Source organism: Oncorhynchus mykiss, chromosome 4 (assembly GCF_057628025.1).
Source record: "Oncorhynchus mykiss isolate SJ-2025 chromosome 4, ASM5762802v1, whole genome shotgun sequence".
NCBI classification, from domain to species: domain Eukaryota; kingdom Metazoa; phylum Chordata; class Actinopteri; order Salmoniformes; family Salmonidae; genus Oncorhynchus; species Oncorhynchus mykiss.
The window spans coordinates 92067553-92139641 of NC_143025.1; the positions used below are offsets into that span (position 1 = coordinate 92067553).

Sequence of the window (72089 nt, forward strand, 5' to 3'; positions counted from 1 at the left end):
CTATATACATGGTTCTATATACATGGTTATATATACATGGTCCTATATACATGGTTCTATATACATGGTTCTATATACATGGTTCTATATACATGGTTCTATATACATGGTTCTATATACATGGTTCTATATACGATCAGATTCCATAGTGTTACATTGATTGATGTGATAGTCCATATTATTAATGGGTTACTGATTTTCACCTTGAAGGTTTTCTAGAAGGCCTTATTGATTGGTTCATGGATGTCATAGAGGGATGTACAGTATTGAATATTTGGAGTGTTTTGTAGCTGTGTGATCCTTTTCTCTTGAAAAATTAGTCATAGGACAACAATAGGAAAACCATAGGTCACCCATAGGACAACCATAGAACAACCATCGGTCAGCCGCAAGACAACCATAGGACAACCATAGATCAACCATAGGACAACCATAGATCAACCATAGGTCAATCATTGGACAACCATAGATCAACCATAGGTCAACCATAGATCAACCATAGGTCAATCATTGGACAACCATAGATCAACCATAGATCAACCATAGGACAACCATAGATCAGCCGTAAGACAACCATAGATCAACCATAGGTCAACCGTAAGACAACCATAGATCAACCATAGGCCAGCCGCAAGACAACCATAGATAAACCATCGGTCAACCATAGGTCAACCATAGATCAACCATAGGTCAACCATAGGCCAGCCGCAAGACAACCATAGATCAACCATCGGTCAACCATAGATCAATCATCGGTCAGCCATAAGACAACCATAGATCAACCATAGATCAATGATAGATCAACCATAGGCCAACCATAGGACAACCATGGGTCAACCATAGGTCAACCGCAAGACAACCATAGGACAAATAAGACAAATTATTGAATGAGTAAAGTGAAAAGGACAAGAAATGAATTAATATTTGAATTAATTAATAAAAAAAGGAATCAAGAAATGAATAAAGAAAGGCTTTTTCTTAAATATATTTTATTTCATAAACCATATCAGTACATGATTAACCATCCTCAACTGTACAAATATATATTTTATTTCATAAACCATATGAACCACATGATTAACCATCCTCAACTGTACAACTGAGAAAATATATTTTCATACAGGATACATACAGCACAGAAGAAGACACGGGGAAACATACAATAACTGAATTTGATACAAACGCTTTACAAACTATATTATATTTATATTGTAAAATATATAGATATGTATTGTGCCACTTGGCTTCTGATATCCGGTAGGTGCCGTGCCTTTTGGCTTTTCTACAATGGGGAGAATCTTGGACTCAGGGTGGTGTTGCTTCTCTAGGTTTTTTAATATCTATCTTGGACTCAGGGTGTTGTTGCTTCTCTAGGTATAACTTCTATTTGACGCTGGTGTTCAGTCTTGTGCAGTGAATGAATGGAAAATGGTGGTTTAAGAACCTTTCACTGATGTTAAATAAGAAGCATCTATGTTTTCAGTTTGTAGAACGCATCCAATGTGTGTATTTAATAGGTTTACACCTACAGTGGCAATATATTATTTTAACCATAGAGTTATTCATGTCAGGGAGAATTGACAAAGATCATCATCATCATCAAGATAATCAAGTTAAATGGTCAACATTCTGGAATGGAGATGAAGTGACAACAACAATCTGTGGGTCAACAACCTGTTTCCACTAAAAATACAAATAAAAGTGATTGTAGTTTAAATGATTAAGTATTGTAGACTATCATCAAAGTGTCTGTTAAAATATTAGGTGCAATTCCATCTCGTAAAATACATATTATCCCAAACACATGATGTTCATTTGATCATTTAAAGCCAGAGCAATCTGATTAAAATAAAACTTTAATTTAGATTAACTACATACAGTCAGCTAAAGACATATATTATTTCTTTCATACATACATACATACATACATACTGTACATACATACATACATACATACATACTGTACATACATACATATATACATACATACGTACATACATACATACATACATACATACATACGTACATACATACATACATACATACATACTGTACATACATACATACTGTACATACATACATACTGTACATACATACATACATACATACTGTACATACATACATATATACATACATACATACATACATATATACATACAAACATACATACATACATACATGCATACTGTACATACATACATAGTGTACAAACATACATACATAAATAAATACTGTACATACATACATACATACATACATACATACATACATACATACATATACATACTGTACATACATACATACATACATACATACATACATACATACATACATAGTGTACAAACATACATACATAAATACATACTGTACATACATACATACATACATACATACATACATATACATACTGTACATACATACATACATACATACATACATACATACATACATACATACATACATACATACTGTACATACATACATAGTGTACAAACATACATACATAAATACATACATACATACATACTGTAAATACATACATACATACATACATACATACATACATACATACATAGTGTACAAACATACATACATAAATACATACTGTACATACATACATACATACATACATACATACATACATATACATACTGTACATACATACATACATACATACATACATACATACATACATACATACATACATACATACATACTGTACATACATACATAGTGTACAAACATACATACATAAATACATACTGTACATACATACATACATACATACATACATACATACATACTGTACATACATACATACATACATACATACATACATATATACATACTGTACATACATACATACATACATACTGTACATACATACATACATACATACATACATACATACATACATACATACATATATACATACTGTACATACATACATACATACATACATACATACATACATACATACATACATACATACATACATACTGTACATACATACATACATACATACATATATACATACTGTACATACATACATACATACATACTGTACATACATACATACATACATACATACATACATACATACATACATACATACATATATACATACTGTACATACATACATACATACATACATACATACATACTGTACATACATACATACATACATACATACATACATACTGTACATACATACATACATACATACATACGTACATACATACATACATACATACTGTACATACATACATACATACATACATACATACATACATACATACATACATACATACATACATACATACATACATACATACTGTACATACATACATACATACATACATACATACATACATACATACATACATACATACATACATACATACATACTGTACATAAATACATTTGGAATGTATAGCTTCACGCTACATGATATGTGTTCAAAGTCATAGACAGGCAACAAAGAATGTTGCAAAAAAATAATTATATATATATATATATATATATAATCCTGAAGTATCTACAAAATATATTTATTGTGCTTGAGGTACTTCCTATTGCATTCAGGTTTCACATAGACAGTACATAATATATATATATATATAACTATTTCTCCATTTGCAGTTAATTACGAGTAGCTCCTAAGGGCCAAGGCTTTTAATAGTGGGGTAGAATAAAAACATTTATTTGAACAATTCATTATTCTATTCATTACAATTATAGTTGATTAGTGCACTAAATAAAACCACTCAAACGTAAACTCAGCAACAAAAAAAAAGTAAATAATTGTATGAACAGATCAAGATTCAACAACTGAAACATAAACTGAGCAAGTTCCACAGACATGTGTCTAACAGAAATTTAATAATGTGTCCCTGAACAAAGGGGGGGGGGGGGGTCAAAAGTAATAGTTAGTATGTGGTGTGGCCAACAGCTGCATTAGGTACTGCAGTGCATCTCCTCCTCATGGACTGCATCAGATTTGCCAGTTCTTGCTGTGAGATGTTACCCCACTCTTCCAACAAGGCACCTGCAAGTTCCTGGACATTCCTGGGGGGAATGGCCATAGCCCTCACCCTCCGATCCAACAGGTCCCAAACGTGCTCAATGGGATTGAGATCCGGGCTCTTCGCTGGCCATGGCAGAACACTGACATTCCTGTCTTACAGGATGAGCAGTATAGCTGGTTGCATTGTCATGCTGGAGGGTCATGTCAAGATGAGCCTGCAGGAAGGGTACCACATGAGGGAGGATGTCTTCCCTGTAACGCACAGTGTTGAAATTGCCTGCAGTGACAACAAGCTCAGTCCAATGATGCTGTGACACACCGCCCCAGATCATGACAGACCCTCCACCTCCAAATCGATCCCGCTCCAGAGTACAGGCCTCGGTGTAACGCTCATTCCTTCGATGATAAACGTGAATCCGACCATCACCCCTGGTGAGACAAAACCGCGACTTACCAGTGAAGAGCACTTTTTGCCAGTCCTGTCTGGTCCAGCGACGGTGGGTTTGTGCCCATAGGCGATGTTGTTGCCAGTGAAGTCTGGTGAGGACCTGCCTTACAACAGGCCTACAAGTCCTCAGTCCAGCGTCTCTCAGCCTATTGCGGACAGTCTGAGCACTGATGGAGGGATTGTGCGTTCCTGGTGTAACTCAGGCAGTTGTTGTTGCCATCCTGTACCTGTCCTGCAGGTGTGATGTTCCAATGTACCGATCCTGTGCAGGTGTTGTTACACGTGGTCCTCCACTGCGAGGACGATCAGCTGTCCGTCCTGTCTCCCTGTAGCGCTCTCTTAGGCGTCTCACAGTACGGACATTGCAATTTATTTCCCTGGCCACATCTGCAGTCCTCATGCCTCCTTGCAGCATGCCTAAGGCACGTTCACGCAGATGAGCAGGGACCCTGGGAATCTTTCTGTTGGTGTTTTTCAGAGTCAATAGGAAGGCCTCTTTAGTGTCCTAAGTTTTCATAACTGTGACCTTAATTGCCTACCGTCTGTAAGCTGTTAGTGTATTAACGACCGTTCTAGAGGTGCATGTTCATTAATTGTTTATGGTTCATTGAACAAGCATGGAAAACCGTGTTTAAACCCTTTACAATGAAGATCTGTGAAGTAATTTGGATTTTTACAAATTATCTTTGAAAGACAGGGTCCTGAAAAAGGGACGTTTAATTTTTTTTGCTGAGTTTAGTTTATATAAAATAAATAATATAAACAAGTTTCGATATTCTTCCAGAAAAATATAGATGTTCTGTTCTGTGAAAATAACAGAGTATTCGACTAATTTCAGTTTGCCTATTTCAAGTTTTAAAAGATTCCTTTTTTTGTGGCATAACTTTCTTGTACCATGTGACGTGTGCAATCACAGTAGTAGTTCGGAAATAAAGTGCTTTGATCATTATTTAATCAAGTGATGGATCATTATCAACAATTCTATCATCCCTTTCAAACCAAGACATTTTTCTGCCGACTTTACCATACAGCAACTGTGTTTTTCAGCTTTTCCATAAAGGTCATTGCCGATATCGAAGCCCAAAAGTTTTATTTGCTCCTAATGACCTAGTAATAATTTCTGTTCAAATTCTGCCTACGGCTTAGTATGAAATGTAGCCTTAATGCTGAGGCGGTATTGGCACGCACTACGCTCTAAAACGTTTGATAGTTGCAAGGCAGTGAACGTTAACCATCCTAACCTTTGCAAGGCATGTCATTTCAACCATCTCTTCACATGGCCCATCACTAAGCATGCACTGTTTTCTTAACCACAACGGGATGGATTCATAAATAATTACTGTGGGGATAAATCTCACTGAATGGCAACAATAATGGAATGAAGTAGGCTAAATCAATAGAAAGGCGTGTATCAAATTGTTGCTCACTAAAATCTCCCCAAAGTCATCCAATCCTTATAATACATTTAACTAGATACAGTGCATTTGACTTGTCTCGCTTGATTGGTTTGTTTAAATCCTTGACATTCCAGGAAGTAAATGTAAGCCCCGCCCTCCTCTCGTTTGTAGTTCCTATGGTGGCCTGCATAACGGGCAACTCAATAAAAAAGTATGAAAGCGCACTAAACCATCAAGAGCAGCATCCAGTGCCTTCGGAAAAATTTTGTTACGTTACAGCCTTATTCTAAAATTGATTAAATATTTTTTTGCCCTCATCAATCTACACACAATACCCCATAATGACAAAGCAAAAACAGGTTTATAGATTTTTTGGGGCAAATGTATTAAAAATGAAAAAATGAAATATCACATTTACATTAGTATTCAGACCCTTTACTCAGTACTTTGTTGAAGCACCTTTGGCAGCGATTACAGCATCGAGTCTTCTTGGATATGACGCTACAAGCTTGGCACATCTGTATTTGGGGCGTCTCTCCCATTCTTCTCTGCAGATCCTCTCAAACTCTGTAAGGATGGACGGGGAGCGTCGCTGCACAGCTATTTTCAGGTCTCTCCGGAAATGTTTGATGGGGTTCAAGCCTGGGCTCTGGCTGGGCAACTCAAGAACATTCAGAGACTTGTCTCGAAGTCACTCCTGCATTGTCTTGGCTGTGTGCTTAGGGTCGTTGTCCTGTTGGAAGGTGAACCTTCTCCCTAATCTGAGGTCTTGAGCGCTCGAGAGCAGGTTTTCATCAAGGATCTCTCTGTACTTTGCTCCATTCATATTTCCCTCGATCCAAACTATTCTCCCAATTCCTGCCGCTGAAAAACATCCCCACAGCATGATGCTGCCGCCACCATGCTTCACCGTAGCGATGGTGCCAGGTTTCCTCCAAATGTGATGTTTGGCATTTAGGCCAAAGAGTTCAATCTTGGTTTCATCAGACCAGAGAATCTTGTTTCTCATGGTCTGGGAGTATTTTAGGTGCCTTTTGGCAAACACTAAGTGGGCTGTCATGTGCCTTTTACTGAGGAGTAGCTCCCGTCTGGCCACTCTACCATAAAAGCTTGATTGGTGGAGTGCTGCAGAGATGATTGTCTTTTTGGAAGGTTCTCCCATCTCCACAGAGGAACTCTGGAGTTCTGTCAGAGTGACCATTGGGTTCTTGGTCACCTCCCTGGCCAAGGCCCTTCTCCCCCGATTGCTCTGTTTGGACGGGCGGCCAGCTCTAGGAAGAGTCTTGGTGGGTCCTAACTTCTTCCATTTAAGAATGATGCAGTCCACTGTGTTCTTGGGGACGTTCAATGTTGCAGACATTTTTTTGGTACCCTGCCCCAGATCTGTGCCTTGACAAAATCCTCTTTCTGAGTTCCACGGACAATTCCTTCGACCTCATGGCTTGGTTTTTGCTCTGACATGCACTGTCAACTGTGGGACCTAATATAGACAGGTGTGTGCCTTTCCAAATCATGTCCAATCAATTGAATTTACCGCAGGGGGACTCCAATCAACTTGTAGGAACATCTCAAGGATGATCAATGGAAACCGGATGCACATGAGCTCAATTTCGAGTCTCATAGTAAACGACCTGAATAATTATTTAAATATTTTTTTAATTCGTAATAAATGTACAACCATTTCTAAAAACCTGTTTTCGCTTTGTCATTATGAGGTATTGTGTGTTGATTGATGAGGATATTTTTAAAATCAATTTTCGAATAAGGCTGTAATGTAACAAAATGTGGAAAAAAGTCAAGGGGTCAGAATACTTTCCGAATGTACTGTATCTAGTAACTCACATTCGAATGCACTTTAGTTCCAGCACCGTTTTGATTAGGACAGTGCCAACGCATTGCTTTGAGACATGCGTTGGGATTCGTCTTGATAAATCAGTCAATGTCAGATTTGTGTTTTCACTGAATCTCCGTTTGGATATTGGTTAGGCTACCATTAGGCTGGAAAATGTTAGCTAAATTGAGGTGAGTGATGCTCATGATCCTCTAGTCTAGTTGACTGATTTCTTAGGACATTTAGTCTAGTTGGCTGATTTATTAGGACATTTAGTCTAGTTGGCTGATTTATCAGAACATTTAGTCTAGTTGGCTGATTTATCAGAACATTTAGTCTAGTTGGCTGATTTATCAGAACATTTAGTCTAGTTGGCTGATTTATCAGAACATTTAGTCTAGTTGGCTGATTTATCAGAACATTTAGTCTAGTTGGCTGATTTATCAGAACATTTAGTCTAGTTGGCTGATTTATCAGAACATTTAGTCTAGTTGGCTGATTTATCAGAACATTTAGTCTAGTTGACTGATTTATCAGAACATTTAGTCCCCAATTGGCTGATTTATCAGAACATTTAGTCTAGTTGTCTGATTTATCAGAACATTTAGTCTAGTTGTCTGATTTATCAGAATATTTAGTCTAGGTGGCTGATTTATCAGAACATTTAGTCTAGTTGGCTGATTTATCAGAGCATTTAGTCTAGTTGGCTGATTTATCAGAGCATTTAGTCTAGTTGGGTGATTTATCATAGCATTTAGTCTAGTTGGCTGATTTATCAGAACATTCAGTCTAGTTGGCTGATTTATCAGAACATTCTGCCAGCATGTTATTCAGGATATGTAGTTTATCAAGTGGATTATTTTGCTCCTCACTCCTGGCCCCTAGTAGCCTTACACCCAAACAAAAGCCTGTTACTTCACTGACTTGTATCGATCAATGTGATCTGGTTGATTCTCTGGCTGGGCAAATAAGTGGAGATATAGCTCATCTATCCCTGATCTACATTTAGCATCTAATAATGTCGCCTGAATCAAGAGTAGACCTGTTACCTTGCTCGATCGCCTAAAGCCTATACGCTTTTAGAGTTGTGAAATATGAACATGAGACTCACATTGCTTTTGAAAATAGGTATGCTATTATTTTCTATTGGTATCATGATGCAGATACTCTCAAGGTAAGCCCCCTACGCCCCCTAACAACGTGGAGTGAGGGTAGGAAAGAGACGTGGAACAAAAAGGCTTGGGCTCTGCTTCAAAATATCACTTATTTTACCCATGACTCAAGTTGTGTGGGGGTAAATATTATTATTATTTTATTCTGTTATATTCCATTACATTCTTACCATAAAATGTGTGTGTGTTGACTGTGTCTTTAAATAACAAAATAATGAACTATTGATTTCATTCATTTGGAGGTAATTCAACTCAAAATATGCTATTCTATTCTCTTTTTTTTTAGATGTTATTAATCGTATGATATTTCTTAGTACCTACCTGAACGAATTAATAATGGATTTATTTTTGATGGTGTATATTCAATGGATTTAATAAAATAACCACCCACATCTGCACACCACTACTACCACTCATCACCGGCATTGCACACAGGTGGTATAAAAGGCATATGCAGGCAAGAATGTGGTAAAAATGGGGGGAGGGGGGGGGGGGGGTATTTAAACATTGGCCAATTTTCTTTTCACAAGCAAAATACCGTAAATTAAGTTTGAATGGGGAAGTTTTAGAAATCAAGATCGTCTTGGTCAATATCACTCTCTTTGGCCTTGCTTGACAGATCTTGCCGGAGACTTCTTTGGAGTTTTCTTCTTTGGGGAGACGACTTGTCGCTCGAGAACCTGGCTGACTCTGTGACTTCTGACACTCTGCTCTCGTTCTCTTTGTCCATGAGGTACATCTGCCTTCTCTTCACAGAGAGATGGTGGCCCGAGCCCATCTCCGACCCTGTCTGTGAACTCTTCTCGCTTGTTGGACTCTCTCTCTGCCTCTTCGTCCAGGATTTCGTCCAGCGAGCCTGGTTGGGATTCCATGGAAGATTTGGTTGGCTGGCTATGTAGGCTCGTCTCAGATGTCCCAGACGGTCCATTGCCATCACCGTCGTCTTCAGACTGTCCTTTGCTTGTGACATCATCCACCTCATCGGCTGGCTCTTCCTCAGGAGCAGCATAGTTTTCAGCCGTATCCTCATCTTCCTCCTGTTCCTCATCAGCTTCTGTCTGGTCCTCCTCAACTTCCACTTCAGCTTCCTCCTCCCCTTTCTCCTTCAGCTCCTCAACTGGAGTCTCTTCAACTGGGGTATCCTCAACGTCCTGCTCCTCTTCAGCTTCCTCTTCCACCTCCACCTCCTCCTCAGCTTCTGCCTGCTCCTCTTCAGCTTCCTCTTCCACCTCCGCCTCCTCCTCAGCTTCTGCCTGCTCCTCTTCAGCTTCCTCTTCCGACTCCGCCTCCTCCTCAGCTTCTGCCTGCTCCTCTTCAGCTTCCTCTTCCACCTCCGCCTCCTCCTCAGCTTCTGCCTGCTCCTCTTCAGCTTCCTCTTCCACCTCTGCCTCCTCCTCAGCTTCTGCCTGCTCCTCTTCAGCTTCCTCTTCCACCTCCGCCTCCTCCTCAGCTTCTGCCTGCTCCTCCTTGGCTTCTTCTTGCTCCTCCTCCCCTTCCTCCACAACAGTAGTCTCCTCAACCTGAAGCTCAGCCTCTGCTTCTGCTTTGTCCTCTTGGGCCTCTGACTCCTCATTGTGTCGTTCAGTCTCTGAATCCTCATCGTCGGAGTAAGCACCGTCTTCAGAGTATTCTGCTCTGGCAAAGGCATCGAATGAGGTCACTGGAGTTTCCTTAACCATTTCCTCCACGTTGTCTTTCCTGATAGCTGTCTCCTCGATGTTTGACTCAACTACTGGCTCTATTTTCATTTCTTTTTCAGCTTCCTCTTTTTCTACATCCTCCTCAGCTTCAGCTTCAGCTCCATTTCCTGCTCCTTCATCTTCAGCTGCCTCTGCTTCGGCAGTCTCTTCTTCGTCTGCTGTTACAGGTTCTGGCGACTCTTCTCCTGCGTTTTCAGTCTCATCTTCTCCTGTTTCATCTCTGGCTGTCTGCTCTTCTCCCTCAGCTGTCTCAGCTTCAGCACTCTCTTCCTCTCCTGCTGATTCGTCGTCAGCTGTCTCTTCCCCTGCAGTTTCAGCTTGTGCTGTTTCTTCTCCTGCAGATTCAGCTAGTGCCAACTCATCACCGGTTATTTCAACTTCAGCTTCCTCCTCTCCTGTAGTTTCATTTTGAGCTGTCTCTTCTTCTGCTGCTTCTTCTGTTTCTTTGTCAGCTGTCTCTACTTCAGCAGTGTCTTCTTCTCCTGCTGTTTCGTCATCAGCTGCTGTCTCTGCTTCAGAAGTTTCTTCTTCTCCTGCTTCCTCTTCTACTGTCTCAGCTTCTGCTGTTTCTGCTTTAGCTTCCTCCTCTTCTTCTACTGCTTCATCTTCTGGAGTTTCTGCGTCAACAGTTTCTTCATCTTCAGCAATATCAGCATCCTCTTCTTCTCCTGCTTCATCTTTAGCTGTCTCTTCTACTGCTGCCTCAGCTTCATCAGCCATTTCATCATCCTGTTCATCATCCTCCTGTTCTTGTGATTCATCCGCCTCTTTCTTAGCCCCGTTGATAACGTTTCCAACAAGAGTTTCCGCTGCTTTTGCTTCATCTATACCTCCAGCCTCATCTGTAACATCGACTTCTTCTTGTATCTGTGGAGGATTGTCCTTTTTCAACTGGAGAATTGACTTTAAATCAAATGCATGTATAATACTAGTTTTCACTACTGTGGCTTCATCCGTAGTTTCAGTGTTGTCGGTTGCATCAACTGCTTGTGTCTTTGGAGCAGGGTTCTTTTTCAACTGGAGGATTGACTTTAGATCAAAAGCCATCATGACAGGAGCAATATGCAAAACTTCTGCAGGAAGCAGTGGTCCTAATTCCAGTTTCTTTTTTATACATGTTTCACAAGGGCAATATTCATCATCACTCCGTTGGTCGCTGAAAGAAGTGTCGGTTGCATCGTCGCTTTTCTCCTCTCGGTAATCAATAGACTGGTTGCGCACGACCTTCAGTCTTCTTCTCCTCGTCTCAGTTTGCGCACCTGATTCTCGTGACAATTCTTCTTTGGGTGGCCTAGGTCTTCCACCTCGACCGTGGATCTTCCTGAGTTCTCTGTCAATGCTTAATTGTATCCTGCTATGCACATCGTCTTTCAGTTCGGCTATCATGGCATCGAGCTGTTCGCTGTCGTCCAAATTCCAGCGAACCTTGAACTCTGCCATGGCATCCACATAATGTGTCATGAACTGCTTCTCTAGTTTGTTCAGTAACTTCAAGACCCAGACAGGATCAGGATCTGGGGAAACTTTTTTGGCTAGTTGTGCCCTTTGGACAGATGGAGGAGAGCCAGAGGTTGTGTCCTCTCGAGGGTCTGAGCTCTTGTTGGAAGACGGGGGTGTTTCTGGTAATTCTCTCACACTTTCATTTCTAATGGTGTCATCAGACGCTGGGACGTCTTCGTCTTTTTGTTTCTCTTTCTCCACTGCTGTTCTTCCTTCTCCTTCTCCTTCCTCTGTGGTCCATTGGACCTGACTGGCTACGTACGGGGTGGCTGGATCAGACATAGGGATTGAGGACTCTGGGCTTTCCTGTTCCTCTGCAGTTTCGTCAACTTCTTGTACCCTCAGCATTGCTTCCCCCTCTGCGTTCGGTGCCTGAGCCAAACCACCTGAGCCTGTTGAGCCACTGCTGACGTCCACCCCAGAGGAGGACCTTGCTTTGGTGTCACCGTCCACAGAGTGTTGATCACAGCCGTTCTGCTGTTGCTTTCCACCTTCTGCTGGGTCACACAACCAGAGTGACTGGAGGATGTTCATTAGCTCTCTGTACCTTGTGTCCTTGGCGTTTGCATCGTCGTTGGGATCAAAGTCTATCAACTGCAGCTTTGCGAGGCAATCCAGGAGACCTCTGGCTGAGGTGCTCAGTTTACGTCCGTACACCGGGGAAAATTCAGGTAAGCTGTGACACCGGTCAAGCTTGGGACTCAACAGTACTTTCATCACCTGCACTGAGGAGTGAAAGCTCTTTGATATGTACTCGTGTGGAGCGGTGCCCTCAGGTGGGGTCTCAGGTGGGGTCTCAGGTGGGGTCTCAGGTGGGGTCTCAGGTAGGGTCTCAGGTGGGGTCTCAGGTGGGGTCTCTGCTGGCTCCTCACCATCAGCCTCATGGTTGGCTGCTGTCTCTTTAGGTTCTTCCTTTTCTTTTGGAGTGTCACGCACAGAGGTGACATCGTTCCCATTCGTTTTTTCCTTTGGTGCCAGCTCCGGTGAATGGCCTCTGTCACTGAATTCGTCCCCAATGTCGTACATGGCACTGTCGGACGGTATTTTCTTAAGCCACTCATTCACCACCTCTGTTGGAGAGGCGTTAGGTAGATTGGAGGGAACCAGCTCAGAGACTTCTCCTTCCGGCAACTGTAGGGAGGAACTGCGAGAGGAAACCCCTTTCCTGTGTTTGCGCTTGCCGCTCTTGTCACTTTTGTTGTCACTGACATTCCGGTCTATCGCTTCTAAAGGACCATCACATAAGATGTTAGAGCTCTCCTTCTGAGGATCAACTGTGTTTAACTTGTTACTGTCACTCGAAAAACCAAGTAGAATAACAGGTTGTTTAATTTTTCTAGGGGTTGGAGGGCAGTGTGGTAGAGTAGGAGTGAGATGAATGTCTGATGCAATAGAGTTAGGTCTGGGAGTGTCTACATGATCTCTAATGGCAGTCTTTGATCTGTTTGTCTTCGTTGAAATATCACTCCCTTTGTCGCTTTTGGCGTCATCCGTATTGTTTTTGTCTTTTTGTCCTTTCACTTGCAGGTGGGACGACACATTGGACATCTTGCTTTTAGGTCTCTCAGTCACTTCAGCAGTTATGCTATCTGCGTGGGTTCTGTCTGATGCGTGGGTTCTGTCTGATGCGTGGGTTCCGGCTGATGCGTGGGTTCCGTCTGATGCGTGGGTTCTGTCTGATGCGTGGGTTCTGTCTGATGCGTGGGTTCTGTCTGATGCGTGGGTTCTGTCTGATGCGTGGGTTCCGGCTGATGCGTGGGTTCTGTCTGATGCGTGGGTTCCGGCTGATGCGTGGGTTCTGTCTGATGCGTGGGTTCCGGTTAATCTTGGAGACTTAGCTGACACAGCACTTGTTGCTTTTTCCACATGTTCCTCTACCTGCTCTGCAGCCTTTTCTTCGGCAGCAACTTCAGAAACTTTGGACTTCCTTGATCTTGCAGATACATGTGACTTAGCTGATAGAGTGCTGGATGCTCGCTCCTCTGTTCCATGGTCAGGTTTCTTAGATCTTTCTGAGATATTTGATTTCGCAGACATAGCGCTCGGTGCTCTCTCCTTCGTTTTCTCTTTTGAGGCTGCTGTTTCCTCAGCAGAAGCTTCAGAAAATTTGGATTTCCCAGATTTTGCAGAGACATTGGACTTAGCAGATATAGCTCTAGCTGTTATTTCGGTTTGATCCTCTTTTTTAACAGGGACTTCAGACACTGTTGACTTCCTGGATCTTGCAGAGATATGAGCGCTTGGTGCACTCACTTCAGTTTCTTCTACTTCTTCTGCATTTTCCTCAGCTGGAAATCCAGAAACTTTAGATTTTATAGATCTAGCTGAAGAATTTGACATGGCTGACTTAGCTGACATCGCACTAGCTGCTCGCTCCTCCTCTGCAGCAGGATCATCTGAAAAGTCGTATTTCTCGTGTCTTGCTGACATATTGTACTTAGCAGACATAGCACTGGGTGCTCTCTCAGGTTCTTGAAGACAAAATTCAGGCTCCTTGGACTTCTTTGATCTTGCAGGAACATTAGACTTAGCTGACTTAGCAGACATGGCACTGGGTGCTCTTTCTTCAATTTCTTCCAATTCCTCGACTCCATTTTCTTCAGGAGGAACTTCCGAAGCTTTAGACTTTGCCGATCTTGCAGAAACATTGCATTTTTGGTATCTTGATGAAACATTGGACTTAGCAGACATAGCACTGGGAGCTCGTTCCTCTGTTTCATCCTCTGGTTCAGCAGATTCCCCTACATCCTCTTCTGCATTTTCTCCAGCAGGAATTTCTGAAGCTTTAGATTTATTGGATCTTGCAGAGACATTGGACTTAGCTGACTTAGCTGAGATAGAACTAGCTGCTCTCTCCTCTTCTGCAGCAGGATCATCTGAAAAGTCGTATTTCTTGTGTCTTGCTGACATATTGTACTTAGCAGACATAGCACTGGGTGCTCTCTCGGGTTCTTGAAGACAAAATTCAGAATCCTTGGACTTCTTAGATCTTGCAGGAACATTTGACTTAGCTGATTTAGCAGATATGGCACTGGGTGCTCTCTCTCTAACGTCTTCCAATTCCTCGACTCCATTTTCCTCAGGAGGAACTTCCGAAGCTTTAGACTTTGCCGATCTTGCAGAAACATTGGACATAGCAGACATAGCACTGGGAGCTCGTTCCTCTGTTTCGTCCTCTGGTTCAGCAGAGTCCCCTACATCCTCTTCTGCATTTTCTTCAGCAGGAATTTCTGAAGCTTTAGATTTCTTGGATCTTGCAGAAACATTTGATTTTTGGGATCTTGATGAAACGTTGGACTTAGCAGACATAGCACTGGGAGCTCGTTCCTCTGTTTCGTCCTCTGGTTCAGCAGATTCCCCTATATCCTCTTCTGCATTTTCTTCAGCAGGAATTTCTGAAGCTTTAGATTTATTGGATCTTGCAGAGACATTGGACTTAGCTGACATAGTGCTCGGTGCTCTCTCTTCAGTTTCCCCTACTTCACATTCGATGGTTTCTTCAGCAGGAACTTCTGAAGCCTCCACTTCCACTTCAGGAGGAACTTCCGGAGCTTTAGACTTTGCCGATTTTGCAGAAACATTGGATTTTTGGGATCTTGATGAAACATTGGACTTAGCAGACATAGAACTGGGAGCTCTCACCTTAGCGACCTCCACTTCCTCTTCTGCGTTATCATCAGCTGAAGCTAGAGTTTCATTCTCAGGTTCAGCAGGAGCTTCAGACTTAGCAGACATGGTACTAGGTGCTCTCTCAGTTTCTTCTACTTCTTCTGCATTTTCCTCAGCTGGAACTCCAGAAGCTTTAGATTTTATAGATCTAGCTGAAGAATTTGACATGGCTGACTTAGCTGACATAGAACTAGCTGCTCGCTCCTCCTCTGCAGCAGGATCATCTGAAAAGTCGTATTTCTTGTGTCTTGCTGACATATTGTACTTAGCAGACATAGCACTGGGTGCTCTCTCAGGTTCTTGAAGACAAAATTCAGGCTCCTTGGACTTCTTTGATCTTGCAGGAACATTAGACTTAGCTGACTTAGCAGACATGGCACTGGGTGCTCTCTCTTCAATTCCTATAAATTCTTTGTCTCCATTTTCCACAGGACAAACTTCTAAAGCTTTAGACTTTGCTGACCTTGCAAATACATTGGATTTCTTTGATTTTGCAGAAGCATTAGATTTAGCAGACATAGCACTGGGTGCTCTTTCTTCAGTTGGATCCTCTCCTTCAGCAGGAACTTCAGAAGCTCTGGATTTCTTGGATCTTGCTGAAACATTAGACTTAGTTGACTTGGCAGACATAGCGCTCGGTGCTCTTTCCTCAGCTTCTACTTTTTCTTTAGCGGTTTCCTCAGCAGGAACTTCTGAAGCCTCTACTTTCACTTCAAGAGGAACTCCAGAAGCTTTTGATTTTGTCGATCTTGCTGAAACATTGGACTTAGCTGACATCGTACTAGCTGCTCGCTCCTCCTCTGCAGCAGGATCATCTGAAAAGTCGTATTTCTTGTGTCTTGCTGACATATTGTACTTAGCAGACATAGCACTGGATGCTCTCTCGGGTTCTTGAAGACAAAATTCAGAATCCTTGGACTTCTTTGATCTTGCAGGAACATTAGACTTAGCCGATTTAGCAGACATGGCACTGGGTGCTCTCTCTTCAATTTCTTCCAATTCCTCAACTTCATTTTCCTCAGGAGGAACTTCCGAAGCTTTAGACTTTGCCGATCTTGCAGAAACATTGGACTTAGCAGGCATAGCACTGGAAGCTTGTTCCTCTGTTTTGTCCTCTGGTTCAGCAGATTCCCCGGCATCCTCTTCTGCATTTTCTTCAGCAGGAATTTCTGAAGCTTTAGATTTCTTGGATCTTGCAGAAACATTGGATTTTTGGGATCTTGATGAAACATTGGACTTAGCAGACATAGCACTGGGAGCTCTCTCCTTAGCGACCTCCACTTCCTCTTCTGCGTTATCATCAGCTGAAGCTGGAGTTTCATCTTCAGGTTCATTAGGAGCTTCAGACTTAGCAGACATGGTACTAGGTGCTCTCTCAGTTTCTTCTACTTCTTCTGCATTTTCCTCAGCTGGAAATACAGAAGCTTTAGATTTTATAGATCTAGCTGAAGAATTTGACATGGCTGACTTAGCTGACATCGCACTAGCTGCTCGCTCCTCCTCTGCAGCAGGATCATCTGAAAAGTCGTATTTCTTGTGTCTTGCTGACATATTGTACTTAGCAGACATAGCACTGGGTGCTCTCTCAGGTTCTTGAAGACAAAATTCAGGCTCCTTTGACTTCTTTGATCTTGCAGGAACATTAGACTTAGCTGACTTAGCAGACATGGCACTGGGTGCTCTCTCTTCAATTCCTATAAATTCTTTGTCTCCATTTTCCACAGGACAAACTTCTAAAGCTTTAGACTTTGCTGACCTTGCAAATACATTGGATTTCTTTGATTTTGCAGAAGCATTAGATTTAGCAGACATGGCACTGGGTGCTCTTTCTTCAGTTGGATCCTCTCCTTCAGCAGGAACTTCAGAAGCTCTGGACTTATTGGATCTTGCTGAAACATTAGACTTAGTTGACTTGGCAGACATAGCGCTCGGTGCTCTTTCCTCAGCTTCTACTTTTTCTTTAGCGGTTTCCTCAGCAGGAACTTCTGAAGCCTCTACTTCCACTTCAAGAGGAACTCCAGAAGCTTTTGATTTTGTCGATCTTGCTGAAACATTGGACTTAGCTGAGATAGAACTAGCTGCTCTCTCCTCCTCTGCAGCAGGATCATCTGAAAAGTCGTATTTCTTGTGTCTTGCTGACATATTGTACTTAGCAGACATAGCACTGGGTGCTCTCTCGGGTTCTTGAAGACAAAATTCAGAATCCTTGGACCTCTTTATTCTTGCAGGAACATTAGACTTAGCTGATTTAGCAGACATGGCACTCGGTGCTCTCTCTTCAATACCTGTCAATTCCTCGTCTTCATTTTCCTCAGGAGGAACTTCCAAAGCTGTGGATTTAGTTGACATAGCACTAGGAGCACGATCCTCTGTTTCCTCTGCTTCTGTGTCTTCTTCCGGTATATTTTCTGCTGTTTGTTCTACCTCCTCTCCTGCATTTTCTTCAGTTTTTCCTTCAGCAGGAGCATCTGACATTGCACTAGCTGCTCTCTCAGGTTCTTTCACTTCTGCGTTGTCTTCAGCATTGGAAACATTGAACTCAGCAGACATAGCACTAGATGGTCTCTCGTCTGTTTGATCCTCTTCTCCATCAGAAACATTGTATTTCTTGTATCTCGATAACCGGTTGTACTTAGAAGACATAGCGCTGGATGTCCTCTCAGTGTCTTCTCCAACACAAATTTGAGAAATCTTGGTCTTTTTTGATCTGGTAGACACATTGGACTTAGCAGACATGGCACTTTGTGCTCTCTCCTCAGCTTCTTCTTTCTGTTTTACATTTTCCTCGGGTGGATCATCAGAAACATTGGATTTCTTAGACCTCGCGGAAACATTACACTTAGCTGACATAGCTCTCGGTGATCTCTCCTCAGTTTCCCCCACATCATCTACTGCTGTAGACTTTCTTGATCTTGCTGAGGTATTAGATTTAATAGACATAGAGCTGGATGCTCTCTCTTCAGTTTGTTCTGCTTCTGCCTTTTCTTCAGCGGGAACAACTATGGATTTCTTGCATCTTGCTGAAACGGCAGACTTACCAGACAAGGCACTGGCTGCTCTAAATTCTTCTTCTGGACAGAGTTTAGAAACATTGGACTTCTTTGATTTTGCAGAAACATTAGGCTTAGCAGACTTACCAGACGTAGCACTGGGTGCTCTCTCTTTAGTTTCCCCTGCTTTGTCTCCTGCATTTTCTTCAGCAGGAACGTCTGCAGCGGGATCGTCAGAAACGTCGTATTTCATCAGTAACATCGTGTTTCCTGCTGACATATTGTATTTAGCAGACGTAGCACTAGCTGCTCTCTCCTCCGCTTCATCCAATTCGTCTTCAGCGTTGTCTTCAGTAGGAACATCAGAAACTTTGGACTTCCTGGAGGCATTCGATTTAACTGACAAAGCACTTGAAGTTGTTTTTGCGTCTTCTTCTGGTGTAACGCTTTCTTCAGTTGCCACTTCTGACATTTTGGACTGACATCTTGTTGAGACATTTGATTGAACTGACATGGCACTTGAGGATCTTTTGTCTGTTTGATGTTGCTGTACTTCTACATCTTCTACAACTGAAACATTGGACTTCCTTGACTTTGCTGAAGCATTGGATTTGACTGACATGGCACTTGATGACCACTCTCCCTTCTCCTCCTGAACTCCTGAATCCCCAATTTTGGACCTCTTGGATCTGGTAGAGACATTTGATTTGACAGACAGTGAGCTCATTGCTCTCTCCTCTGATTTGGTGTGTTTGGTTTCAGTGATCTCTGAAGGGATCCCTTCTTGACCCGCTTCCTTTTCAACTGCAGTCTTAGCATTTCCGTCATCAGCGTCCGTAGAATCTCCTGCTACATCAGATGCTTCACATTTACAGTTGTTTGATTTTTGGTCATCTTGTCCTTTTGCTGGTGCCGGAGACATAGCCTTAACTGACTTAGAGCGTACAGAATATGCCTTACTACTAGGAGGCCTGGGAGATAAATGTTGCATTGGTGTTGCTGCTGTGTTCAAAACACCACTTCTGTTGGGCTCCTCCTCCTCCTCTTCGGCGTTACTATTCTGGGAACACGAACACGCTCTTGAAGCACTTGGTGGAAGGTCGTCGTCCTCATCATCCTGGTCTTCCCTGAGCGATGCCAGGATCTGAGAGGAAAGACTAACAGCAGACACAGGTCGCTCGTCTTCTTCCGCATCAGTGATCTTGACGCTAACCTCGCTCTGAGACTCCTTAGAAGGAGCAGAGGAAGAACTATCAGCCATAGCCCCGTCGTTATCCGATGCCTGGGTTGTAATGTCAATGCTCTCGCTCTTGCCAAGGATCTCGCTCTTATCCTGGGTGGAAGCCCTACTCTTACACTTGCCGGATGTCGTAGTCAAGCTCATCTCGCTCCTGCTGCAGCCGCGGTTGAAGGTGCAGTACTCCACAGTGGTGTCGCCCCCTTCCTCCACAGTCTGTTGGAAGCAAGCAGCCTTCTCCACCACGTACTCGGTGATCTCCTCACTGGACATGGTCTCCACCGAACCTTTTTTATGGACAATGGTGTGTGACGAGGCACTGGAGCTGGAGGAGGTGACGTGGCGGACAGTCCTCTGCCCCCCCGAAATATGGGTCTTCCTGATCTCATAGTCCTGGCAGTGGCCACAGCAGTGCTGACAGTGAGGGACGTCCAGATGCTTCTGGTGCAGTTTGGTGATGTAGGCATCGTCAGCCTCGCCTGGTGAAAGGAGCTCCGTCTCTGAACAGCTTTCCACACTACCTTGCTGAACAAAGCAATTGTCGTGGTATCCTTGGAGGTATTCGTTGGTCGTTCCTACCGACTTCTTTATTTCTGTGGACCAATGTAGGGTCTCGTCGTTCAGCAGTCGGAAACGCACTTTCATTTCCATTGACAAGCTGCCATCTTTGTTGACTAGCACCCTTTTCTCAATGTCGTCGTCCATCAAGCCTTCACGACCAACATGGGCCGGGGATGTAGAGTTGATTGGTGGGAGTGATTTGTCAGATGATATGGAGTGCCTTGCTGACTGGTTGGATTCAGATCTCGGGTGGATGACGCTTTTCGTTGTCTCAAGTCCTAAGCTGCCTGTATTAGTGAAAAGGAGAGACAAATGAATGATCAGTTAGGTTTATAAGAAGATTGACACTGACAATATTTATTTATTTTGATAATTTAAAAAAGTTTCAGCAAGTTCAATAACTTTCTTTTACAAGAATTATCAGATTTTTTTTGGGTTGAAGATTGATGATGATATTGATATCTATGATGGCCATGATACTGACAGTTCCAAACAAAATGTTTTGCGTAACACAGTAGTAGAATTGATCAAAAATTTCTTGTAATGACAGTGTAAGACGATGTTGAGTTATATTTATACCAGTTTTCCCTGATTCCTGTCCTTCACTGGCTGTGTTGGAGAGTCCAAGAGACTTTGGACTCAGTCGTGGAAGTTTGGCATCTGAGTTTTTCCGGAAGTTCTCCAGAAGGACGGTGTGGGAGGGCTCATGGCCCACACAAATCAACACACTGGGGCACTGTAAGAGACTCTGAACACTGTCGATCTGAGGAACACACAGATAGATAGGTGAGAAGAATGTTTCCGGAAAGATTCCTAGATGAGGAAACGGACAAAGAGAGAGTTAAGTCAAAATCAGTTGTGATCTAAACTAAGATTGGTAGGTCTCTCTTGCAAGAAATGATTTATCTCAATGCGACAAACCCTGAATAATGTTTACATAAAGAGTTGAAGAATTATAGAGTGTTAAAAGGATGCCTGATGATGATTAAGACCAAACAAATGGAATGGATATGGATTCAAAGTCGTTATGGATTACAGCCATCAACAACATGAAGATGTTAATGAGTTCAGGAAACATAAACATCTGCCATCTTAACTTTCCCACGCTAACATTAAGGCTAATCATTAAAACAGCATCACTTCCTTTAACTCCTGCTCCTGTTCCCACCCAAAGCCCCTCTGATATGATTAGCTTGAGTTAATTAGCCTACCATGAGAGGAAGTCTGATATAGAAAATATGTTTTAGGCATACTGCATACTGCATGCTGATTTGCCTCCATAAGACTGTAGCCCTTTCCCTGGAGTCAGTGACCAAAAAGTGCTCCCTCTTTGACCTCACAGGCGGAATGTTATTCATATTTTTCATCATTTCATAATTCATTTGAGATTATTTATTAAAAACAGACAAAAAAATCCGGTGTTTCTATGTCAAATAGGTTTTTTATATTTCAGTCTTCTGTGATTTATATAAAAGTGTAATATTGGGATGCAAACTCAAAATGGAATAAATGTCAACTCTATATCTGACATGGTACATGTGTCTTCTTCTTCTTTAAGTCCATGTGTATGAGGTGTATACGTTTGTTTAAGACTACCAATAATCACTCTGTGGTGCATTTTCCCCCCTATGGAAACGCTTTGAGCATCTGTAAAAGCATTATAGAAAATTCAAAACAATTATTTAACTTAAAGCAGTCAAATATAACGCGACTTTTGAAAAAAAAAAAAAAATCCATCTGCCTAAATTGCATCCCAATGATTACAGTAAAAAATAAAAAATAAAGATATCTTTTCATTATTTCATGTCATTGCAAACAAGTGGATTTGTTTCACCAGACAGAGCTCCTATTGTCACTAGGCAAAGAGCACCAAGCATGGCTCAGCAGCACTAGGAGTTTTCTGAGTTTGGGTCAGAGCAGGAAGGAACTACAACAGACAAGGAAGCAGAGGTCTAGGTAGTGTGCAGTTGGCACCAAACCAGGGGGGTGGAGGGGTGGAGGGATACAGAAAACTGTGTGGAACTACTTGGATTTGTCCAATAGGAATTGGTTATTTGAGCTTTCTGTCTATTTTGCCCGTTTCCAGCCCTAGGAGTTTGCTGAATGGGCGAAAGCAGGAACCAGAGAGAGTTGTGATCACTGTAATGATCACTGTAATCCATTACAGATAGCATAATGACCTAGTGATTTATCTGCTCGGGTAACAAACTATTCTCTTCATTCTGTGTGCTGCGTGGTTCGGGTGGAATCTCCATATTATACGCTCATTGAACTTAAAATTAAGTAGTTCCAATTTACAATCCACAAATCTAACACAAATTAATCAACATGTTTTTTTTTCCTCCCCCCCCACCTTTCTCTAGTTTGCAGAATAAGGTGTTAATTTGGTGAATATTTTTTAAACTTTGATTAAATATTAAATATTAAAGGTGCTATCAGAAAATAATGTACCAATGGTTTAAGTTTGGTCAGGAAACACCAGACATCAAACATGAGAAAATACATAACAGATGAAAGCTGAAGTCATACTTGGCTGATTGTCAGTGAGAGTCATCAAACTACTTATTTTATACCTTTATTTAACGAGGCAAGTCAGTTAAGAACAAATTCTTATTTTACAATTAGAGCCTAGGAACAGCAGAACGACAAATTTTGACCTTGTCAGCTCGGGGGGATTTGAACTTGCAACCTTTCGGCTACTAGTCCAACATTCTACCCACTAGGCTACACTGCTGCCACCCTCTTAGATGTAGGCACTTCTGATGTTTTGTCATCTGGTAAAACAATCGGGATATTCCCTCACTCACACACACACACACACACACACACACACACATATATATATATATATGTGTGTGTGTGTATTTAGACTGCAAGGATGTTTCAGTCCTCCTGCGTAACTATTAATCCTTGTTGAAACAGAGCTATTTTGAAAGACTAGAAGCAGGTCAGTGTTGAGAATACACAGGCTATTTGAAACCAAGAGTCGCTCAGAAATATGTCTTCCACTACAGCAACGATTAATTATCTTCATCCAGGCTACGTGTGACTGCGGATAAAAGCCATTTATCTGGTTCAACTGCCAGTGTGCTTTTTTACAGTTGGAAAAATAAAAAAATGCACTGTAAGCAGTAAGTACAACTGAATGAACAATAGAACAAATATAACATTCAGAGAAATCTTGAAGTGACTCATTTGACCTTTCAGATATATGATTTATTTTGGGGGGGGGAGTTGCCGGTTTTGATAAACTATCTGAGTAATAATCAACGGGCATGCACAGAATTTTTTTGGGGGAATTCAACTATGACGGTGCCAACTTTTGCTGGAACTTTTAACTTTTAACTTGATCCATTATCACCCTATGTCTGTAGGGGTTCTGATCCATTATCACCCTATGTCTGTAGGGGTTCTGATCCATTATCACCCTATGTCTGTAGGGGTCTGGTTCTGATCCATGATCACCCTATGTCTGTAGGGGTTTGGTTCTGATCCATTATCACCCTGTGTCTGTAGGGGTTTGGTTCTGATCAATTATCACCCTGTGTCTGTAGGGGTTTGGATCTGATCCAGTATCACCCTGTGTCTGTAGGGGTTTGGTTCTGATCCATTATCACCCTATGGCTGTAGGGGTTTGGATCTGATCCATTATCACCCTATGTCTGTAGGGGTTTGGTTCTGATCCATTATCACCCTATGGCTGTAGGGGTTCTGATCCATATCACCCTATGTCTGTAAGGGTTTGGTTCTGATCCATTATCACGCTATAGCTGTAGGGGTTCTGATCCATATCACCCTATGTCTGTAGGGGTTTGGTTCTGATCCATTATCACCCTATGTCTGTAGGGGTTCTGATCCATTATCACCCTATGTCTGTAGGGGTTCTGATCCATTATCACCCTATGGCTGTAGGGGCTCTGATCCATTATCGCCCTATGGCTGTAGGGGTTCTGATCCATTATCACCCTATGGCTGTAGGGGTTCTGATCTATTATCACCCTATGTCTGTAAAGGTTCTGATCCATTATCACCCTATGGCTGTAGGGGTTCTGATCCATTATCGCCCTATGTCTGTAGGGGTTCTGATCCATTATCGCCCTATGTCTGTAGGGGTTCTGATCCATTATCACCCTATGTCTGTAGGGGTTCTGATCCATTATCACCCTTTGTCTGTAGGGGTTCTGATCCATTATCACCCTATGGCTGTAGGGGTTCTGATCCATTATCACCCTATGTCTGTAGGGGTTTGGTTCTGATGCATCCTTGGGGAGTTTCAGTAGCGGTGTTAGCGCCACTAACGGAGTGAAGTAGAGAACAGTACAGCATGTTACCTTACAGTATGTTCACCCTGGGTAGAACAGGGCAGGAGGACAGGTAGCCTAGTGGTTAAGAGCATTGGGCCAGTAAACAAAATATCACTAGTTTGAATCCACAAGCTGACAAAAGCAACAAAAATCTGTCTGAACCCTTGAGCAAGGCACTTAACTGTCATTGCTCCTGTAAGTTGCTTTAGATAGTCTGCTAAGTCTGCTAAGTTACATAAATTACTAATCGGATACGACAGACAGGAAATTCCTGGACTGGTACAAAACAAGCCAGAGTGATCTCTGCCTCTTAAAGAGATAGGCTTTTCCTAAACAAAAGATGAAGGTTCTCGTACTGTAATTAATACAAATCGGTTTTGAATAGAAAAAATTGAATCTTAGCATATCAGGGTTGACGGGGCTTTGGTAAAGATAAAGTATTCAAAACTCCTGCCACTAGAGGCCTCTCTTTCACGCTCACATTTCCAGGCCTCTCTCACAGGCAATTGGAGAAAACTGCTCTCAAATCTCCACACTGTTGCGTAACATTTTCCAAACCAAATTATTCATGTGATGAGTAAAAACAATTCTTACACATTCTGTTTATTTCCTGGTTATTATGTCTTGTGATATATGTTATTTCATATGGTATGTATGACTGTACTTTGTGACAAAGCAAATGTCTCTACGAGATATTGAATTATTCTATTCTATTCTGTTCTATTCCATTCTATTCCATTCTGTTCTATTCCATTCTGTTCTATTCCATTCTGTTCTATTCTATTCTGTTCTATTCCATTCTGTTCTATTCTATTCCATTCTATTCTGTTCTATTCCATTCTGTTCTATTCCATTCTGTTCTATTCCATTCTGTTCTATTCCATTCTGTTCTATTCCATTCTGTTCTATTCAATTCTATTCTGTTATATTCCATTCTGTTATATTCCATTCTATTCTGTTCTATTCTGTTCTGTTCTATTCCATTCTGTTCTATTATATTCTGATCTATTCTGTTCTATTCTGTTCTATTCCATTCTGTTCTATTCTATTCTGATCTATTCCATTCTATTCTGTTCTATTCCATTCTGTTCTATTCTATTCTGTTCTATTCCATTCTGTTCTATTCCATTCTATTCTGTTCTATTCTGTTCTGTTCTATTCCACTCTGTTCTATTCTATTCTGTTCTATTCCATTCTGTTCTATTCTATTCTGTTCTATTCCATTCTGTTCTATTCTATTCTGTTCTATTCTATTATGCTCTATTCCATTCTATTCTGTTCCATTCTATTCTTTTCTATTCCATTCTATTCTGTTCTATTCCATTCTATTCTGTTCTATTCTATTCTGTTCTATTCCATTCTGTTCCATTCTATTCTGTTCTATTCCATTCTGTTCTATTCCATTCTGTTCTATTCCATTCTGTTCTATTCCATTCTATTCTGTTCTGTTCTATTCCATTCTGTTCTGTTCTGTTCTATTCCATTCTATTCTGTTCTATTCTATTCTGTTCTGTTCTATTCCATTCTGTTCTGTTCTGTTCTATTCCATTCTATTCTGTTCTATTCTATTCTGTTCTGTTCTATTCCATTCTATTCTGTTCTATTCCATTCTGTTCTATTCCATTATATTCTGTTCTATTCCATTCTGTTCTATTCTATTCTGTTCCATTCCATTCTGTTCTATTCCATTCTGTTCTATTCCATTCTATTCTGTTCTATTCTATTCTGTTCTATTCCATTCTATTCTTTTTCTATTCCATTCTATTCTGTTCTATTCCATTCTATTCTGTTCTATTCTATTCTGTTCTATTCCATTCTGTTCTATTCCATTCTGTTCTATTCCATTATGTTCTATTCCATTCTATTCTGTTTTATTCCATTCTGTTCTATTCCATTCTGTTCTATTCTATTCTGTTCTATTCCATTCTATTCTGTTTTATTCCATTCTGTTCTATTCCATTCTGTTCTATTCCATTCTATTCTGTTTTATTCTATTCTGTTCTATTCCATTCTATTCTGTTCTGTTCTATTCCATTCTGTTCTGTTCTGTTCTATTCCATTCTATTCTGTTCTATTCTATTCTGTTCTGTTCTATTCCATTCTGTTCTGTTCTGTTCTATTCCATTCTATTCTGTTCTATTCTATTCTGTTCTGTTCTATTCCATTCTATTCTGCTCTATTCCATTCTGTTCTATTCCATTCTGTTCTATTCCATTCTATTCTGTTCTATTCTATTCTGTTCTATTCCATTCTATTCTTTTTCTATTCCATTCTATTCTGTTCTATTCCATTCTATTCTGTTCTATTCTATTCTGTTCTATTCCATTCTGTTCTATTCCATTATGTTCTATTCCATTCTGTTCTATTCCATTCTATTCTGTTCTATTCTATTCTGTTCTATTCCATTCTATTCTTTTTCTATTCCATTCTATTCTGTTCTATTCCATTCTATTCTGTTCTATTCTATTCTGTTCTATTCCATTCTGTTCTATTCCATTCTGTTCTATTCCATTCTGTTCTATTCCATTCTATTCTGTTCTATTCCATTCTATTCTGTTCTATTCTATTCTGTTCTATTCCATTCTGTTCTATTCCATTCTGTTCTATTCCATTCTGTTCTATTCCATTCTATTCTGTTTTATTCCATCCTGTTCTATTCCATTCTGTTCTATTCTATTCTGTTCTATTCCATTCTATTCTGTTTTATTCCATTCTGTTCTATTCCATTCTGTTCTATTCCATTCTATTCTGTTTTATTCCACTCTGTTCTATTCCATTCTGTTCTATTCTATTCTGTTCTATTCCATTCTGTTCTATTCCATTCTATTCTGTTTAATTCTATTATGTTCTATTCCATTCTATTCTGTTCTGTTCTATTCCATTCTATTCTGTTTTATTCTATTCTGTTCTATTCCATTCTATTATGTTCTATTCTATTCTGTTCTATTCCATTCTATTCTGTTCTATTCCATTCTATTCTATTTTATTATATTCTGTTCTATTCCATTCTGTTCTATTCCATTCTATTCGGTTCTATTCCATTCTATTCCATTCCATTCTGTTCTATTCTATTCTGTTCTATTCCATTCCATTATATTCTATTCTGTTCTATTCCATTCTATTCTGATTTATTCTATTCCATTCTATTCTATTCTGTTCTATTCCATTCCATTCTATTCTATTGCAACAGACAGCCGGTCCCTGGTGTCACCTTGTGTCCCTCCAGAGTGTACAGCTTCCTGATGTGGTACTGCATGAACTCAGACAGCTCCTCCAGAAACAGGCTCAAGCTGCGGAGAGTCCTGCGATGGAGCACGATGGTCCTCTGAACAGAGAGGTCGCTATTCTTCACCAGCACCACCTTCTTGTTGTGCCTGGTGAGGTGCTGGTGGTCAGAGGCCTCAGCAGTGGGCTCGTCAGGCCGGGCAGGTCTCCTGCGGACATACTGCTGGGGGTGGTGGTGTGGGTGGACCGGAGGGAGGTACCAGGCTGAAGGCTCTCTCTGGACCTCTCTCTGGGCCTCTCTCTGGGCCTCTCTCTGGATCTCCTGTTTGGCCTCCGTGGCCTGAGCACACAGGTAGCACCCTCGGTCCTCCAGGGGCTCCTGGTAAGTGCTACCCCCACTATGGGAAGATCTGCTGGGGGACGGCGTGGGGGCAGAACGCAACACAAAGGGGAGTGAGAGTTTGGGGTGGTGGTGGTGGTGGCCATCGTCGTCCAAGATGGCATCGAAGCACTGGAAGCTGCGCTTATAGGAAGACATCTTTATTACTTCCTGTCCAACGGCTGTTACTTCCTAGTCAGTCCCCGTCACTGGATGAAGTTATCTCAGTCGAGAGAAGGTGAGGGGCAGGTGGGTGTTGTCATGGTTACGCTGGCTGGTTGTCTAGGGGCAGGTGGGTGTTGTCATGGTTACGCTGGCTGGTTGTCTAGGGGCGGGTGGGTGTTGTCATGGTTACGCTGGCTGGTTGTCTAGGGTCGGGTGGGTGTTGTCATGGTTACGCCGGCTGGTTGTCTAGGGGCGGGTGGTTGTTGTCATGGTTACGCCGGCTGGTTGTCTAGGGGCGGGTGGTTGTTGTCATGGTTACGCCGGCTGGTTGTCTAGGGGCGGGTGGTCCACACAGTGTCTGTGTTCCTCTTATTGGCCCAACACTGGAAGAGAGGGAGGAGAGAGAAGGTTAACGATTAGCTAATGATGATGCAATCAAAAAACGTGATTCCCCTGTGTTTTATATATTTCTACAAACTGTGAGGTTGGAATAATACTGTGAAATTGTGAACATTTTGATAGTGCACTTTTAATGTAAGAGCTGTTTGAAAAGACCACCTGAAATGTCAAATAATTTAGCTGGGGGGGGGGGGGGGGGGGTTGGACCGCCTGACAACATCACCAGGTGGTATAAGTGAATAGACCAATAACAAAGAGAGTTTCAAAACTCTCTGCCAACCACAGCTAGTTTTCAGGTTACGTTAGACTCTTCCAATGAGGCCCGTCACTCAGACCACTCCCAGAAACAGTCCTAGCAAAAATTCTTGCTTGAGAATTTTTTTGCTAAGAAGCTATTTTTTTTTGGGGGGGGGGGGTTTCATTTTGACCATTTTTATTGAAAACATTCACAGTACTGGTACTTAATCGCTACGCAGAACATATGTTATATCGAAATCCAACTGGCTTCATTGAACCTTTCAAACTGGAGTCCTGGGAACACGAACACGCTCTCGAAGCACTTGGTGGAAGGTCGTCGTCCTCATCGTCCTGGTCTTCCCTGAGCGATGCCAGGATCTGAGAGGAAAGACTAACAGCAGACACAGGTCGCTCGTCTTCCTCCGCATCAGTGATCTTGACGCTAACCTCGTCATTGATGAAACTGACACATCCATTTGGAAGTTACTGCCAACAACGAACACAGTTTGTTTTCTTCCCCCCCTCAGACATTATTGCATGTATGATAGAACAACAGTACTTCATTCTTGTACTTCTTGTACTTAAAAGTACTTCTCCCGTTCGGTGTTCACTGAAACATTACGCACTGAACATATTCTGCATTAAACAGATGAATACAAAGGAAGGAGTCATACAACATACAACATACAACATACAACATACATCATACAACATACAACATACAGCATACAACATACAACATACAACATACAACATACAACAACAACATACAACATACAACATACAACATACAACAACAACATACAACATACAACATACAACATACAACATACAACAACAATATACAACATACAACACACAACAACAACATACAACATACAACATACAACATACAACAACAACATACAACATACAACATACAACAACAACATACAACATACAACATACAACATACAACATACAACACGCCTCGTTGCCTAGTTAAATAATGGTTACATACGAGAGAGCTTGGCAGTAGGCCTCATCTTAGGTATAAACCCATTTAAATAGAGGTATTTATATTTACTGTCATTCATAAGGAACAATTGCAGGGCAATGTCAAGGCTTGATACTGTGCTTGAATATGATCATGTACATTTGTAACTTTGTCTACAAAAACTGACAGCGTTGTTGACAACATTGGCCTTAAGTTGTTACATGAGACTGAAGCAAAGCTCAAGGACTGAAGAGGATTTTGAAAGGAACCAATAGGAAGTGACTTTGCTTTGGGATCTTTTAAGGAATGCTGTGATTTTTGCATAACATTCATGGAGGGTGAGGACAGACAAGTAGAGAGGACAGACAGGTAGAGAGGACAGACAGGTAGAGAGGACAGACAGGTGGAGAGGACAGACAGGTAGAGAGGACAGACAGGTAGAGAGGACAGCCAGGTAGAGAGGGCAGACAGGTGGAGAGGACAGACAGATAGAGAGGACAGACAGGTGGAGAGGACAGACAGGTAGAGAGGACAGACAGGTAGAGAGGACAGCCAGGTAGAGGGGACAGACAGGTAGAGAGGACAGACAGGTAGAGAGGACAGACAGGTGGAGAGGACAGACAGGTAGAGAGGACAGACAGGTAGAGAGGACAGACAGGTGGAGAGGACAGACAGGTAGAGAGGACAGACAGGGATAAAGAGGACAGACAGGGATAAAGAGGACAGACAGGTAGAGAGGACAGACAGGGATAAAGAGGACAGACAGGGATAAAGAGGACAGACAGGGATAAAGAGGACAGACAGGTAGAGAGGACAGACAGGGATAAAGAGGACAGACAGGTAGAGAGGACAGACAGGGATAAAGAGGACAGACAGGGTTAAAGAGGACAGACAGGTAGAGAGGAGAGACAGGGATAAAGAGGACAGACAGGGTTAAAGAGGACAGACAGGTAGAGAGGACAGACAGATAGAGAGGACAGACAGGGATAAAGAGGACAGACAGGGATAAAGAGGACAGACAGGGATAAAGAGGACAGACAGGGTTAAAGAGGACAGACAGGGATAAGAGGACAGACAGGTAGAGAGCAGGACAGACAGGGATAAAGAGGACAGACAGGTAGAGAGGACAGACAGGGATAAAGAGGACAGACAGGTAGAGAAGACAGACAGTGTTAAAGAGGACAGACAGGGTTAAAGAGGACAGACAGGGATAAAGTGGACAGACAGGGATAAAGAGGAAACACAGGGATAAAGAGGACAGACAGGTAGAGAGGACAGACAGGGATAAAGAGGACAGACAGGTAGAGAGGACAGACAGGGATAAAGAGGACAGACAGGGATAAAGAAGACAGACAGGTAGAGAGGACAGACAGGGATAAAGAGGACAGACAGGTAGAGAGGACAGACATGTAGAGAGGACAGGCGGGGATAAAGAGGACAGACAGGGTTAAAGAGGACAGACAGGTAGAGAGGACAGACAGGGATAAAGAGGACAGACAGGGATAAAGAGGACAGACAGGTAGAGAGGACAGACGGGGATAAAGAGGACAGACAGGGAAAAAGAGGACAGACAGGTAGAGAGGACAGACGGAGATAAAGATTACAGACAGGTAGAGAGGACAGACAGGGATAAAGAGGACAGACAGGTAGAGAGGACAGACAGGGATAAGAGGACAGACAGGTATAGAGCAGGACAGACAGGGATAAAGAGGACAGACAGGTATAGAGCAGGACAGACAGGGATAAAGAGGACAGACAGGTAGAGAGGACAGACAGGTAGAGAGGACAGACAGGTAGAGAGGAGAGACAGGGATAAAGAGGACAGACAGGTAGAGAGGACAGACAGGTAGAGAGGACAGACAGGTAGATAGGACAGACAGGGATAAAGAGGACAGACAGGGATAAAGAGGACAGACAGGTAGAGAGGACAGACAGGGATAAAGAGGACAGACAGGTAGAGAGGACAGACAGGGTTAAAGAGGACAGACTGGTAGAGAGGACAGACAGGGATAAAGAGGACAGACAGGTAGAGAAGACAGACAGTGTTAAAGAGGACAGACAGGGTTAAAGAGGACAGACAGGGATAAGAGGACAGACAGGTAGAGAGGACAGACAGGGTTAAAGAGGACAGACAGGGATTAAGAGGACAGACAGGGATAAAGAGGACAGACAGGTAGAGAGGACAGACAGGGATAAAGAGGACAGACAGGGATAAAGAAGACAGACAGGTAGAGAGGACAGACAGGGATAAAGAGGACAGACAGGTAGAGTGGACAGACAGGTAGAGAGGACAGACAGGGATAAAAAGGACATACAGGGATAAAGAGGACAGACAGGGAAAAAGAGGACATACAGGTAGAGAGGACAGACATGGATAAAGAGGACAGACAGGTAGAGAGGACAGACAGGGATAAAGAGGACAGACAGGTAGAGAGGACAGACAGGTAGAGAGGACAGACAGGTAGAGAGGACAGACAGGGATAAAGAAGACAGACAGGGATAAAGATGACAGACAGGTAGAGAGGACAGACAGGGATAAAGAGGACAGACAGGTAGAGTGGACAGACAGGTAGAGAGGACAGACAGGGATAAAAAGGACAGACAGGGATAAAGAGGACAGACAGGGAAAAAGAGGACAGACAGGTAGAGAGGACAGACAGGGATAAAGAGGACAGACAGGGATAAAGAGGACAGACAGGGATAAAGACGACAGACAGGTAGAGAGGATAGACAGGGATAAAGAGGACAGACAGGGAAAAAGAGGACAGAGAGGTAGAGAGGACAGACAGGTAGAGAGTACAGACAGGTAGAGAGGACACACAGGGATAAAGAGGACAGACAGGTAGAGAGTACAGACAGGTAGAGAGGACACACAGGGATAAAGAGGACAGACAGGTAGAGAGGACAGACAGGTATAAAGAGGACAGACAGGGATAAAGAAGACAGACAGGTAGATGGAGACCAGGACAGACAGATTTAAAGAGGACAGGTAGATGGAGACCAGGACAGAGAGAGTTAAAGAGGACAGACAGGTAGAGAGGGCAGGTAGATGGAGACCAGGACAGAGAGAGTTAAAGAGGACAGGTAGATGGAGACCAGGACAGAGAGAGTTAAAGAGGACAGAGGTAGAAACCAGGACAGACAGGGTTAAAGAGGACAGGTAGATAGAGACCAGGACAGAGCGAGTTAAAGAGGACAGGTAGATGGAGACCAGGACAGACAGAGTTAAAGAGGACAGGTAGATGGAGACCAGGACAGACAGAGTTAAAGAGGACAGGTAGATGGAGACCAGGACAGACAGAGTTAAAGAGGACAGGTAGATGGAGACCAGGACAGACAGAGTTAAAGAGGACAGATAGATGGAGACCAGGACAGAGAGAGTTAAAGAGGACAGGTAGATGGAGACCAGGACAGAGAGAGTTAAAGAGGACAGAGGTAGAAACCAGGACAGACAGGGTTAAAGAGGACAGGTAGATAGAGACCAGGACAGAGCGAGTTAAAGAGGACAGGTAGATGGAGACCAGGACAGACAGAGTTAAAGAGGACAGGTAGATGGAGACCAGGACAGACAGAGTTAAAGAGGACAGGTAGATAGAGACCAGGACAGAGCGAGTTAAAGAGGACAGGTAGATGGAGACCAGGACAGACAGAGTTAAAGAGGACAGGTAGATGGAGACCAGGACAGAGAGAATTAAAGAGGACAGATAGATGGAGACCTGGACAGACATAGTTAAAGAGAACAGGTAGATGGAGACCAGGACAGACAGAGTTAAAGAGGACAAGTAGATAGAGACCAGGACAGACAGAGTTAAAGAGGACAGGTAGAGAGCAGGACAGACAGGTAGATGGAGACCAGGACAGAGAGAGTTAAAGAGGACAGGTAGAGAGCAGGACAGACAGGTAGATGGAGACCAGGACAGACAGGAATAAAGAGGACAGGTAGATGGAGACCAGGAGAGAGAGAGTTAAGGAGGACAGAGGTAGAGAGCAGGAGAGAGAGAGTTAAAGAGGACAGAGGTAGAGAGCAGGAGAGAGGGATAAAAAGGGCAGGCAGCAACAGAGGTAAGCTTCATGTGACTTTATGTAAAGAGCTTAGGCCTAGCGAGCCGACCGCTTCAAGAACAGAGAAAGTAGACCTGACCTTGGCTTCATCTACTCTAAGTCACTGTGCTAAAGATGAAAGCATTACAAGTTATTGTTCAATATATACATTTTCCCCATAATGCCAATATCAACCAGTTCAACACATTGTATACAATACACAAATACAGCACAGTGTATAGTACACTACATAAATACAGTACACTACATAAATACAGTACACTACATAAACACAGTACTGTGTACAGTACACTACATAAATATAGTACTGTGTACAGTACACTACATAAATACAGTACACTACATAAATACAGTACTGTGTAGAGTACACTACATAAATACAGTACACTACATGAATACATTACTGTGCACAGAACACTACATAAATACAGTACACTACATAAATACAGTACTGTGTACAGTACACTACATGAATACAGTACACTACATAAATATAGTACTGTGTACAGTACACTACATAAATACAGTACACTACATAAATACAGTACTGTGTAGAGTACACTACATAAATACAGTACACTACATGAATACATTACTGTGCACAGAACACTACATAAATACAGTACACTACATAAATACAGTACTGTGTACAGTACACTACATGAATACAGTACACTACATAAATATAGTACTGTGTACAGTACACTACATAAATACAGTACACTACATAAATACAGTACTGTGTAGAGTACACTACATAAATACAGTACACTACATGAATACATTACTGTGCACAGAACACTACATAAATACAGTACACTACATAAATACAGTACAGTGTACAGTACACTACATAAATAGAGTATACATTCAGTATAGTGAAGAGACAGAATGGTTGTCTCCTGCAGAACTCATTCAGTATAGTGAAAAGACAGAATGGTTGTCTCTTGCAGAACTCATTCAGTATAATGAAGAGACAGAATGGTTGTCTCCTGCAGAACTCATTCAGTATAGTGAAGAGACAGAATGGTAGTCTCTTGCAGAACTCATTCAGTATAGTGAAGAGACAGAATGGTAGTCTCCTGCAGAACTCATTCAAGTATAGTGAAGAGACAGAATGGTTGTCTCCTGCAGAACTCATTCAGTATAGTGAAGAGACAGAATGGTTGTCTCTTGCAGAACTCATTCAGTATAGTGAAGAGACAGAATGGTTGTCTCCTGCAGAACTCATTCAGTATAGTGAAGAGACAGAATGATTGTCTCCTGCAGAACTCATTCAGTATAGTGAAAAGACAGAATGGTTGTCTCTTGCAGAACTCATTCAGTATAGTGAAGAGACAGAATGGTTGTCTCCCGCAGAACTCATTCAGTATAGTGAAGAGACAGAATGGTTGTCTCCTGCAGAACTCATTCAGTATAGTGAAGAGACAGAATGGTTGTCTCTTGCAGAACTCATTCAGTATAGTGAAGAGACAGAATGGTTGTCTCTTGCAGAACTCATTCAGTATAGTGAAGAGACAGAATGGTAGTCTCCTGCAGAACTCATTCAGTATAGTGAAGAGACAGAATGGTTGTCTCCTGCAGAACTCATTCAGTATAGTGAAGAGACAGAATGGTTGTCTCCTGCAGAACTCATTCAGTATAGTGAAGAGACAGAATGGTTGTCTCCTGCAGAACTCATTCAGTATAGTGAAGAGACAGAATGGTTGTCTCCTGCAGAACTCATTCAGTATAGTGAAGAGACAGAATGGTTGTCTCCTGCAGAACTCATTCAGTATAGTGAAGAGACAGAATGGTTGTCTCCTGCAGAACTCATTCAGTATAGTGAAGAGACAGAATGGTTGTCTCTTGCAGAACTCATTCAGTATAGTGAAGAGACAGAATGGTTGTCTCCTGCAGAACTCATTCAGTATAGTGAAGAGACAGAATGGTTGTCTCCTGCAGAACTCATTCAGTATAGTGAAGAGACAGAATGGTTGTCTCCTGCAGAACTCATTCAGTATAGTGAAGAGACAGAATGGTTGTCTCCTGCAGAACTCATTCAGTATAGTGAAGAGACAGAATGGTTGTCTCCTGCAGAACTCATTCAGTATAGTGAAGAGACAGAATGGTTGTCTCCTGCAGAACTCATTCAGTATAGTGAAGAGACAGAATGGTAGTCTCCTGCAGAACTCATTCAGTATAGTGAAGAGACAGAATGGTAGTCTCCTGCAGAACTCATTCAGTATAGTGAAGAGACAGAATGGTTGTCTCCTGCAGAACTCATTCAGTATAGTGAAGAGACAGAATGGTAGTCTCCTGCAGAACTCATTCAGTATAGTGAAGAGACAGAATGGTAGTCTCCTGCAGAACTCATTCAGTATAGTGAAGAGACAGAATGGTTGTCTCCTGCAGAACTCATTCAGTATAGTGAAGAGACAGAATGGTTGTCTCCTGCAGAACTCATTCAGTATAGTGAAGAGACAGAATGGTTGTCTCCTGCAGAACTCATTCAGTATAGTGAAGAGACAGAATGGTAGTCTCCTGCAGAACTCATTCAGTATAGTGAAGAGACAGAATGGTTGTCTCCTGCAGAACTCATTCAGTAGTGTGAAGAGACAGAAGATCAATATAGACGCCGTAGTCTGACAGACTGTGTAAATGAAGAGGAAGAAACAGATCAAAGAAGGATTTTCAAGCCTTGAGACAAACAAGACAAGGTTATTTATTAGTATTTTATAGTATTTTATAGTATTTTATAGTATTTTTAAGCCTTGAGACATGGATTGTGTATGTGTGCCATTCAGAGGCTGAACAGGCAAGACAAAATATTTAAGTGCCTTTGAACGGGGTAGGGTAGTAGGTGCCAGGCACAACGGTTTGAGTGTGTCAAGAACTGCAACGCTGCTGGGTTTTTCACGCTCAACAGTTTCCCGTGTGTATCAGGAATCATTCACCACCCAAAGGACTTCCACCCAACTTGACATAGCTGTGGGAAGCATTGGTGTCAACATGGGCCAGCATCCCTGTGGACACCTTGACACCTTGTAGTCCATCGCTGTACGAATTGAGGCTGTTCTGAGAGAGGGCAAAGGGGGGTGCAACTCAATATTAGGACGGCGTTCCTAATGTTTGGTAGACTCAGAGTAGATCAACAAATTTACACCTGGTTCGGCTTAAAATACCTATTTTCTTAATTGTTCACAATCTAGTATCCTGTGATTGTTCACTCCTGTTGTGCATTCAGCATGAGGGAAGCTCCCTCCATTCTTAAAGAGTCACCTCTGTCACCTCCACCTAGAGTCACCTCTCCACTGTGATCACTGATGTGATTAAAAATGGCTGCCGCAAAATGGCTGCCGCAAAATGGCTGCCGTGCATCACACCCTGTTTTTTGCTACTGCTTTTAACATCTGGTAAAGTACTAAACCAATCCATTGTAAAAAAAAAAAAAAAAAATGCCATTTTTTTAAAAATGATCTCAAAATGGCCTCCTGAGGTACTGCTGACAATAACATTCCATTGCACTTGTTTAATGTTCAAGTTAGGCATTTAGTATACACCCTCTTACCTTTCTATTAAAGATGCTATTAGATTGAAGATGACCAAGATAGCATTCTCCTCGCATTTCACTTTGATAACACATTAATAAAGACGAGGAAAAAAACTAAATCATCCTTGATTATCTCATCTGGCCCCACGAGATGTCACGGCTGACGATCTTGATTATCTCATCTGGCCCCACGAGATGTCACGGCTGACGATCTTGATTATCTCATCTGGCCCCACGAGATGTCACGGCTGACGATCTCGGGTCCCAGAAGGAGTGAGGGGAGGAAATCGCAAACAACGTCCTCCGACCTGGTAAAGGTCAGGAACGAAGACAGCCTTATCTATTGTAGTTTGTGACACAAATAGCACCCCTATCCCCCCTATGTAGTGCACTTCTTTAGGACCAGTGACCGTAGAGCTGGTCGACTTTCCTGCAGCCGAACGATGATGATGTGGGCTCTCGTCCAAAGTAGTGCACTGTTTAGGGAATAACTGCTATTTGTGGCCCTGGGTCTTTTCCTTTTCTGCTCCTGACCAGATCATCCATATTGTCAACATCAAGGGCACATCCACACATTATTTCACCTTGTCACCTCGGCTATCCGCTAGGTTACCTGCCACTGCCTTCGCTGCAATGAACATTGAATAAATGGAACCAGTGAAAAGAGAACAGATTGCATTGTAGCTGCAGCTAATACGTTCTATTGATTTCACCGATAGTTAAAATTGTGCACATTTTTTTACAACGTATTTTATACTATGTCTTTTCTTCAACAAAAAAACGTTGTTCTTTTGATAGCAACATTTGGTCTTTACTGAACCAATGACCAATGAGGCCATTCCCTCAACCTTTTGAGTTCTTCTCCCAACAATCTTAACTTTTGCTGCCCTGCAGTTAACAGGTCATCGCTGTGTGCAACAGATAGTCTTAGTCCCAGATTTACACTACTAAGCATCTGCACCAGGTACGACGTTTAGATTACTATTTCAGTAAGGGATTTAACACCAACACAACTATCTGTGTTAGTAAGGGATTTAACACCAACACAACTATCTGTGTTAGTAAGGGATTTAACACCAACACAACTATCTGTACTAGGAAGGGATTTAACACCAACACAACTATCAGTACTAGTAAGGGATTTAACACAGAGACACCAACACAACTATCTGTACTAGTAAGGGATTTAACACAGAGACACCAACACAACTATCTGTACTAGTAAGGGATTTAACACCAACACAACTATCTGTACTAGTAAGGGATTTAACACAGAGACACCAACACAACTATCTGTGTTAGTAAGGGATTTAACACCAAGACAACTATCTGTACTAGTAAGGGATTTAACACCAACACAACTATCTGTACTAGTAAGGGATTTAACACCAAGACAACTATCTGTACTAGTAAGGGATTTAACACCAACACAACTATCTGTACTAGTAAGGGATTTAACACCAAGACAACTATCTGTACTAGTAAGGGATTTAACATCAACACAACTATCTGTATTAGTAAGGAATTTAACACCAAGACACCAAGACAACCATCTGTACTAGTAAGGGATTTAACACCAAGACAACTATCTGTACTAGTAAGGGATTTAACACCAAGACACCAAGACAACCATCTGTACTAGTAAGGGATTTAACACCAAGACACCAAGACAACCATCTGTACTAGTAAGGGATTTAACACCAAGACACCAAGACAACTATCTGTACTAGTAAGGGATTTAACACCAAGACACCAAGACAACCATCTGTACTAGTAAGGGATTTAACAGCAAGACACCAAGACAACCATCTGTACTAGTAAGGGATTTAACACCAAGACACCAAGACAACCTTCTGTACTAGTAAGGGATTTAACACCAAGACACCAAGACAACCATCTGTACTAGTAAGGGATTTAACACCAAGACACCAAGACAACCATCTGTACTAGTAAGGGATTTAACACCAAGACACCAAGACAACCATCTGTACTAGTAAGGGATTTAACACCAAGACACCAAGACAACCATCTGTACTAGTAAGGGATTTAACACCAAGACACCAAGACAACCTTCTGTACTAGTAAGGGATTTAACACCGAGACACCAACACAACTATCTGTATTCATACCTTCCCTAACATCTTGTTCTTTCTCCTAACATTTACTGTAAATATTTTGTTCTATCTTCAATGTTTAATTCCCTTTTTGAAAAAGACAGGTGCAAACTCTGGGCCCAAGTATTACCGGTATAGATGCATCAGATGATAATACTCACGCTTCCAACACTCATGATAACCAATCTCGGGAGATAGGAGACCCAAACTGCTTGAAAAACCACAAAAGGCAGGTAGGTACCAACCTGATCAACCAGATCCCTACATATAGACTCCCAACATGACAACAAACCATCAGTCTGCACGCTGTGAGCAATACCAAAGCGATCAGAGGACAGAAGGAAGTGTCAAGTCTGAAGCACCACACCTCCCCCCCCCCCCCCCCCCATCCCATGCTCTCTCTCCTCCCTCCCTGTGAGGTCTCTTCCGCTACCTGCTAATCTGGTTGTCGTGGGTTCGGACCAGGCTAAGGATAGAACGGAAAGCCTCTCTAATCGCTAACCCTCAGATCGCTACCAAATCTGCTGAGGCTTTCGGCAGACACATGGCCAGGACTTCGGCATTGCATAATCCCAGGGGGAAACAAATTTAGCAGGTTTTCAACGGTACGCCACAGGGAGTCAATGGATGTCCATGACTAGGCATTATCTGGGGAAGCCAACCCTGTCCACGTGGGGTCTTGTGGGGTTATGCTGTTTCAGACTGATCTACAGCTAGACAACCAACATTTGCACATCTGGACTGAAGGAGAGGGTGAGGGGCATTGGAAGTGAAATCATTGTCATCATGGGCATAAGTCATAAGGCCGTCTTCAGAGAGACTTCAGAGCGACTTCAGAAAGACTTCATATAGACTTCAGAGAGACTTCATATAGACTTCAGAGAGACTTCAGAGAGACTTCCAAGAGACTTCATATAGACTTCAGAGAGACTTCATATAGACTTCATATAGACTTCAGAGAGACTTCGTATAGACTTCATATAGACTTCGTAAAGACTTCATAGAGACTTCATAGAGACTTCAGAGAGACTTCAGAGAGACTTCAGAGAGACTTCAGAGAGAATTCGTAGACTTCATAAAGACTTCATATAGACTTCAGAAAGACTTCAGACTGCCTTCTGTTTTTAGTTTTTAGTTTTTAAACGCAACAGAGACAAATCAAATGCTTCCATACGAGCTCTTTCCCAGCAATGCAGTTAAAAAGCAAGAACATTTACAAATGTAAAAATGTAAAAATAGTAAGACAGTAAAATAACAATAATGAGGCTATTTACATGCTATTTACATGCTATATACATGCTATATACATGCTATATACATGCTATATACATGCTATTTACATGCTATTTACATGCTATATACATGCTATATACATGCTATTTACATGCTATATACATGCTATTTACATGCTATATACATGCTATATACATGCTATTTACATGCTATATACATGCTATTTACATGCTATATACATGCTATATACATGCTACATACATGCTATTTACATGCTATATACATGCTATATACATGCTATTTACAAGGAGTACCGGTAATGAGTCAGTGTACTGGGGGGCGAGGTAGTTGGGGTTGGTGATGGAGGTGATTCACATGTAGGTTTGGTTTGGTAATTGATTAGAGTACTGTGTACATGTAGGTTTGGTTCGGTGATTGATTAGAGTACTATGTACATGTAGGTTTGGTTCGGTGATTGATTAGAGTACTATGTACACGTAGGTTTGGTTCGGTGATTGATTAGAGTACTATGTACATGTAGGTTTGGTTCGGTGATTGATTAGAGTACTATGTACACGTAGGTTTGGTTCGGTGATTGATTAGAGTACTATGTACATGTAGGTTTGGTTCGGTGATTGATTAGAGTACTATGTACATGTAGGTCGGGGGTGAAAAGCAGAATGTCCGGGTAGCCATTTAATTAACTGTTCAGCAGTCTTATGGCTTTGGAGAAGAAGCTGTTCATTGGCTTTTTGGTCCCAGACTAGGCGCTCCGGTACAGCTTGTAGTGTGGTAGCAGAGAGAACAGACTGTGACTTAGGTGGCTGGAGTCTTTGACAATTTTCAAGGGCCTTCCTCTGACACCGCCTGGTATAGAGGTCCTGGATGGCAGGGAGCTCGGGCCCCAGTAACGTACTGTGCCAAACGCACTACCCTCTGTAGCGCCTAAACAAGCAGTGACGCAGCCAATCAGGATGCTCTCGATGGTGCAGCTGTATACTTGTTTTTGGAGGATCTGAGGACCAATGCCAAATCTTTTCAGCCTCCTGAGGGGGAAGAGATGTTGTTGTGCCCTCTTCACGACTGTGTTGGTGTGTTTGGACCATGATTGGTCCTTAGCGATATGGACACCGTGGAACTTGAAGAACTTGTAGCTCTCAATTATTTGTTTATCAGAATCCATTCGGGTCCCCTCCCTCTGTTGGGGATATGGAGCCACACAAAATATGAAGTGGTTTTGTGGAAATATTCACATAAACTTCACCACCCCACGTGCAAGTATTAAATATGGTTTGACAGGAAACTGTTGGTAGGGTAACAACAACAAAAAAGTCCAATCATACTGCACAATCATTTTTAAAAAATGTGCACAATATAACCTATTTTCACTATAAAAATTTACACTAATCCACAGACAGTTCCAAGGAAGTTTGTCCTGTGACCAGGTTCTGTAAATACTGGGCTTAACAACGACATGGTGGGAGGATTACCAGGATGCTTAGAAAGGACGTTCTAGTCATGGTGATACTGGGACGGGGGTTCCTCGATCTCCTGTTCATTGATTTCTGATGATTCATGTATATATATATATACACAAACACCTGATCTAAAAGCTTCAAGCAGGTGACGGAGGTACAAATATGAAAATGAATGAATTTCCATCGTTCCTTTAGTCGTGAATAGACAGGGCTGGGCTCTCAATCTTTCCATATTTGATTTCTGATGATTCAGTCAGTATGAAAAGGGAGTGTACTTACTGTTCGAACAGGTGCTGGAGGTCTAAACATGAACGAATGTCCATCTACCCAATAGTGATGAATAGACAGGGGCTGAGCTCTCCATCACTCCGTCTCCGATTATACAAGTAGGCCTATGCAAAAGGGGTAGTATATCACCCTTACAGTGGCTAACATTGAGAGTTAAGTAACTGAATAGGTTATTCAACTAATTGAATAAGTAGACTAAAGCTCATCCAATCAAGTCCTTGCATCACAGAAGTCAGTTAGCCTACATGTGATTAGCATACAGGTTTGACTGCTACAGTAATGTTAGCATACAGGTTTGACTGCTACAGTAATGTTAGCATACAGGTTTGACTGCTACAGTAATGTTAGCATACAGGTTTGACTGCTACAGTAATGTTAGCATACAGGTTTGACTGCTACAGTAATGTTAGCATACAGGTTTGACCGCTACAGTAATGTTAGCATACAGGTTTGACTGCTACAGTAATGTTAGCATACAGGTTTGACTGCTACAGTAATGTTAGCATACAGGTTTGACCGCTACAGTAATGTTAGCATACAGGTTTGACCGCTACAGTAATGTTAGCATACAGGTTTGACTGCTACAGTAATGTTAGCATACAGGTTTGACCGCTACAGTAATGTTAGCATACAGGTTTGACTGCTACAGTAATGTTAGCATACAGGTTTGACTGCTACAGTAATGTTAGCATACAGGTTTTACTGCTACAGTAATGTTAGCATACAGGTTTGACTGCTACAGTAATGTTAGCATACAGGTTTGACCGCTACAGTAATGTTAGCATACAGGTTTGACTGCTACAGTAATGTTAGCATACAGGTTTGACTGCTACAGTAATATTAGCATACAGCTTTGACTGCTACAGTAATGTTAGCATACAGGTTTGACTGCTACAGTAATGTTAGCATACAGGTTTGACTGCTACAGTAATGTTAGCATATAGGTTTGACCGCTACAGTAATGTTAGCATACAGGTTTGACTGCTACAGTAATGTTAGCATACAGGTTTGACTGCTACAGAAATGTTAGCATACAGCTTTGACCGCTACAGTAATGTTAGCATACAGGTTTTACTGCTACAGTAATGCGCTGCTGAATCTACAATGGAGGAATCAAGTCCTTGCATCGCAGAAGTCAGTTAGCCTACATGTGATTAGCATACAGGTTTGACTGCTACAGTAATGTTAGCATACAGGTTTGACTGCTACAGTAATGTTAGCATACAGCTTTGACTGCTACAGTAATGTTAGCATACAGGTTTTACTGCTACAGTAATGTTAGCATACAGGTTTGACTGCTACAGTAATGTTAGCATACAGGTTTGACTGCTACAGTAATGTTAGCATACAGCTTTGACCGCTACAGTAATGTTAGCATACAGCTTTGACCGCTACAGTAATGTTAGCATACAGGTTTGACTGCTACAGTAATGCGCTGCTGAATCCACAATGGAGGACGTCAGTCTCTGACTCGACAAGAGATTTACATTTTGGAGCTTTAGTGAACACTCTTATCCAGTGTCTTACAGTTAGTGCATTCAACTAAGCTTAAGGTACAGTGGATATATAATTTTAATTATTATATTAATATATTATATTTTTATAATTATATTTTTTATATTTTTTATAAAGAACACGGCCCCCCAAAAAAAGAAAATGACATTCAGTCATTGCTGTAAAACGTTACATACTGCTAGGCCCTCCAGCGCCTGCAGGAAGAAAAAGACAAAAAACACCACAGGACGAAAGGGCTAGCAGACGGTAGGTAGGACCACCCCTGTCCCGCTCCTTTCTGGTGGCTGTGTGTTTCTGCTAAGAGAAGAAAGAGCACGTGCTTGATCGTCACCGGGCTGCCCACACCCACTCTCACTCCTTAACACAAACAAACTCTCAAAAAGATCTGCCTCCTGTCTCCTGTCTTAAGTAGCTTGTCCGGGTCGGCGTGGGGTTGGGGTGTGAGTGTGGGCTGCTCTGACTCATTGGAGACCCCTGTTGAGCCTCACTGGTTAGTCAAAGGAACTGGTGATGATGTCATCCACCCACGTCCACTGAGAAGGCTTTCCTGAGCCAATCACAGCGGAAATGGAAATGAGTGAGCAAGTTCCAGACTCCAAAAGACATTCTAACCCTCTCACCATTACAACAACACGATGAGGGAGAAAGTTCCAGACCCCAAAGACATTTTAACACGATGAGGGAGAAAGTGTTTAGAAACCTATTCTATTCTTATTTACAATCAAATTGACTCCAAAATGACACAATACATAATTTCACATTAATTTATATTGGGCGAATGCATCCAACATATTTGTAGAACACAAGCTTGATGTAAACATTGCCTGCTATGAATGTGGAACCAAATACTTCAGTTTTTACTACTTTAATACACATATAAGTGAATTTGTCCCAATACTTTTGGTTCCCTAAAACGGGGGGGGGGGGGGGGGGGACTATGTACAAAAAAATGCTGTAATCTCTAAATGGTCTAACATCACAGTCGTTGTATAATTTCAAATCCAAAGTGCTGGACCACATAGCCAAAACAGCAACAGCAAAGTCCTGCAGGCTATACAGCAACTAACAAAATCATGATCCCACAATCAAAGGTGGGAAAAAAAAAGGGCCTAAGTATGATCCCCAATCAGAGACAACGATAGACAGCTGCCTCTGATTGGGAACCATACCCGACCAACAAAGATATAGAAAAACTAGAATGCCCAGCCAAATCACACCCCGACCTAACCTAATAGAGAAATAAAAAGGCTCTAAGGTCAGGGCGTGACACCATGATAGATTAAAAAAACAAACATTCATAATAAACTTAAATTAATTAGACCAAGGTGCAGCATGGTAGGCGAACATCATACTTTTATTTAAAATGAACAACCAAAAAAAACAGGCTATAAGAGATCAATTGAAACGTTCAATTAAAATGAGTATTTTACATGTATGGTTACAGTTTATGCTTTATTAATAGGTTGAGTATAAAGGAAATGTTTACTATCACGGATTTTAGGTGAAACGGAAAGGGGGGGAAAAAAAGTATTGTCAGAAGTGGGATTCGAACCCACGCCTCCAGAGGAGACTGCGACCTGAACGCAGCGCCTTAGACCGCTCGGCCATCCTGACTTCATAGACGAAAGTGTAGTTTCATCGGCTTTTAAAGGGTTATATCGATAAAATAATCTGGAGGACATTACTTAAATACAGATTTAACAGCTAACCCTAAAATTGTTTAACACTAGCTTGCGTTAGCTTAGCTGCTATAGCATATCAATTTAGCATGCCATCTAACTAGTCATTTTAACAGGAGCTTCAGCTTGCCTGAACCACCGTGACGAATCCTTACTTTTGTCGTTGCGTATTTGTGATAAAAGGCAGCTTTCTTTAACGAAGCAGGTAAATCTAAGCAGAAATTGGTCAGAAGACGAATAAAACTATAAGGACCCTGGATTTATAAGCGCGGATATCGACTCTCCCATTCGAAAATTATTTTGTAGCCCACCCAGTCAATAGCGCGCTGGACTTCGAGCTAGAAGGTCCAGGGTTCGAGACCTGCTCCCTGCCTGTTTCATTACAATACTGTCATAAACGGCATGACCGTTGTGTCATTCTGAAGTTTTAAAAAAAAGTCCACGTAGAATAGTTTCTAAAGCCCCAGGGCGAGCTTCCTGGCCTTTTAAAAGAGCAACCCCTGTCCAAAGAAACTGTAGTTCATAAGGTGTTTTAATTGTTCCTCTTTAATTGCAATACAAGCCCATTCCATAAATCAAATATTCCCAAACTTTAATAACTATAAAATAAGTGGACTTCAGGATAATTTGGTATTGACACTGTATTACTATTACTAAACAGAGAGAGCTGAGAGTATTACTAAACTGTGAGAGTATTACTAAACTGTGAGAGTATTACTAAACTGTGAGAGTATTACTAAACTGAGAAAGTATTGCTAAACTGTGAGAGTATTACTAAACTGTGAGAGTATTACTAAACTGTGAGAGTATTACTAAACTGAGAAAGTATTGCTAAACTGAGAGTATTGCAATTCACAATATCAGACAGGGAGATGCTGTAGCAGTAACAGTCGACAACAATTCAAAGATGTCTGCCTGCGTATCACACACTCACAGACACACACACACACTCCCAGACACACACACACACTCACAGACACACACAGACACACGCACACACACACATACACACACACACACACACACACGTCCAGACACTCACAGACACACACACACACACACGCACACACACACACACACATGTCCAGACACACACAGACACACACACACATACACACACAGACACACACACACACACACACATACATACACATACACACGCACACACACACACACAGACACACACACACATACACACACATATACACACACTCACAGACACACACAGACACACACACACACACATACACACACACTCACAGACACACACACACATACACACACATACATACACACGCACACACACACACACACACGTCCAGACACACAGTTGCCATTACCATGCTGTTAAAAATAGGCTGTGCCTCTCTCACTGCAAGTCTTTTTTGCAGTGAAAAAAAAACTGGATGGTTTTTGCCATATGTTTCACTGGGATATTTCTGATTAATGAACTGGTCAGCTCCGCAGAAAATAAATGTGCCTTAAAAGACTGCTGTTACATCAGAAAATGAATCCTCTAGAAGCACAGAACTATAATTGAATTAAATTGTTATTATTACTGAAGTTATAACTTCAAGCTTTGGGGCGATTTATAATCTATAAAACAAGACAATCATGGCAAGAACATTGTTCTTCAAAACGTATTGAAAAACCAAGTCTGTTCAGCCCTAATTACATGTGAACAAACAGACCACTGCATTAGGGAGCAGCTGCTTTGCATTGTGGGGTTTGGAATCAGCTTCCTGTTATGGGTCAACGGAAGCCTAAATGACCCACTATTTCCTGTGTAGTCCGCTACGGTCCCTGGTCAGAAGTAGTGTACTGAATAAGGTTCCGTTTGGAATGCAAACAGTATTCCTTCCCTGGACTGGCAGTCATGCAGGCGTTCTTCTCTGGACTCTGGACAAACACACACACACACACAGACTAGACTCCCTCTATGTTGCTAATGACTCCAGTCTCTCTGTCTGTATCTGTTGAGAACAGGTGTGGGACCTCGTTCAGCTGCTGCATTCAGCCGTAGGTAAAGGTGGGTGGGCGCTGGCTTGCTGCTCCTAGACACAGCGCTGCGCTCCGTCCCCCAACGTTCTTCCAGGGGTCCCCATCTGTCTCCCTCCGCTCCTCCTGCCACATGGCAGCCGTCCCTCGCCGAGTCTGGTCCATTCTTCGTCCGGGCGTCGCTCACGCCTGCTCGCCACCGCATGCTGTGTCTGTTGTCTCACCACAATGAGGTCAGAGAATAGCTGCACCCATAATCCTCAGCTGTACAGGTTTTTTTTTTTGGCGAGGGTGGAAGCCAAGTACAAATTGTAAACAGGTTATTATTTCGCTGTAATGTTAGCGTTAACACACTCCAACTGGAAATGTGAAATGTACCTCAGCTCCTGCACACGTTTCATGTGGCTAGAGGTTTTATGGTGCCCCGATGGAAGGGTCTGTCTATCTTACTCCTCTTGTTCTCTGACCGACTTGACTGTTTTAAATTGTCTAGAAAGTTCATTGCACGATTAGATGCTTGCATTTGTGTCCTCCTTGTGGAAGGGTGCCACTCATCCATAAAAACAGATCTCATTCATTATGTAGTACATGGCACATTTTTTATTGTCTTTTTTTTATTAAACTTTTATTTAACCAGGTAGGCCAGTTGAGAACACCTTTATTTAACCAGGTAGGCCAGTTGAGAACACCTTTATTTAACCAGGTAGACTAGTTGAGAACACCTTTATTTAACCAGGTAGGCCAGTTGAGAACACCTTTATTTAACCAGGTAGGCCAGTTGAGAACACCTTTATTTAACCAGGTAGGCCAGTTGAGAACACCTTTATTTAACCAGGTAGGCCAGTTGAGAACACCTTTATTTAACCAGGTAGGCCAGTTGAGAACACCTTTATTTAACCAGGTAGACTAGTTGAGAACACCTTTATTTAACCAGGTAGGCCAGTTGAGAACACCTTTATTTAACCAGGTAGGCCAGTTGAGAACACCTTTATTTAACCAGGTAGGCCAGTTGAGAACACCTTTATTTAACCAGGTAGACTAGTTGAGAACACCTTTATTTAACCAGGTAGGCTAGTTGAGAACACCTTTATTTAACCAGGTAGGCCAGTTGAGAACACCTTTATTTAACCAGGTAGACTAGTTGAGAACACCTTTATTTAACCAGGTAGGCCAGTTGAGAACACCTTTATTTAACCAGGTAGGCTAGTTGAGAACACCTTTATTTAACCAGGTAGGCCAGTTGAGAACACCTTTATTTAACCAGGTAGGCCAGTTGAGAACACCTTTATTTAACCAGTTAGGCCAGTTGAGAACACCTTTATTTAACCAGGTAGGCCAGTTGAGAACAAGTTCTCATTTACAACTGCGACCTGGCCAAGATAAAGCATAGCAGTGCAACACAAACAACACCACAGAGTTACACATGGAGTAAAACAAACACAGTCAATAATACAGTAGAACAAAATCTATATACAATGTGAGCAAATGAGGTGAGATAAGGGAGGTAAAGGCAATAAATAGGCCATAGAGGCGAAATAATTACAATTTAGTAATTAAACACTGGAGTGATAGATGTGCAGAAGATGAATGTGCAAGTAGAGATACTGGGCTGCAAAGGAGCAAAAAAAATAACAATTTGGGGATGAGGTAGTACATGAAATTATTTCTGTTATGTAAGTAGATCCGGGAATAGAAACCTAAATGTAGGCGTATAGTGTGACAGGTAGTGCTTCCCAGGCTCACTTTCGCCCTGTGTACATTAATGTATGTTAACAGTCATGTAGTTCAAATTAGCCACTTCTCCTTTACCCTACAGACTAGAACGCAACACACGTCATCTGTCCCACATTCACCACAGGCCTTTAGCCAACCCAAGCTGCGACGTGATTGACTCGTCGGTCGTTGTCCACACACCTAACAACGTGACCAGACAGACAGTCAGTCTCCTGCACACCTCCGGATGTGTTCTCTGGTCAACAGTAGTGCCCTACTTTAGGGCTCTAGTCAACAGTAGTGCCCTACTTTAGGGCCCTGGTCAACAGTAGTGCCCTACTTTAGGGCTCTGGTCAACAGTAGTGCCCTACTTTAGGGCTCTGGTCAACAGTAGTGCCCTACTTTAGGGCTCTAGTCAACAGTAGTGACCTACTTTAGGGCTCTGGTCAACAGTAGTGCCCTACTTTAGGGCTCTGGTCAACAGTAGTGCCCTACTTTAGGGCCCTGGTCAACAGTAGTGCCCTACTTTAGGGCTCTGGTCAACAGTAGTGCCCTACTTTAGGGCTCTGGTCAACAGTAGTGCCCTACTTTAGGGCTCTGGTCAACAGTAGTGCCCTACTTTAGGGCTCTGGTCAACAGTAGTGCCCTACTTTAGGGCTCTGGTCAACAGTAGTGCCCTACTTTAGGGCTCTGGTCAACAGTAGTGCCCTACTTTAGGGCCCTGGTCAACAGTAGTGCCCTACTTTAGGGCTCTGGTCAACAGTAGTGCCCTACTTTAGGGCCCTGGTCAACAGTAGTGCCCTACTTTAGGGCTCTGGTCAACAGTAGTGCCCTACTTTAGGGCTCTGGTCAACAGTAGTGCCCTACTTTAGGGCCCTGGTCAACAGTAGTGCCCTACTTTAGGGCTCTGGTCAACAGTAGTGCCCTACTTTAGGGCTCTGGTCAACAGTAGTGCCCTACTTTAGGGCCCTGGTCAACAGTAGTGCCCTACTTTAGGGCTCTAGTCAACAGTAGTGCCCTACTTTAGGGCCCTGGTCAACAGTAGTGCCCTACTTTAGGGCTCTGGTCAACAGTAGTGCCATACTTTAGGGCTCTGGTCAACAGTAGTGCCCTACTTTAGGGCTCTGGTCAACAGTAGTGCCCTACTTTAGGGCCCTGGTCAACAGTAGTGCCCTACTTTAGGGCTCTGGTCAACAGTAGTGCCCTACTTTAGGGCTCTGGTCAACAGTAGTGCCCTACTTTAGGGCCCTGGTCAACAGTAGTGCCCTACTTTAGGGCTCTGGTCAACAGTAGTGCCCTACTTTAGGGCTCTGGTCAACAGTAGTGCCCTACTTTAGGGCTCTGGTCAACAGTAGTGCCCTACTTTAGGGCCCTGGTCAACAGTAGTGCCCTACTTTAGGGCTCTGGTCAACAGTAGTGCCCTACTTTAGGGCCCTGGTCAACAGTAGTGCCCTACTTTAGGGCTCTGGTCAACAGTAGTGCCCTACTTTAGGGCTCTGGTCAACAGTAGTGCCCTACTTTAGGGCCCTGGTCAACAGTAGTGCCCTACTTTAGGGTTCTGGTCAACAGTAGTGCCCTACTTTAGGGCCCTGGTCAACAGTAGTGCCCTACTTTAGGGCCCTGGTCAACAGTAGTGCCCTACTTTAGGGCTCTGGTCAACAGTAGTGCCCTACTTTAGGGCTCTCGTCAACAGTAGTGCCCTACTTTAGGACTCTGGTCAACAGTAGTGCCCTACTTTAGGGCCCTGGTCAACAGTAGTGCCCTACTTTAGGGCCCTGGTCAACAGTAGTGCCCTATTTTAGGGCCCTGGTCAACAGTAGTGCCCTACTTTAGGGCCCTGGTCAACAGTAGTGCCCTACTTTAGGCTCTGGTCAATAGTAGTGCCCTACTTTAGGGCTCTGGTCAACAGTAGTGCCCTACTTTAGGGCTCTGGTCAACAGTAGTGCCCTACTTTAGGGCTCTGGTCAACAGTAGTGCCCTACTTTAAGGCTCTGGTTAACAGTAGTGCCCTACTTTAGGGCTCTGGTCAACAGTAGTGCCCTACTTTAGGGAATTGGGTGCCATTTTGGACATAGATGTGACTTACAAAGATCACCACCAGACCCAGGCCTCATCCACTCAACACAGCTGTCCTGGACCAGACCCAGGCCTCATCCACTCAACACAGCTGTCCTGGACCAGACCCAGGCCTCATCCACTCAACACAGCTGTCCTGGACCAGACCCAGGCCTCATCCACTCAACACAGCTGTCCTGGACCAAACCCATACCTCATCCACTCAACACAGTTGTCCTGGACCAGACCCAGGCCTCATCCACTCAACACAGCTGTCCTGGACCAAACCCATACCTCATCCACTCAACACAGTTGTCCTGGACCAGACCCAGGCCTCATCCACTCAACACAGCAGTCCTGGACCAGACCCAGGCCTCATCCACTCAACACAGCTGTCCTGGACCAGACCCAGGCCTCATCCACTCAACACAGCTGTCCTGGACCAGACCCATGCCTCATCCACTCAACACAGCTGTCCTGGACCAGACCCAGGCCTCATCCACTCAACACAGCTGTCCTGGACCAAACCCATACCTCATCCACTCAACACAGCTGTCCTGGACCAGACCCAGGCCTCATCCACTCAACACAGCTGTCCTGGACCAGACCCAGCCCTCATCCACTCAGCACAGCTGTCCTGGACCAGACCCAGGCCTCATCCACTCAACACAGCTGTCCTGGACCAGACCCAGGCCTCATCCACTCAACACAGCTGTCCTGGACCAAACCCATACCTCATCCACTCAACACAGTTGTCCTGGACCAGACCCAGGCCTCATCCACTCAACACAGCTGTCCTGGACCAGACCCAGGCCTCATCCACTCAACACAGCTGTCCTGGACCAGACCCAGGCCTCATCCACTCAACACAGCTGTCCTGGACCAGACCCAGGCCTCATCCACTCAACACAGCTGTCCTGGACCAGACCCAGGCCTCATCCACTCAACACAGCTGTCCTGGACCAAACCCATACCTCATCCACTCAACACAGCTGTCCTGGACCAGACCCAGGCCTCATCCACTCAACACAGCTGTCCTGGACCAGACCCAGGCCTCATCCACTCAGCACAGCTGTCCTGGACCAGACCCAGGCCTCATCCACTCAACACAGCTGTCCTGGACCAGACCCAGGCCTCATCCACTCAACACAGCTGTCTTGGACCAGACCCAGGCCTCATCCACTCAACATAGCTGTCCTGGACCAGACCCAGCCCTCATCCACTCAACACAGCTGTCCTGGACCAGACCCAGGCCTCATCCACTCAACACAGCTGTCCTGGACCAGACCCAGGCCTCATCCACTCAACACAGCTGTCCTGGACCAGACCCAGGCCTCATCCACTCAACACAGCTGTCTTGGACCAGACCCAGGCCTCATCCACTCAACACAGCTGTCCTGGACCAGACCCAGGCCTCATCCACTCAACACAGCTGTTAGCCTGGCGAAGGAGTGGAAAGGACAGGGTGGTGTTTGTTTGTCCGGGAAGGTGATGAGACAGAGGGGGAACAGGAAGTAGATCAGACTACCAGACAGGTAGGCTCCATACTGCTGATCTGGGACCTGTAGCTAAAAAAATAAACTAGAATGGACAACCTGACAGAGTAATTCTCCAGTACTGATCTAAGAGCTGTATGGGAGAGGAACAAGAACAGACTACCTGCCAGGCTGTTTCCTTAGACTGAGGCTCAAGCTGGAGCAAGTTCAGGGAGCGAGCAGAGAGGAAGGACATGAAAGACGCTGTTATTCCAGCTTATATCCTGTAATATCTTAAATAAATCCCCCTGCGGATGCTGATCGTCAGCTTGATGTGGAAAGGAATTAGCGATGATGTCATAGTAGCCATCAAAGCATCTTATTTAGGAGACTTTGAGTGGTTCTGGACCGGTTCCGACAGACATTTCTGTGTACAGCTCGCTCTGTGAGTGGCACAGCATTCATTCCTGTGCCACTCTGTGAAAGGTCTGGTTGTCCTGCTTCTTTACACAGTCTCTCCAACTCTTGGCTGTCACTAGTTAACACACAGCCACTAAGTCAACATTGGCTATTGTAAAAAAAATGAATGAGAACAACAACAAAAAAAATAGCATTTTTCATCTTAATTTAAGGTTAGGGTTAAAGTGGAAATATGTTAACTTTTTGGGGGTGACAGACCAAATTTACATAGAAATGTGAGTTATAGCTCTTTTATTCTAACTGAAAGCAAGTCTAAGAAGCTGTCGATTTGTTCTATATGCGTTATTTCTAAGCTTCCTGTTCTTAAGTTTTGTTTTTGCATCTTATACTTTCGGTTTTGTACACCAGCTTCAAACAGCTGAAACAACAGTATTTTTGGATGAAAATATTTCATATATATATTTCAATGATTCTCTACACTATACTAGAGGATTTTGTCACATAAACTGAATTTTAGACCAACTATTTGAGTTGTAGTAACCAGGAAATTGCGGAGCGATTTCTGCATTGTGCAACTCGAAGGTTAGAAATAATCATGACTTTGTGGTTGCGGTAACGGGACGAATTTGGCCCGCGGGTGGTTTTTATTTGTTTATTAAATCAGCTCCAATTGATTTTAATTTAAGAGATCTGGTCCCAGGTATTCCCACGGATAATAGAGAGACACGACGTGATTGTATACCAATGTACACACGATTTAATTGTTGTAGTCAAACGTTATATCTGTTGGGGACTCTTGCGGTCAAATTGCAGTCTACAAATTATTAGTAATTATGTTCCGGCAACCGCGATCATCCACTCAAGAATAAATCGACAAAAGTAGCCGAATCTAGTTGATGATTCCTGGTCTAGCGATTACATCAAACCCCGTCTCATATCGCTGGATTTAGAGCTCTTAAAATATAAAATAAATACAAAATAATTGAGTATAATTGAAACAAGACCACTTTCTCTTGGTCACAGACAGACAGACAGACAATCAACGTGGTGCTTAAAAGCTGACGTTGTAACGAGTCTGCAGACATTTGAATGTTGTCTCTCTCTGTCGCTTTAGAGGACGTTTGGCAGGAAACTGTTATGGTGAGTGAATGAGGACCCAAAAGCGAACTAACTTAAACAGAGCTTCTTTAATAACCAAACATAGGTAGGCTCAGATAGACCGGCAGATTCCGACAGGACAGGACAAGGTTACAGCAAACATGACGATAGTCTGGCTCAGGCATGAAACACAAACAAGAATCCGACAAGGACAGGAACAGAAACAGAGAGAGATATAGGGACCTAATCAGAGGGAAAAAGGGAACAGGTGGGAAACGGGGTGAATGGGTAGTTAGAGGAGACAAGGAACAGCTGGGAGAAAGCGGGGGAGAAAAGGTAACCTAACAACGACCAGCAGAGGGAGACAGGGTGAAGGGAAAGGACAGAGACAAGACACAACATGACAGTACCCCCCCACTCACCGAGCGCCTCCTGGCGCACTCGAGGAGGAAACCTGGCGGCAACGGAGGAAATCCTCGATCAGCGCACGGTCCAGCACGTCCCGAGAGGGAACCCAACTCCTCTCCTCAGGACCGTACCCCTCCCAATCGACAAGGTACTGGTGACCACGGCCCCGAGGACGCATGTCCAAAATCCTGCGGACCCTGTAGATGGGTGCGCCCTCGACAAGGATGGGGGGGGGGGGGGAAGACGAGCGGGGGCGCGAAGAACGGGCTTAATACAGGAGACATGGAAGACCGGGTGGACGCGACGAAGGTATCGCGGAAGAAGAAGTCGAACTGCGACAGGATTAATGACCCGAGAAATACGGAACGGACCAATGAACCGCGGGGTCAACTTGCGAGAAGCCGTCTTAAGGGGAAGGTTCTGAGTGGAGAGCCAAACTCTCTGACCGCGACAATATCTAGGACTCTTAGTTCTACGCTTATTAGCAGCCCTCACAGTCTGCGCCCTATAACGGCAAAGTGCAGACCTGACCCTCTTCCAGGTGCGCTCGCAACGTTGGACAAAAGCCTGAGCGGAGGGGACGCTGGACTCGGCGAACTGAGATGAGAACAGCGGAGGCTGGTACCCGAGGCTACTCTGAAAAGGAGATAGCCCGGTCGCAGACGAAGGAAGCGAGTTGTGGGCGTATTCTGCCCAGGGGAGCTGTTCTGACCAAGACGCAGGGTTGCGAAAAGAAAGACTGCGTAAGATGCGACCAATAGTCTGATTGGCCCGTTCTGCTTGACCGTTAGACTGGGGGTGAAAGCCGGAAGAGAGACTGACGGAAGCCCCAATCAAACGGCAAAACTCCCTCCAAAATTGAGACGTGAATTGCGGACCTCTGTCCGAAACGACGTCTGACGGAAGGCCATGAATTCTGAAAACGTTCTCGATGATGATTTGTGCCGTCTCTTTAGCAGAAGGAAGCTTAGCAAGGGGAATGAAATGAGCCGCCTTAGAGAACCTATCGACAACCGTAAGAATAACAGTCTTCCCCGCTGACGAAGGCAGTCCGGTGACAAAATCTAAGGCGATGTGAGACCACGGTCGAGAGGGAATAGGAAGCGGCCTGAGACGGCCGGCAGGAGGAGAGTTACCGGACTTAGTCTGCGCGCAGACCGAACAAGCAGCCACGAAACGACGCGTGTCATGCTCCCGGGTGGGCCACCAAAAACGCTGGCGAATGGAAGCAAGCGTACCCCGAACGCCAGGGTGGCCGGCTAACTTGGCAGAGTGAGCCCACTGAAGAACGGCCAGACGAGTAGGAACGGGAACGAAAAGAAGGTTCCTAGGACAAGCGCGCGGCGACGGAGTGTGAGTGAGCGCTTGTTTTACCTGCCTCTCAATTCCCCAGACAGTCAACCCGACAACACGCCCCTCAGGGAGAATCCCCTCGGGGTCAGTGGAGGCTACTGAAGAACTGAAGAGACGAGACAAAGCATCAGGCTTGGTGTTCTTAGAGCCCGGACGATAAGAAATCACGAACTCGAAACGAGCGAAAAACAGCGCCCAACGCGCCTGACGCGCATTAAGTCGTTTGGCAGAACGGATGTACTCAAGGTTCCTATGGTCAGTCCAAACGACAAAAGGAACGGTCGCCCCCTCCAACCACTGTCGCCATTCGCCTAGGGCTAACCGGATGGCGAGCAGTTCGCGGTTACCCACATCATAGTTACGTTCCGACGGCGACAGGCGATGAGAAAAATACGCGCATGGGTGGACCTTGTCGTCAGAGAGGGAGCGCTGAGAAAGAATGGCTCCCACGCCCACCTCTGACGCGTCAACCTCGACAACGAACTGTCTAGAGACGTCAGGTGTAACAAGGATAGGAGCGGATGTAAAACGATTCTTGAGGAGATCAAAAGCTCCCTGGGCGGAAACGGACCACTTAAAGCACGTCTTGACAGAAGTAAGGGCTGTGAGAGGAGCTGCCACCTGACCGAAATTACGGATGAAACGACGATAGAAGTTCGCGAAGCCGAGAAAGCGCTGCAGCTCGACGCGTGACTTAGGGACGGGCCAATCAATGACAGCTTGGACCTTAGCGGGATCCATCTTAATGCCTTCAGCGGAAATAACAGAACCGAGAAATGTGACGGAGGAGGCATGAAAAGTGCACTTCTCAGCCTTCACAAAAAGACAATTCTCTAAAAGGCGCTGGAGGACACGTCGAACGTGCTGAACATGAATCTGGAGTGACGGTGAAAAAATCAGGATATCGTCAAGGTAGACGAAAACAAAGATGTTCAGCATGTCTCTCAGGACATCATTGACTAATGCCTGAAAGACAGCTGGAGCGTTAGCGAGGCCGAAAGGAAGAACCCGGTATTCAAAGTGCCCTAACGGAGTGTTAAACGCCGTCTTCCACTCGTCCCCCTCCCTGATGCGCACGAGATGGTAAGCGTTACGAAGGTCCAACTTAGTGAAAAACCTGGCTCCCTGCAGGATCTCGAAGGCTGAAGACATAAGAGGAAGCGGATAACGATTCTTCACTGTTATGTCATTCAGCCCTCGATAATCTATGCAGGGGCGCAGAGACCCGTCCTTCTTCTTGACAAAAAAAAACCCCGCTCCGGCGGGAGAGGAGGAGGGGACTATGGTACCGGCGTCAAGAGCTACAGACAAATAATCTTCGAGAGCCTTACGTTCGGGAGCCGACAGAGAGTATAGTCTACCCCGGGGGGGGGTGGTTCCCGGAAGGAGATCAATACTACAATCATACGACCGGTGTGGAGGAAGAGAGGTGGCCCTGGACCGACTGAACACCGTGCGCAGATCGTGATATTCCTCCGGCACCCCTGTCAAATCACCAGGCTCCTCCTGTGAAGAAGAGACAGAGGAAACAGGAGGGATAGCAGACATTAAACATTTCACATGACAAGAGACGTTCCAGGAGAGGATAGAATTACTAGACCAATTAATGGAAGGATTATGACAAACTAGCCAGGGATGGCCCAAAACAACAGGTGTAAAAGGTGAACGAAAAATTAAAAAAGAAATGGTTTCACTATGATTACCAGAAACAGTGAGGGTTAAAGGTAGCGTCTCACGCTGAATCCTGGGGAGAGGACTACCATCCAGGGCGAACAAGGCCGTGGGCTCCTTTAACTGTCTGAGAGGAATGTCATGTTCCCGAGCCCAGGTCTCGTCCATAAAACAGCCCTCCGCCCCAGAGTCTATTAAGGCACTGCAGGAAGCAGACGAACCGGTCCAGCGTAGATGGACCGACAAGGTAGTGCAGGATCTTGAAGGAGAGACAGGAGTAGTAGCGCTCACCAGTAGCCCTCCGCTTACTGACGAGCTCTGGCCTTTTACTGGACATGAAGTGACAAAATGACCAGCGGAACCGCAATAGAGACAGAGGCGGTTGGTGATTCTCCGTTCCCTCTCCTTAGTCGAGATGCGGATACCTCCCAGCTGCATGGGCTCAGCACCCGAGCCGGCAGAGGAAGATGGTAGTGATGCGGAGAGGGGGGCGACGGAGAGCGCGAGCTCCTTTCCACGAGCTCGGTGACGAAGATCAACCCGTCGCTCAATGCGAATAGCGAGTTCAATCAAGGAATCCACGCTGGAAGGAACCTCCCGGGAGAGAATCTCATCCTTTACCTCTGCGCGGAGACCCTCCAGAAGACGAGCGAGCAAGGCCGGCTCGTTCCAGCCACTGGAGACAGCAAGAGTGCGAAACTCAATAGAGTAGTCTGTTATGGATCGATTGCCTTGACATAGGGAAGACAGGGCCCTGGAAGCCTCCTCCCCAAAAACAGATCGATCAAAAACCCGTATCATCTCCTCCTTAAAGTCCTGATACTGGTTAGTACACTCAGCCCTTGCCTCCCAGATTGCCGTGCCCCATTCACGAGCCCGTCCAATAAGGAGAGATATGACGTAGGCGACACGAGCAGTGCTCCTGGAGTAAGTGTTGGGCTGGAGAGAAAACACAATATCACACTGGGTGAGGAACGAGCGGCATTCAGTGGGCTCCCCAGAGTAACACGGCGGGTTATTGATTCTGGGCTCCGGAGATTCGAAAGCCCTGGAAGTGGCCGGTGGATCGAGGCGGAGATGGTGAACCTGTTCTGTGAGGTTGGAGACTTGGGTGGCCAGGGTCTCAACGGCATGTCGAGCAGCAGACACTTCCTGCTCGTGTCTGCCTAGCATCGCTCCCTGGATCCCGACGGCTGAGTGGAGAGGATCCGAAGTCGCTGGGTCCATTCTTGGTCGGATTCTTCTGTTATGGTGAGTGAATGAGGACCCAAAAGCGAACTAACTTAAACAGAGCTTCTTTAATAACCAAACATAGGTAGGCTCAGATAGACCGGCAGATTCCGACAGGACAGGACAAGGTTACAGCAAACATGACGATAGTCTGGCTCAGGCATGAAACACAAACAAGAATCCGACAAGGACAGGAACAGAAACAGAGAGAGATATAGGGACCTAATCAGAGGGAAAAAGGGAACAGGTGGGAAACGGGGTGAATGGGTAGTTAGAGGAGACAAGGAACAGCTGGGAGAAAGCGGGGGAGAAAAGGTAACCTAACAACGACCAGCAGAGGGAGACAGGGTGAAGGGAAAGGACAGAGACAAGACACAACATGACAGAAACTCTCTCGTTGCCAGTCAGTCACTATGTATTTATTTTACAGTTATAAGAAATGTGTAATCTTATAGTAAATCGTTTGTAATTTGATTGTTACTCTATTTAGAAAGCATTTGAATATTGCTTGAATAATAGAAATATATATATTGAATATTTTGATATTATTTGTTTATTGACCTTGCATCCTCTAAAGTGACTGACTACACCTCAGAAATGTACAACTGTTTGTTTTTTAACCAGAAAAGTGAGATTTTAATCCTTCTAGAACTATGCAGCATTACTAGTTATTGTTTATGGCCATCTTGATTTTTTTTAAAAACATTTGGGTATATCTAATTTAGGCAGAAATCTACATTTTGCCCACTAATGTTTTAAAACTAGTGTACCTGACATACAATCTTTCATACCCCGGAGCCTGAATAACAAGCCACCAACACCATGTCACACAGTATAGACAACAGGTTTTAGGACGTTTAGGGAAGATTTTAAACACAGAGCACTCTGAACTGTTGTTGAGCTGTTTTTTTTTAATTTTTTTATTTTTTTACATCAGAGGACTGTGAACAAAGGTTGTGTAGTAAATACATCCTATAAATACATCCTATCTAGTTATGGCGTAACACTCCTCTGCTTTAGGTCACACAAAGGGAATATTTGATGTATGATAAATATGGTAGTGCAAGAAAGAAGAGTGTATTTGTATAGGAACAAGTACACAAGAAGAGTGTATTTGTATAGGAACAAGTACACAAGAAGAGTGTATTTGTATGGGAACAAGTACACAAGAAGAGTGTATTTGTATGGGAACAAGTACACAAGAAGAGTGTATTTGTATAGGAACAAGTACACAAGAAGAGTGTATTTGTATGGGAACAAGTACACAAGAAGAGTGTATTTGTATGGGAACAAGTACACAAGAAGAGTGTATTTGTATAGGAACAAGTACACAAGAAGAGTGTATTTGTATAGGAACAAGTACACAAGAAGAGTGTATTTGTATAGGAACAAGTACACAAGAAGAGTGTATTTGTATAGGAACAAGTACACAAGAAGAGTGTATTTGTATAGGAACAAGTACACAAGAAGAGTGTATTTGTATAGGAACAAGTACACAAGAAGAGTGTATTTGTATAGGAACAAGTACACAAGAAGAGTGTATTTGTATAGGAACAAGTACACAAGAAGAGTGTATTTGTATAGGAACAAGTACACAAGAAGAGTGTATTTGTATAGGAACAAGTACACAAGAAGAGTGTATTTGTATAGGAACAAGTACACAAGAAGAGTGTATTTGTATAGGAACAAGTACACAAGAAGAGTGTATTTGTATAGGAACAAGTACACAAGAAGAGTGTATTTGTATAGGAACAAGTACACAAGAAGAGTGTATTTGTATAGGAACAAGTACACAAGAAGAGTGTATTTGTATAGGAACAAGTACACAAGAAGAGTGTATTTGTATAGGAACAAGTACACAAGAAGAGTGTATTTGTATAGGAACAAGTACACAAGAAGAGTGTATTTGTATAGGAACAAGTACACAAGAAGAGTGTATTTGTATAGGAACAAGTACACAAGAAGAGTGTATGTGTATAGGAACAAGTACACAAGAAGAGTGTATGTGTATAGGAACAAGTACACAAGAAGAGTGTATGTGTATAGGAACAAGTACACAAGAAGAGTGTATTTGTATAGGAACAAGTACACAAGAAGAGTGTATTTGTATAGGAACAAGTACACAAGAAGAGTGTATTTGTATAGGAACAAGTACACAAGAAGAGTGTATTTGTATAGGAACAAGTACACAAGAAGAGTGTATTTGTATAGGAACAAGTACACAAGAAGAGTGTATTTGTATAGGAACAAGTACACAAGAAGAGTGTATTTGTATAGGAACAAGTACACAAGAAGAGTGTATTTGTATAGGAACAAGTACACAAGAAGAGTGTATTTGTATAGGAACAAGTACACAAGAAGAGTGTATGTGTATAGGAACAAGTACACAAGAAGAGTGTATGTGTATAGGAACAAGTACACAAGAAGAGTGTATGTGTATAGGAACAAGTACACAAGAAGAGTGTATTTGTATAGGAACAAGTACACAAGAAGAGTGTATTTGTATAGGAACAAGTACACAAGAAGAGTGTATTTGTATAGGAACAAGTACACAAGAAGAGTGTATTTGTATAGGAACAAGTACACAAGAAGAGTGTATTTGTATAGGAACAAGTACACAAGAAGAGTGTATTTGTATAGGAACAAGTACACAAGAAGAGTGTATTTGTATAGGAACAAGTACACAAGAAGAGTGTATTTGTATAGGAACAAGTACACAAGAAGAGTGTATTTGTATAGGAACAAGTACACAAGAAGAGTGTATTTGTATAGGAACAAGTACACAAGAAGAGTGTATTTGTATAGGAACAAGTACACAAGAAGAGTGTATTTGTATAGGAACAAGTACACAAGAAGAGTGTATGTGTATAGGAACAAGTACACAAGAAGAGTGTATGTGTATAGGAACAAGTACACAAGAAGAGTGTATGTGTATAGGAACAAGTACACAAGAAGAGTGTATTTGTATAGGAACAAGTACACAAGAAGAGTGTATTTGTATAGGAACAAGTACACAAGAAGAGTGTATTTGTATAGGAACAAGTACACAAGAAGAGTGTATTTGTATAGGAACAAGTACACAAGAAGAGTGTATTTGTATAGGAACAAGTACACAAGAAGAGTGTATTTGTATAGGAACAAGTACACAAGAAGAGTGTATTTGTATAGGAACAAGTACACAAGAAGAGTGTATTTGTATAGGAACAAGTACACAAGAAGAGTGTATTTGTATAGGAACAAGTACACAAGAAGAGTGTATGTGTATAGGAACAAGTACACAAGAAGAGTGTATGTGTATAGGAACAAGTACACAAGAAGAGTGTATGTGTATAGGAACAAGTACACAAGAAGAGTGTATTTGTATAGGAACAAGTACACAAGAAGAGTGTATTTGTATAGGAACAAGTACACAAGAAGAGTGTATTTGTATAGGAACAAGTACACAAGAAGAGTGTATTTGTATAGGAACAAGTACACAAGAAGAGTGTATTTGTATAGGAACAAGTACACAAGAAGAGTGTATTTGTATAGGAACAAGTACACAAGAAGAGTGTATTTGTATAGGAACAAGTACACAAGAAGAGTGTATTTGTATAGGAACAAGTACACAAGAAGAGTGTATTTGTATAGGAACAAGTACACAAGAAGAGTGTATTTGTATAGGAACAAGTACACAAGAAGAGTGTATTTGTATAGGAACAAGTACACAAGAAGAGTGTATTTGTATAGGAACAAGTACACAAGAAGAGTGTATTTGTATAGGAACAAGTACACAAGAAGAGTGTATTTGTATAGGAACAAGTACACAAGAAGAGTGTATTTGTATAGGAACAAGTACACAATAAGAGTGTATTTGTATAGGAACAAGTACACAAGAAGAGTGTATTTGTATAGGAACAAGTACACAAGAAGAGTGTGGAAGTGGAAGTGGAAGACAGAGTACTGCTAACACTGAACAGAGGTGTAGCTGTTAGGTACACCACAGGGAGTCTTCGACTGGAGTAGGATATAGGAGACTAGAGTTAGGCTGGGGTTAGGCTGGTGATAGGCGGGATTAGACTAGAGTTAGGCTGGGGTTAGACTGGATTAGGCTGGAGTAGACTGGGGTTAGGCTGGTGTTAGGCTGGAGTAGACTGGGGTTAGGCTGGTGTTAGGCTGGTGTAGGAAGGTGGTTAGGCTGGTGATAGGCGGGATTAGACTAGAGTTAGGCTGGAGTAGACTGGGGTTAGGCTGGTGTTAGGCGGGATTAGACTAGAGTTAGGCTGGAGTAGACTGGGGTTAGGCTGGTGTTAGGCGGGATTAGACTAGAGTTAGGCTGGAGTAGACTGGGGTTAGGCTGGTGTTAGGCGGGATTAGACTAGAGTTAGGCTGGAGTAGACTGGGGTTAGGCTGGTGTTAGGCGGGATTAGACTAGAGTTAGGCTGGAGTAGACTGGGGTTAGGCTGGTGTTAGGCGGGATTAGACTAGAGTTAGCCTGGGGTTAGGCTGAAGTAGGAAGGTGGTTGGGCTGGAGAAGGCTGGGGAGGCTGGACTGGGCTGGGGTTAAACTGGGGGAGGCTGGGGTTAGGCTGGAGTAGGCTGGGGTTAGGCTGGGGGAGGCTGGGGTTAAACTGGGGGAGGCTGGGGGAGGCTGGAGTAGGCTGGGGGAGGCTGGAGTAGGCTGGGGTTAGGCTGGGGGAGGCTGGGGTTAGGCTGGGGTAGGCTGGGGGAGGCTGGAGTAGGCTGGGGTTAGGCTGGAGTAGGCTGGGGTTAGACTGGATTAGGCTGGAGTAGGCCGGGGTTAGGCTGGAGTAGGCTGGGGTTAGGCTGGAGTAGGCTGGGGTTAGGCTGGAGTAGGCCGGGGTTAGGCTGGAGTAGGCTGGGGGAGGCTGGATTAGGCTGGAGTAGGCTGGGGGAGGTTGGGGGAGGATGGGGGAGGCTGGAGTTTGCTGGGGCAGGCTGGAGTATTCTGGGGGAAGCTGTTACGAAGCCGAGCCCTACACTCTTAGAAAAAAAGGTGCCATCTAGAACCTAAAAGGGTTATTTGGCTGTCCCCATTGGAGAAAACTTTGAAGAACCCTTTTTGGTTCCAGGTAGAACCCTTTCCACAGAGGGTTCTACATGCAACTGAAAAGGGCTTCACCTGGACCCATAAAGGGTTGTCCTATGGGGACAGTCAAATAAACCTTTTTTCTAAGAGTGTGTGCTCTGACCCTGTTGGTGCTGAGGCTGAGGCTGCAGTTACAGACTCCTGCCTGGGGCCAACCGTCTCCCCCGAACACAGCCGTAACGGACCTTTGACAGAGCAAAGCGAGCCTGCAGGAAGGACATCTCATGATCCCAATCCTGACAGAGGGAGCACAGTGGCCCTGCAGCTGTAAACTCTGGCATTTGATGAATGTTGTCATTCCATTGGACTTAATCAGATTCACCAGGGGCAACGTGCTGTAATGTAGTGTAGTGTAGTATAGTGTAGGGTACTGTAGAGTACTGTACTGTAGTATAGTGTAGGGTAGGGTACTGTAGTGTAGTGTAGTGTAGGGTACTGTAGAGTACTGTACTGTAGTATAGTGTAGGGTAGGGTACTGTAGTGTCGTGTAGGGTAGTGTACTGTAGTGTAGTGTACTGTAGTGTAGTGTAGGGTACTGTAGGGTACTGTAGTGTAGTGTAGTGTAGGGTATTGTAGTGTACTGTAGTGTAGGGTAGGGTACTGTAGTGTAGTGTAGGGTAGGGTAGTGTAGTGTACTGTAGGGTAGTGTAGGGTGGGGTAGTGTAGTGTAATGTACTGTAGTGTACTGGAGTGTAGTGTACTGTAGTGTAGGGTTGTGTAGTGTAGTGTAGTGTAGGGTAGTGTAGTGTACTGTACTGTAGGGTAGTGTAGTGTAGTGTAGGGTAGGGTATTGTAGTGTACTGTAGTGTAGGGTACTGGAGTGTAGTGTACTGTAGGGTAGGGTAGCGTAGTGTAGTGTAGGGTATTGTAGTGTACTGTAGTGTAGTGTAGGGTAGTGTAGTGTAGTGTAGTGTAGTGTAGGGTAGGGTACTGTAGTGTAGTGTAGTGTAGGGTAGTGTAGGGTGGGTTAGTGTAGTGTAATGTACTGTATGTACTGTAGTGTACTGTACTGTAGTGTAGGGTAGTGTAGTGTAGGGTAGGGTAGGGTAGGGTACTGTAGTGTAGTGTAGGGTAGTGTAGTGTAGTGTAGTGTAGGGTAGTGTAGTGTAGTGCAGTGTAGGGTAGTGTAGTGTAGTGTAATGTACTGTAGTGTAGGGTACTGTAGTGTAGGTTAGGGTAGTGTAGTGTAGTGTAGTGTCGTGTAGGGTACTGTAGTGTACTGTAGTGTAGAGTACTGTAGTGTACTGCAGTGTAGTGTAGAGTACTGTAGTGTAGGGTAGTGTAGTGTAGGGTACTGTAGTGTAGTGTAGAGTACTGTAGTGTGTAGAGTACTGTAGTGTAGTGTAGTGTAGGGTACTGTAGTGTACTGTAGTTTAGTGTAGTGTAGGGTACTGTAGTGTAGTGTAGGGTACTGTAGTGTAGTGTAGGGTACTGTAGTGTACTGTAGTGTAGAGTACTGTAGTGTGTAGAGTACTGTAGTGTAGTGTAGTGTAGGGTACTGTGGTGTTGTGTACTGTAGTGTACTGTAGTGTACTGTAGTGTAGAGTACTGTAGTGTAGTGTAGGGTACTGTAGTGTAGTGTAGGGTACTGTAGTGTACTGTAGTATAGTGTAGTGTACTTTAGTGTAGTGTACTGTAGTGTAGTGTAGGGTAGTGTGGTGTAGGGTACTGTAGTGTAGTGTAGTGTAGTGTAGGGTAGTGTAGTGTAGGGTAGTGTAGTGTAGGGTACTGTAGTGCAGTGTAGTGTAGTGTACTGTAGTGTAGTGTAGTGTAGGGTAGTGTAGGGTACTGTTCTGTACTATAGTGTATTGTACTGTAGTGTAGTGTAGGGTAGTGTTCTGTACTGTACTGTAGTGTAGTGTAGGGTAGTGTAGTGTAGGGTACTGTAGTGTAGTGTAGTGTAGGGTACTGTAGTGTAGTGTAGGGTAGTGTAGGGTGGGTTAGTGTAGTGTAATGTACTGTAGTGTACTGGAGTGCAGTGTAGTGTAGTGTACTGTAGTGTAGTGTAGGGTATTGTAGTGTACTGTAGTGTAGGGTAGTGTAGTGTAGTGTAGGGTAGTGTAGGGTACTGTACTGTAGTGTAGTGTACTGTAGTGTAGTGTAGGGTAGTGTTCTGTACTGTACGGTACTGTACTGTAGTGTAGTTTAGTGTAGTGTAGGGTAGTATAGTGTAGGGTACTGTAGTGTAGTGTAGTGTAGGGTACTGTAGTGTAGTGTAGGGTAGTGTAGGGTGGGTTAGTGTAGTGTAATGTACTGTAGTGTACTGGAGTGCAGTGTAGTGTAGTGTACTGTAGTGTAGTGTAGGGTATTGTAGTGTACTGTAGTGTAGGGTAGTGTAGTGTAGGGTACTGTGGTGTAGGGTAGTGTAGTGTAGTGTAGGGTAGTGTAGGGTACTGTACTGTAGTGTAGTGTACTGTAGTGTAGTGTTCTGTACTGTACGGTACTGTACTGTAGTGTAGTTTAGTGTAGTGTAGGGTACTGTAGTGTAGGGTACTGTAGTGCAGTATAGTGTAGTGTACTGTAGTGTAGTGTAGGGTAGTATAGGGTACTGTACGGTACTGTACTGTAGTGTAGTTTAGTGTAGTGTAGTGTAGTGTAGTGTATGGTAGTGTAGTGTAGTGTAGGGTACTGTAGTGTAGTGTAGTGTAGGGCAGGGTACTGTAGTGTAGTGTAGGGTAGTGTAGGGTTGGTTAGTGTAGTGTAATGTACTGTAGTGTACTGGAGTGTAGTGTAGTGTAGTGTAGGGTAGTGTAGTGTAGTGTAGGGTAGGGTAGGGTAGGGTAGTGTAGCGTAGTGTAGGGTAGTGTAGTGTAGTGCAGTGTAGGGTAGTGTTGTGTAGTGTAATGTACAAGGAGAGTCCTAACTAGTTTGTTGTACTGGGAAGGAGAGTCCTAACTGGTTTATTGTACTGGGTACTGGGAAGGAGAGTCCTAACTGGTTTATTGTACAGGGAAGGAGAGTCCTAACTTGTTTATTGTACTGGGAAGGAGAGTCCTAACTGGTTTATTGTACTGGGTACTGGGAAGGAGAGTCCTAACTGGTTTATTGTACTGGGTACTGGGAAGGAGAGTCCTAACTAGTTTGTTGTACTGGGTACTGGGAAGGAGAGTCCTAACTGGTTTATTGTACTGGGTACTGGGAAGGAGAGTCCTAACTGGTTTATTGTACTGGGTACTGGGAAGGAGAGTCCTAACTGGTTTATTGTACTGGGTACTGGGAAGGAGAGTCCTAACTGGTTTATTGTACTGGGTACTGGGAAGGAGAGTCCTAACTGGTGTATTGTACTGGGAAGGAGAGTCCTAACTGGTTTATTGTACTGGGTACTGGGAAGGAGAGTCCTAACTGGTTTATTGTACTGGGTACTGGGAAGGAGAGTCCAACCTGGTTTATTGTACTGGGTACTGGGAAGGAGAGTCCTAACTGGTTTATTGTACTGGGTACTGGGAAGGAGAGTCCTAACTGGTTTATTGTACTGGGAAGGAGAGTCCTGACTGGTTTATTGTACTGGGAAGGAGAGTCCTAACTGGTTTATTGTACTGGGTACAGGGAAGGAGAGTCCTAACTGGTTTATTGTACTGGGTACTGGGAAGGAGAGTCCTAACTGGTTTATTGTACAGGGAAGGAGAGTCCTAACTGGTTTATTATACTGGGAAGGAGAGTCCTAACTGGTTTATTATACTGGGAAGGAGAGTCCTAACTGGTTTATTGTACTGGGAAGGAGAGTCCTAACTAGTTTGTTGTACTGGGAAGGAGAGTCCTAACTGGTTTATTGTACTGGGTACTGGGAAGGAGAGTCCTAACTGGTTTATTGTACTGGGAAGGAGAGTCCTAACTTGTTTATTGTACTGGGAAGGAGAGTCCTAACTGGTTTATTGTACTGGGTACTGGGAAGGAGAGTCCTAACAGGTTTAATGTACTGGGTACTGGGAAGGAGAGTCCTAACTGGTTTATTGTACTGGGTACTGGGAAGGAGAGTCCTAACTGGTTTATTGTACTGGGAAGGAGAGTCCTAACTGGTTTATTGTACTGGGAAGGAGAGTCCTAACTGGTTTATTGTACTGGGTACTGGGAAGGAGAGTCCTAACTGTTTTTTTGTACTGGGAAGGAGAGTCCTAACTAGTTTATTGTACTGGGTACTGGGAAGGAGAGTCCTAACTGGTTTATTGTACTGGGAAGGAGAGTCCTAACTAGTTTATTGTACTGGGTACTGGGAAGGAGAGTCCTAACTGGTTTATTGTACTGGGAAGGAGAGTCCTAACTGGTTTATTGTACTGGGTACTGGGAAGGAGAGTCCTAACTTGTTTATTGTACTGGGAAGGAGAGTCCTAACTGGTTTATTGTACTGGGTACTGGGAAGGAGAGTCCTAACTGGTTTATTGTACTGGGAAGGAGAGTCCTAACTGGTTTATTGTACTGGGTACTGGGAAGGAGAGTCCTAACTGGTTTATTGTACTGGGTACTGGGAAGGAGAGTCCTAACTGGTTTATTGTACTGGGTACTGGGAAGGAGAGTCCTAACTGGTTTATTGTACTGGGAAGGAGAGTCCTAACTAGTTTATTGTACTGGGTACTGGGAAGGAGAGTCCTAACTGGTTTATTGTACTGGGAAGGAGCGTCCTAACTGGTTTATTGTACTGGGTACTGGGAAGGAGAGTCCTAACTGGTTTATTGTACTGGGAAGGAGAGTCCTAACTGGTTTATTGTACTGGGAAGGAGAGTCCTAACTGGTTTATTGTACTGGGAAGGAGAGTCCTAACTGGTTTATTATACTGGGAAGGAGAGTCCTAACTGGTTTATTGTACTGGGTATTGGGAAGGAGAGTCCTAACTGGTTTATTGTACTGGGAAGGAGAGTCCTAACTAGTTTATTGTACTGGGTACTGGGAAGGAGAGTCCTAACTGGTTTATTGTACTGGGAAGGAGAGTCCTAACTGGTTTATTGTACTGGGTACTGGGAAGGAGAGTCCTAACTGGTTTATTGTAATGGGAAGGAGAGTCCTGACTAGTTTATTGTACTGGGTACTGGGAAGGAGAGTCCTAACTGGTTTATTGTACTGGGAAGGAGAGTCCTAACTGGTTTATTGTACTGGGTACTGGGAAGGAGAGTCCTAACTGGTTTATTGTACTGGGAAGGAGAGTCCTAACTGGTTTATTGTACTTGGAAGGAGAGTCCTAACTGGTTTATTGTACTGGGAAGGAGAGTCCTAACTGGTTTATTATACTGGGAAGGAGAGTCCTAACTGGTTTATTGTACTGGGAAGGAGAGTCCTAACTGGTTTATTGTACTGGGAAGGAGAGTCCTAACTGGTTTATTGTACTGGGTACTGGGAAGGAGAGTCCTAACTGGTTTATTGTACTGGGTATTGGGAAGGAGAGTCCTAACTGGTTTATTGTACTGGGAAGGAGAGTCCTAACTAGTTTATTGTACTGGGTACTGGGAAGGAGAGTCCTAACTGGTTTATTGTACTGGGAAGGAGAGTCCTAACTGGTTTATTGTACTGGGAAGGAGAGTCCTAACTGGACACATGTGTTTAACTATAAGTCTTGTGTTCTTGGATACCAACATTCTTTCTTTTCAGAGGCCAGTTCAGACTGGGTAATAAGCCAGTGTCCGGCAAGCCGTGTGTCCACGTCCGTGTGTGTGTCTCTTTGCCTGTGTGGCTGAGGGCTGTTTAGCCAGCCAGGTCGACAAGGCACCCCGATAAACACATTGGGTGTAAGAAGGTCCTGTTTCCTACATACCGACCAATGGGTTCCCTTCCCCTCCCCTCCACTCCCCTCTGCTCCCCTGTGTGTGTGTGTGTGTGTGTGTGTGTGTGTGTGTGTGTGTGTGTGTGTGTGTGTGTGTGTGTGTGTGTGTGTGTGTGTGTGTGTGTGTGTGTGTGTGTGTGTGTGTGTGTGTGTGTGTGTGTGTGTGTGTGTGTGTGTGTGTGTGTGTGTGTGTGTGTGTGTGTGTGTGTGTGTGTGTGTGTGTGTGTGTGTGTGTGTGTGTGTGTGTGTGTGTGTGTGTGTGTGTGTGTGTGTGTGTGTGTGTGTGTGTGTGTGTGTGTGTGTGTGTGTGTGTTCCCCTCTTCACTGCAGTGGCCCAGCCGACCCAGCCAACCCCAAACATCCTGATACTCAGGTCTTATCAGTCAGGAAACACCGCTCCGCAGTCACATCCTCTTCACAGGAGCACGACTCAGCTGGTCCCAAAAAAACAACAACGTAGGAAGACCCGCCGAGCTAAAGTGCCAGACTTCAGGATTTGTCAAAAGCCCCCTGAATTCCTTTTATCATAAAGAGAGAGAAGAATTCAGGGGGGGAAACAAAAGCAAAGGGCAGAGAAATGAGGAACGTTTTAGAAACAGTCAATGATCAGAGAAATGAGGAACGTTTTTAGAAACAGTCAATGATGCAGATTTATTTGTTTATTAATTTCACTGTACAACTACAGTTTATAAAGAAGAGGGTGGGGGGAAGAGAGAAAAAGATGGATAGACAGAGGGAGGAGAAAGAGGGACAGAGAGAGGGAGAGAGAGAGGGAGGAGAAAGAGGGACAGAGAGAGAGAGAGAGAGAGGGAGGAGAAAGAGGGACAGAGAGAGGGAGAGAGAGAGGGAGAGAGAGAGGGAGGAGAAAGAGGGACAGAGAGAGGGAGAGAGAGAGGGAGAGAGAGAGAGAGGGAGGAGAAAGAGGGACAGAGAGAGGGAGGAGAAAGAGGGACAGAGAGAAAGAGAAAGAGAGAGAGAGAGAGGAGGAAAAAACAGAGAGAGAGGGGACCGAGTAACAACGAGGCTTCAGGCTTCTTGCCTGGGGCCCAGCATAGTCCGAGCAGGCATTGGTGACGCACTCCTATCAACATCACAGACCAAATAATATTACCAGTAAACAGTTTTCCTCTTGGTTACGACTTGGCAGCAAAAGAAAAACAATGCTGAGATAATTTCATAATTCACAATGCTGTTTTTTTTGTTGTTGCCCTCAATGAAATAAAATGCTTAATATAAGCAAACAGTTGTCTTTTGAAAAGTCGACGTCTTTCTCTCCTTCTTTCTTAATTAGAATATAATATTTTTAATACCAGTCAAAAGTTTGGACACACCTACTCATGCAAGGGTTTTTCTTTATTTTGACTATTTTCTACATTGTAGAATAATAGTGAAGACATCAAAATGATGACATAACACGTACCTTCATGACCTTCATGTCTTAAAGTAAAGATGGACTGTCGTTTGTCTTTGCTTATTTGAGCTGTTCTTGCCATAATATGGACTTGGTCTTTTACCAAATCTTCTGTATACCACTCCTACCTTGTCACAACACAACTAATTGGCTCAAACGCATTAAGAAGGAAAAGAATTCCACAATTTTTTACTTTGAACAAGGCACACCTGTTAATTGAAATGCATTCCAGGTGACTACCTCATTTAAAAAATGTTTTATTTATTTCACCTTTATTTAACCAGGTAGGCTAGTTGAGAAC

General features: G+C 43.4%; 1 protein-coding gene and 1 non-coding gene across 2 annotated transcripts; both read right to left on the reverse strand.

Annotated features, from left to right (window-relative positions):
* Positions 1 to 963: 963 nt before the first annotated feature.
* On the reverse strand, positions 964 to 28811 carry LOC149984190 (uncharacterized). Its single transcript, XM_090233519.1, has 3 exons — positions 28048 to 28811; positions 21112 to 21295; positions 964 to 20819 (listed from the first exon to the last, which is right to left on the reverse strand). The coding sequence occupies exons 1-3, from the start codon at positions 28597 to 28599 to the stop codon at positions 9469 to 9471; spliced, it is 12087 nt and encodes a 4028-aa protein (XP_090089645.1). The 5' UTR covers positions 28600 to 28811; the 3' UTR covers positions 964 to 9468.
* A 17159-nt stretch (positions 28812 to 45970) lies between these two features.
* trnal-cag (transfer RNA leucine (anticodon CAG)) lies at positions 45971 to 46053 on the reverse strand. The gene has a single exon. It is a non-coding gene; the product is annotated as a tRNA-Leu (tRNA).
* Positions 46054 to 72089: the final 26036 nt, after the last annotated feature.

Excerpts from the sequence above, each read along its gene's own strand:
- LOC149984190 (XM_090233519.1), bottom strand. The coding sequence starts at position 28,599 with ATGTCTTCCTATAAGCGCAGCTTCCAGTGCTTCGATGCCATCTTGGAC. Across the intron at positions 21,296-28,047 it reads ACACTCTGGAGGGACACAAG|ATCGACAGTGTTCAGAGTCT; the intron begins GTGACACCAGGG and ends TGTGTTCCTCAG. Across the intron at positions 20,820-21,111 it reads ACAGGAATCAGGGAAAACTG|GCAGCTTAGGACTTGAGACA; the intron begins GTATAAATATAA and ends TCACTAATACAG.